Consider the following 72,089-nt stretch of genomic DNA (forward strand, 5'->3'; position numbering starts at 1 on the left):
TTTAGGTGCCGTCTGTGGCATATACTTGGTACACCTAGTGTATACATATGTTGTAATGAAAACCATGTTTCTATTTTATTTAATAATATATCACCTCGAGGTATTTCAGTCAGCTCAACTGTGTTGTGTAAGTTATTCCTAGGTCATAGAAAAAGGAAAAAAATATACATACTCCGCTGTAAGATTGTATTTTCTAAAGTTGCAGCGTCACGACTTCGATATTTGCTAGTTCAAATATCGGGGCGTTACACTCCTAAACCCTATAAATAGACCTCTATGCATTTATGAAAATCAGAGAAGTCTAGTGACAAAATTCCACAGCTTTTCTCTCTTTAGTTTAGTTTTAGTTTTTCTTTAGGGTTAGGTTTAGGTTTTATTTAGGTTTTATTTAGGGTTTAGGGTTTAGGTTTTATTTTCTATAATGTGGAGCTAAATTCTCAACTAAGGTTGGGGATGAAACCTCATCAATGAAAAACAACAATACTTTCATATAAGTCTTTATTGTCCAATTTTATGGTTTAATATTTCAATTGTTTTACTTCTTCAATGTGTGGATGATTCTTGGATATCTTTTGTGATTCAAGGATACATTTGATGATTTGAGATAGTTTCACATAATTGATTGCTTGGTTTTAATTACGTAAATAATTGGATATCCCTTGTGATTTGTTCTACGGATACATATGGTGTTTCAATTGAAATTGGATATCTTTTGTGATTTATGGATACATCTGATGATTTAATTGATATAGGATTCCTGTTGTCATTTGTGCAATGAATGGATACATGGGATGGTTTTGATTAACCGTTTGAAGAATAGTAAAACATATTTAATATTTTAATTGTGAGAACTTCGGATTAATATTGATGAACATGGAGTATGTTGTTATGATTCGGTGAGTGTGGATTCTCAAACCTTAGTATTTTATCTCTCGATTTATTTTATTTAGTTTATGTTTACGTTTTTATTTTCAAAAACCCAAAATTCAAGTTTTATTGGAACTAGGTTAGGGTTTAATTAGTTTAGATTTAAATTTGCTTTCAAGAACACAATTCCCTGTGGGTTCGACCTCGCACTTGCAAAACATTATATTGCAAACGATTCGTGCACTTGCAAGTATATTAAAATTTGCACAACAATTATTGATATATTTTTGTACAAAAACGAGCACATCAATTTTTGGTGCCGTTGTCGGGGGCTGCTTAACGTTGCATTATTAAGTTTTAAAAGATCAATTCTAGCTTAATCAATTTTCTACTTTTGTTTTTTTTTTGTTTTTATTTTGTTATTTTCTAATTTTTTTTTCACTCAAGTCCATAGCCGTTCAGATTTTTGCAGCAAGTTACGATCGAGCGCACCTGCGCACACCTGCAACTTCAGTAAGCTGCGCACGAGTGCATCGCCCCTGCACCCCTCCTTGTTGACATTGCGCTTGAGCACCTTCTGAAGTGCGATCGAGCGCATTAGCATCAGTCTTCCAGATTCCAACCAACTGCTGCTTCTAAACTCCAGCACACTTACGGGCCGTTTGTGAGCTTTTCTTCTGTTTTTATTTTTTTATTTAGTTTATGTTGGGTTGCCGTTCATTGTCTTTACCTTTAAATACTTATGACCCCGACATTGAACACACTCTTAGAAAACTTAGATCCGAAAGGAATTCTAATTTGCTAGGAGAGTGTCCCACTAAGACCATGGCCGGAGATGGAGAACCTCCCTTGGCTCTTAGAGATCACTATCTCCCAACCACTTTCATGTCTCCCACATGCCTTCGGCTATCGGACGTTAGGACAACTCACTGTGAGATTAAGCCTAGTACTATTAAAAGCTTACCACCTTTTCCAGGGCTTAGTACTGAAAAACCTTACGACTTCCTCGGTGAATTCATAGCCATATGTTCTACCATTAAATTGACTGGATTCACTGAGGATGCCCGAAGGATGTGTCTCTTTCCTTTCACCCTCAAGGAAAGAGCCAAACATTGATTTCACTCCTTAGCACCAAATTCCATTACTACTTGGGCTCAATTGCGACAAGAATTTATTAAGAAGTATTTCCCCGTAGGAAAGAACAATGACATTAGGAGAGCTATCACTAGTATCTTCCAGTTTGAGGGTGAACAATTTTATGAGACAAGGGAAAGATTTAAGGACCTTCTTAGATCATGCCCACACCACAATGTCCCGAAATGGCAATTGGTGCAAAGCTTCTATGATGGCTTAACCGAGCCTTATAGACAAATGGTAGATGCCTCTTGTAGGGGGGATGTTTATGATGAAGAGTGAGGATGAAGCATGGATCTTGTTTGAAAATTTAAGCAATAATTCTGTTCAGCATGTTTCCACTAGACGTAGGGCACCTGCACCTAAAGCACCAAAGACCGAAGGTCTTTTCGAAGTAGAACATTCATTGAATGTTGCAACCCAAGTTGTAGCTGCTATAACTAGGAAATTAGATCAAACGATGGGTGCTGGTTTTGCTTCTAATTCTGCTCACATGCACTCACTAGCTTGTGGAGGACACTTCAGTGGTAAGAAAACTGCAGCCAAGGTTCTATAGAGCCGATTCACATGGCCTACCTTGTTCAAGGACGCCTATAAGTTTTTTCGAGCTTGTGAGAGGTGCCAACGCCTTGGAGCTATGTCTCGGAGGGACATGATGCCGCTGAACCCCATCTTAATTGTTGAAATCTTTGATGCCTGGGGCATCGACCTCATGGGACCCTTCCCACCATCTTCCTGGTATGAGTATATTCTTGTGGTTGTGGATTATGTCTCCAAATGGGTAGAAGTTGTGGCCACCAAGACCAATGATCACAAGGTTGTGGTCAAATTCATCCATGCCAACATTTTCAGCAGATTCGGTATTCCTCAGGCCATCATTAGTGACGGAGGTAAGCATTTTTGCAACCGGCTTCTCAAAACCCTACTCCTCAAGTACTCCGTCACACATAAAGTAGCCACTCTTTACCACCCTTAGACCAATGCCAAGTGGAAGTGTCCAACAAGGAGATCAAACACATCCTAGAGAAGACAGTTAGGCCAGACCGCAAGGATTGGTCCTTGCGCCTCAATGATGTGATAAGTGCTAAAATATTCATATTTTCAGCCCTTAACTTGCATGTTTTAATCCTTTAGTTTTAGTTAATTAGGCCATTTAATTCCTTTTTGTGTTTTTCATACTTTTGCAGGCTTTTGGAAGAAAATGAAATAAATCTAAACGATTTGGGCTCAAAGAGAGAAAATGGAGAAAATTGGAGCTCCCTAACACTGCGATCAATCGCAGGGTACCTGCGACCGAACGCAGTACCCGAGAGGACACAACACAAAGCAGGCCAGGAGTGATCGAGCGCATGTCAGAAGAAGGATCAATCGCAGACCTGCGATCGAGCGCACACGGGCTGCGATCGATCGCACCCGTGCGCAGGCGACACATCAAGTGGCGGCTAAAGTGTCACTCTTTCCATACTAGGGTTTTCCAACTCCCAATTGTAATAGGTCTCAAAACTCTACGAAATCCCTAGGTTTACTACTTTGCCAAGGACTTCTAAAACCTATAAATAGACCCTTAAGCCTCTAGAATAACTATACTTTGTAAGGAGAAGAATAGGAGCTCTTCAAGTTCAAGTCTCAGGTTTATTCTTTTCCTTTCTTTTCTTTTATTTTATGAAGATGTTTAATATCAATTTTATGTGTAGCTAATTTGATTAGTAGGGCTTGATTGAAGTCCTAGTTATGTTTTGTTAATATTTCAATATTGGCGCTTTTATGATGATCTTGTTGTGCTATTTAACTTGATTAATGCCTACTTGCATGAATTCCTCATATGTGTGTGCCTGATCAACATATGCATGTGGTACGGACTAGTTAGTTAAATCAATTTGGATGGCCGAGTCTTGGGTTTAATATAAGTAACAAAAGTAATCCACACCGGATTCTTGGGTTAATCAACATGGGGAACCGGAAGTATATGCCATGCCCTAGGCCTCATGTGTTTGTCGATTTCCATAGAACATATGCCTTCCTAAGGGACAACTTAGTATAAATCATGCTAAATCCCTTAGGAAAGAAAAGAGTTAGAGTATACGACATGCCTAACTCGTTGCTTAGGGAAATCTATAGCCTTAGGAGTATACACCATGCCCTAAAGTTGACAAACATTAGATATGCATAACTTGATCAAAGCATTGGCATATTGTTATATTAACTAAATATAATTAGTGGTGGATATCAAAGCCCTACCCTTTATTATCATCACTTCAACAATCAATCTTTGTTTTACTTAAGGAATCTATTTTTAAACATAAATTCAACAATCCTCGTGGGAATGATCTTGTACTTGCACTATATACTACTATGTTGACCTTGTGCACTTGCAGGTAAAACGTACAACTATTTACCTATTAATTTAGGTAGATATTTTGCACATCATGATGCACTATGGGCCTACCGCACAGCGTACAAGACACAGATTGGAATGTCACCATACTGGATTGTTTATAGCAACGCGTGTCACCTTCCTGTGAAACTAGAGCACAAGGATCTGTGCGCAATCAAGCAGTTCAACTTCAACATGAAAGATGCGGGCTCTAACCAGAAACTTCAATTGATAGAATTTGAGGAGCTGCGCAATGATGCCTACAACAGTGCCCGGATTTACAAGGAGAAGACAAAGGTATTTCATGATCAACATATTCTACCCCAAGTCTTTTGTGCCGGAACAAAAGTTATGGCTGTTCAATTCCAAATTCCGACTCTTTCCAAGGAAGCTTCGCTCAAGATGGGATAGCCCTTTCATAGTCACGTCAGTGTCTCCACATGGTGCCGTCAAATTGTGGGACCCAAAGGATGGCACCCTGTTCAAGGTCAATGGCCAAAGATTGAAGCCCTGCATCCAAATCCTTGAGCTAGGTAAAGACGTGGAATCTGTCAATTTGAAGGATCCCGTCTATTTTTATAATTAGGTCACTGGTACCACTAGGCTTGAGCGCACCTACAGTGCACTTGATCCCAAACACGGGCCTGTGCACGAGCTCACCCTTGGTAGGCTCGAGTGCAGCTACCCCACAGCTGCCTAGTAGCCCCTGCATGAGTATGCTCAAGCGTACCTCGTTGTGCACTCAAGCGCACTAACGCTTGTGCGTCCCTGCGTGCATGAGTGCACCCACGCACACTGCACACCCCTGCGCGAGTGCAATCTAACGTACCTTATAGTGCGCTCGAGCACACTCAACTAGAGGCCTCACGTGACCTTTTTAGGTCACACTTTCCCGCATCCCCTTTTATTTCTCCCCTGCGCCATTTCTCTCTACACACCTCCTCTCCGCCACCACACACTCCCTTCTTCAAGCACAGCACCACCTAGCCCCTTCGCGGCACGTTTGCACCACCACCCACCACCACACTCCGTCACAGCACCTCCACTGCACCCCATTCAAGAGGCTTACTAGTAGCAGATGTAGAGAGGATCGAAGGTGATGGCATGCCTAAGGACATGGATGAGCCTGTAGTAAAGGAAGAGAAAGAGGAGGAGGAGGAAGAAGAGACCGTCACCATGGGCATCTCCAAGTATCATTTCCTCTGCGATGAGTTGTCGTTCCTCCAGTTTGAGCTAGCCGATCAGTGGCTGGAGGCTCAAAAGGACTGGTTCTTGGTAGACCAACAATTATAGAGACAAGAACAATTGCTACAGTCCATTCTATCCCAATTGCCACCTGCTTCCGGGGCATGTTCTTCTGCACTGCAGTGACTGTTCAAGTACTCCTATCCCTTGTATTGTTTTATTTTCTTTATCCACACACTGAGGACACTGTGATTTAAGTTTGGGGGTTTGGGTACACATGTTACTTTTGAGCATGTAGTAATTTTAATTTCTGATTTGCAATTCATTAGTAAGCTTAACATGATGAACACATGATCACTTAACTAGGACATTAGAGTTGTGTTACTTTCTTTGACAGCATGAGATATTATTTGTTTCAATTTGATTCTCACAAGCACACTAGCACGTAGTTTGGGGGGTATGAAATCTGTGATCAGTTATGTCTATTGTTGATAAGTGCTAAAATATTCATATTTTCAGCCCTTAACTTGCATGTTTTATTCCTTTGGTTTTACTTAATTAGGCCATTTTAATTCCTTTTTGTGTTTTTCATGTTTTTACAGGCTTTTGGAAGAAAATGAAGTAAAACTGGGTGATTTGGGCTCAAAGAGAGAAGATGGGAAAAATCGAAACTCCCTGACACTGCGATCAATCGCAGGGTACATGCGATCGAGTGCAGTACCCGAGAGGACATAGCACAAAGCAGGCCAGGAGCGATCGAGCGCATGCCAGGAGAAGGGTCGATCGCAAACCTGCGATCGAGTACACACGGGTTGCGATCGATCGCACCCGTGCGCAGGAGACAACCCAAGGTGGCAGCTAAGATGTCCCTATTTCCATATTAGGGTTTTCCAACTCCCAATTGTAATAGGATTGAAACCCTACAAAATCCCTAAGGTTTACTACTTTTCCAATGACTTTTAAAGCCTATAAATAGACTCCTAAGCCTTTAGAATAGATAGGCTTGGAGAAAGGAGAAGAATAGGAGCTCTCAAGTTCAAGTCTCGGGTTTATTCTTTTCTATTCTTTTCTTTTATGAAGATGTTTAACATCAACTCTATGTGTAGCTAATTTATTTAGTAGGGCTGGATTGAAGCTCTAGTTATGTTTTGTTAATATTTCAATATTGGCGCCTTTGTGATGATCTTGTTGTGCTATTTAACTTGATTAATACCTGCTTGCATGAATTCCTATTATGTGTGTGCCTAATCAACATATGCATGTGGTATGGAGTAGTTAGTTAAATCAATTTGGATGACCAAGTCCTGGGTTTAACATAAGTAATAAGAGATATCCACGCTGGATTCTTGGGTTAATCAACATTGGGAACCGGAAGTATATACCATGCCCTAGGCCTCGTGTGTTTGTCAATTTCCATAGAACATATGCTTTTCTAAAGAACAACTTAGTATATACCATGCTAAATCCTTTAGGGAAGAAAAGAGTTAGAGTATACACCATGCCTAACTTGTTACTTAGGAAAATCTATAGCTTAAGGAGTATACACCATGCCCTTAGGTTGACAAACACTAAATATGCATAACTTGATCAAAACATTAGCATATTGATATATTAGCTTAATATAATTAGTGGTGGATATCAAAGTTCTATCCTTTATTATCATCACTTCAACAATCAATCTTTATTTTGCTTTTGCTTAAAGAATTTACTTTTAAACGAAAATTCAGCAATCCTCGTGGGAATGATCCTGCACTTGCACCCTATACTACCATGTTGACCTTGTGCACTTGCAGGTAAAACGTACAATTATTTACCTATTAATTTAGGTAGATAATTTTCACATCAATTGTCAATATCTTGGATGCAATTGGGTAACTTATTGGAGGAATAACCATGGCATAAAAAAATTCAAAAAAAAAAAAAAAAGAAAAGAAAAAAGATCACTTTGAGCTTTCTACCAAGTAACCAGACCTCTTGCCTCATCAAGTAGTGAATGTTCGCGTCAAAAAGTGAGAAGTTTGGTTTGATTAATAACATGGCAAACTTAGCTTCGTAGCCTTTTTTACTCGAGTTAGTAAGTCCTTAGGGGTGTCTTAACACCTAATGCCTTAAAATCATCTGGTTTGAGAGTCATTGGCTTAACCCTCAATACGGGTCAATTAGAAAGCTTAAGGAAGCTAAGCATTGCACAGCCTGCTATTAAAAAAAAAAAAATTGCCTTTGTTGTTTTTTCCAATAGGGAGTCCAGCGAATTTTGAGTATTGAACCATTCATGATTAAGATTAGTTTTTGAAACCTCATGACTATGTGTTAAGTTCACTTTACACTAGTTGAATCTTGTGATATCTTATAATGCCATGTATAGTAGTTTGATTCTTAGTTTCCTAGAAGTGTGAAGTTGGAGTTTGTTTTGTTAGGCTTCCTAATGAATGAGAACCATGATTTTTATAATGCTTCATTCTAGGGGATAACATGGTAGTAACAATGTTTGTGGGTACCATTCCTATTAAACGCTCACGAGACTTCACTCGTCCTCTATGGATGCCTAGGGGTTTAAAAGGCTTGTTGTATACGCTAAATGCAATCATACATCCCACGAAAGAAGGATTTATCTTATTGTTTTTCAATTTATTTTATATTTTGTATTACTAAGGGACTAGCAATATGTAAGTTTGGGGGTGTGATAAGCATAGAATGTTGCAACATTCTAGCCCCTTAAATCGCATATGTTAACTCCTTCGCGTTGTTATTTGTTTAATTTTTGTTTTTTTTTTTTTTGTTTTCATGTTTCAGGGTTTTGAATGATAGATGCAAGAATTCCAGTGGAAAATGGGCTTAAAGGAACATTTTGGGAGCATCTTGAAGGCCTAGGATCGAGCATATAGCAAAGGGTTCGAGTGCACCTGGGCTCGAGCGCCTCTCCAGCTAAGCTCAAGCGCACTTGTGCTCGAGCGCACTCCTTGGGATTGAGCGCATTCGGGCGTCCAGCATGAGGTAGAAGACCTTTTCCACCTTAAATTGGGTTTGCAGTCTCCTCTTTGAACTAGGAGACTGTCTACGATTTGTAGGGTTCATAGGGTGTCCTAATCCCTATAAATAGACCTCTAGGCATTGAGAAAAAGACACGCTGCTACCAGAGCAAAATTCCAATAAATAGTTGATCATGGCAGGAGGCTATTGTAGCAGAGTCATGAGCGACTAAACTCTTCGTAGGGGGATTGATGTAACCCCAACCAAGAACAATTGTTTGATTGTATCTTAATTTAGATTTTCAGTTTATGCATATTGGTTGTATAATCTAGAGGATTGCTACAATTTAATATTGATTTTTATGTTTAAATGCAATTCTTCTTAAATTCCAAAATCAATATTGATGAATTTCTTATCTTGTCTTAGAAAGCTGTTTGCCTTTATTGAACTCAAATCATTCTTGTTTTCTGTGATTATGGGGATGATGATTATACAATGGTTTTAATTGACATATGATCAATAGGGTTAGATAGACCATACCTAGGAAAGACGGATCGTACTAAACCCTAGTTTAGGTAGACGATTTGTACCAACCGAAGATGGGTTATGCTATTCCCTTAATTGTATGTATCCTATTAAATGATTAGATAGTTCATACTTAGGGAAGACGGGTCGTACCACATCTTAGTGGTTAGATGGACGATCCGTGCCTACCAAAGATGGATTATCCTTATTCTTTAATATAGTATTTTCTTGTTTAGTTATAGCATGCATAGAATGAATCTTCATGATTAAATATGATTAGCCATTGTTGTAAGAATAGCGGTGAGGTCAATAGCCTACACTCTGTCTCTTTATTTTAAATCAATTCATTTTGCGCTATTTTATGCACTTTAGTCACAAACAAATCAACAACTATTTGCTTAAGTTACTTTTGATCTCGATAACTTGATAACATCCCTGCAATCCTTGAGGTTAAACACCCTCAACATAGCCCTATCCTTTAAGGATTCGTTCTATTGCGAATGATATATTATTATTAGTATATTTTTGTACACAACGAGCACATCACAATGCAACTTTCAAATTCCAAAACACTGAAATCCCACACAACGGGCCTTGTGCTTCCTTAATTGCCGGCCATCTGATTTTGGCATTTCCATAGGGCTTCCCATCCATTCCCACCCCAACCTGCAACATCATATTGTAGAAACATGAAGCTTAGAGAGATTTCGATTTGAAACAACAAGAAGACATCCCCAAGCATTTGCTCCCTCTAAAGGATGTGCACATTAAGTAGCAAAATGGGTTCCTTCTAACTTTGTGTTTAGGGTTGGGGGGTGTCTTACACGGGTCTTGATTTTACTTTCAGAGATGGGTGGCGCTGCCTTAAAGATGTTAAGGGTTGCTTTTTAACTTAGTGTTTGCAAGCATTCTCACTCATTTTATATTAGAATTAGAAACGAAAAATAAGCTCTTTGTGACGTGTCCTTTTACTGATTTTGATTGGGGCAAAAAGAAACAAAAACAAAAGTAACTTTACACGTAGTTCCACTTTTTTATACTCATTTTTTTCACACTTATAAGTGACTTTAAAACCCTCAAATAGACTAAAATATAATAAATCAAATGAGGGTTTTTAAAACTGTAGAGAAATATAAGAGCATTATTTTTTTTAAAAAAAAAAAACAAATAAAAAAAATAATAATAATAATAACATAAAAAAATAAAAAATAAAAAAAAATAAAAAAAGGAAGTTTCAACTTACACTGGAAAGGCAAAAGATCCATTGCTGCCATCGGATTGATTAGATTCACTTGATCCTACTGACGCCAGGCGGTCTTCAACCTCATGAGCAATATGATATCTCCTTCTCATGCCGTTTGTAGGCCCTTCAGCATCAAAGTATATGCTTTCTTCCTCATCCTACCAAAAAACACAATAATTAGCTTCTTCTTCTTCTTTTTTTTTTTCCAAGAAATACGAAAATAATTATAGAAAGTAGGAATCTATGTCAACTCGTTGGTACAACACTTTTTAAAGACACCTTTCCAAATGGGAATTCAACAAAAAAAAAAAACAAAAACAAAAACAAAAACAAAAACCTATTTATATAAACTAGCTCATAACCCGTGCAATACGTAGAATTATTTATTATAATTTAATTTCAAAACTTAAAATACATCTCCATCATTTTTTTTTTATTATAAATTAAAAAAGTTGTGTAAAAAAATCTATCACACCTATTTCAATAAAATATATATATATAGTAAAGGTTATACAACAATATATTGCTAAATATAGTGATACAATTACACATAAGATTGCATGAATATATAAATCACATAAAAATATACTATCATAAGAACCATATATAATTTTAGTTTTAATGCATATAAATTAAAACATGTTAAAAAATTCTCATGTGTAATTTAAAATGGAAAGAAGTGTAAAAAAAAAAAAAAAAAAAAAAGTGGAATGAGTTAAAACATAATACCCTTAATTAATTTTAATTTAAGCACATTAAAAAAAAAATACATAAAAATCATAGTAAATCACACAACCAAATAGAAAAAAAACAAAAAAACAAAAAAACAAAAAACAAAAAACAAAACAAATAAAACATTAAAATGAGTTAAAACATAAGACCCTTAATTTTAATCTAATTCATATAAATTAAAACATGTTACATTTATTCCCATAGGAGTAGTTTTATCTCTTTCATAAAAGAACAAGATACAAAATTGTGGAAGGAATATTGGAATACCAAAAAAACAGAAAGAACAAAAGAGTCAATTAAATTTACAAAAGAAAAATAAGAAATTTGAACAAAAAATAATATATACATTAGAACAAAAAAAAAGAAAAAAAAAAAAGGTAAAACAAAACCACATGAAATAAATATCTCTTTCTCTATATTTTTCCTAGTTCCAATGATATTCATAGGTATAAGAAAACTTATTATCAAAGAAAGGTTTTTTTTTTTTTTTTTTTTTTTTTTTTTTTTTTTTTTTTTTTTTTTTCGACTATCCTTCACATATATAACATAAAATGAACTACTTTTAGGAAAAAAAAAAAAAAATCGATGAACATCAACATAATCTAAAAAAAGTCATAACTCATTACAAAAATGACGATAGGAAACTCTCTTTCGCTATCATTTCCTTGAATTCAATGTAAAATTTACCAAAGAAAAATAATCAATTTGAATAAAAAATAATATATAAACCAGTAGAAAATTTAAGGGAAACAAAAAAAAAAAAAAATGGAAGAAGATAACGACATGAAATAAAGATAAAAACACTAAAAAATAAAATTTTTAATATAATTCAAAGAAATATATTAAAAATTTTATACTATCATAAAACCCCTTTTAATTCTAAAATTTTCCAAAATCAATGTAAAATTTACAAAAGAGAAGTAATCAATTTGAATAAAAATAATATATAAATTAGAAAAAATATAAGGGACACAAACAAAACAACGATTGGAAACTTTCTCTCTCTCTCTCTCTCTTTCTTAAATTGAGTGTAAAATTTACAAAAAAAAATTATAAAAAAAAAAAAACATTGAGATATAAATAGAAAGCAAGAAAAGAAAAAAGAAAAGTAAACAGATAAAGAGATAGAGAGAATTTCAAAACATTTTGTTTTTTTCACTAAGACATCAATTAAATGCATTCCAAATAAAACACGTTTTAATTGTAGGGTATAAACATAAAGCAAAAAAAGATAAAAAGAAAATTAGAAAGAGAAAGAGAAAATTTGGGAACCTATTGTTTTCTTCATTAAGACAATTAAAATATTACAAATCAAACCCCTATGTTTTAATTGTAAAATTTCTCAAATTCAATGTAAAATTTACAAAAGAGAAGTAATCAATTTGAATAAAAATGATATATGGGACACAAACGAAAATAGAAGAATATAACCGCAGGATAAAGATAAAAAAATAAATAAATAAATAAAAACGAAAGAAAAAATGAAAACTATATAATTGAAAAGAAGTGTTATAGCAAAAAAAAAAAAAAAAAAAAAAAAAAAAAGAAAAAAAAAGAAATGTAGTATATTTTTTTCATTGAAAAACAACGATTGAAAACTCTCTCTTTCTCGTCTTTTTTCTAAATTGAGATATAAATAGAAAGTATGAAAAGAAAAAAGAAAAATAAAGAAAGAGAGAAAGAGAGAATTTTGGAATATTTTGTTTTATTCGTTAAGACATCAATTAAATGCATTCCAAATATAAATCCGTACATTTTAATTGTCTAGCAAGAGAAGATAAAAAGAAAAATAGAGAGAGAGAGAATTTGAGAATCTTTTATTATCTTCATTAAGACAATTAAATATATTACAAATAAAATTCTTATTTTTTAATTGTCTCACATTGATATATAAATAGAACTGTGACTCTTGAGCAAATAGCTCTTTTTTGACTATTTCATTTTTTTTTTTTTTTTAAAAAAAAAGAGAAGATAAATTGTTTAAAATTAATGCATATAATTAATTATGTTATAATTTCATAAAATTATGGGAGAGAAAGAGAGAGAGTTAACACAATTAATTCAAAAATAAATAAAAAACCAATTCAGATATGTAAAATTATAGGTGAGAGCAAGAATGTGCATTTGAGTAGAGAGAGAGAAATGTGCAATTATTAGATATTTTGAAACATTGGTGATCCGTAGAGGGAGTGAGAGAGGAAGAGAGAGAGACGTGCATTGGTTTATGGCAGAGAGAGAGAGAATTAACACAATTAATTCAAAAAAAAAAAAACAAATTCAGATATAAAATTATGGGAGACCCGAGAGAGATAGTTAAGACACTTAAACCATGTCCCTAAGAGGTAGATCAATCAGTTGGGACTACGCCTAATGAAGCGGATGTCACTAGTTCGAATCCCCCTCACCCCTCTTGTGCGAACATGTCAAAATAATAATAATAATAATAAGACAGTTAAACCATATTTGCAAACGTTAGTGTTCAGTAGAGAGCGAGGAGAAGTGCTACACACTCCAATTTTTTTTTTTTAATTTTTTTTTTAAAGTTTATTTCCAAATGATATGTCACCATCTTATGAAATTTATTATTTTGGAAAATGTGTCATCAACTCATGGAGTGGTGACACATCATTTGTAAATCAACTTTTGGAACAAAAATTTGAAATATTTAGCATTTCTCAAGAGAGATGTGTGTTTAAGTAGAGAGAGAGAGGGAGGGAGAGAGAGACAGAGAGAGTAGTGCATTAGTTTAGAGAGGGAAAAACAAAAAAAGGTTCAAACATAAAATTATGGGCGAGAAAGAGATTTAAGACATTTAAGTAGAAATAGAGGGAGAAAGATCACGTTGGTTTATTAGAGAGAGAGTTAAAAAAAAAAACCCAGTTCATACATAAAAAAAAAATATATGGGTTTAGGACACATGTCGTAATTCTATCAACTTTCTAAGCCAAAACTCGGCGCATATATATACATATGATATGATATGATACCTTTTGATTAGAGACCATAACATGCCCATCACATCCATTTCTATTCAACTTTTCTTCATTGCCATACCTTTTTACTCCTGTTTTGGCTTCCGCCCCATAATTGAGCTGCTTCTCCAAACCAAACCAAAGTAAAGGGCATGAATAAATAAAGTAAATTTCTTTTTCTCAACTTTTAAGTTGCTGCTAACCTTTCGGTTTACAGGTCTGGAAGTTTCCTTGACAACGTCGAATGCTCCATTCTCTCTAAAGCAGAAAACAATGTAGTCTTCATTGGAGAAATGTTGCCACCGGGAGTCATCAGCCGGCTCATTTTCAACCGGAATAACAATATCTCTCTCTTTGTTATTGCGCCTTCTGTGGCGTGTCATCTTCTTGCTGCAAGCTTTGACCGTTTCTAGTGTTTTTTATTGGCAATTGAGGTGATGTAGTGGGTTCATCATCTGGGAACATTATAAATTTTGTCAAAATGATAAGGAGGAAGAAGAAAAAATGAAGAAAGAAAAGGAAGAAGTTGTTGTTGTTGATTACCTGCAAGCCAAGAAACATGATGCCTAGTCTCTGACTCTCCGTCTGACTAGCCTTGGATTTGTCCAGGGTGTGCACATTATGTGTCTCCTTGTGTTGTGCCTTTTTTTTTTGCTATTTCTAAAAACAGTTTTGGGAGAGAGAGAGAGAGAGAGGGGGGAATTGGGTTGTGAAAGAGGGAATTGAAATGGGCATTTTTGAATTTGAAAAAGGGACAAGGGAGTTATGAACATAATGAGTAATGAGTCAGTTATGTTTTCTATACATGATAAAAATGAGAGAAATTTGTGGAGCACAGTTAACACATGTCCCCATTCTTTTTGGTTCTTTTTATTTGTCGTAAAAACAATAACGTTTCCATTTCGTATTCATTAAAAACATTTCCATTTCATTTTCAAGGCAAATTGTGTAGGATACTTCCTTTTATGTTTTCCCGATATATACATATATAGGACTTTACCCATTCAATCCAGGTATACTGAGGCTATGTTTATTAAGTTGTAAAATGATTTTTTATTTATTTATTTATTTATTTTATGGTGTTTGCCTATTTGGTGTGACCCAAACTAATAGTTAAGCTGAAAACATTTTTCCTTTTACGCTTATTTCATTTATGTAAAATGGTTTTCTTTTTTTAAAATTGTAAATTGTTTTTTGAATTGAAGAAAATATATTTTAACTCTCTAGAATATCACACTATCACTTATTTTTTGTAACTACGCTTCCAAACTTTAAAAAGTGGCATCAAGGGCTCACATTTTACCATTGGGTGTCAAATTAAACATTTTTCTCCTCAGAAGACCTTTAAGTTACTAAAAAAATAGCAATTTGAAAAAAGTAAAATTATTAAAAAAAAAAAAAAAACTGAAAACACCAAAAAAGGGATAGCCCTTTTCATATCCCCTTTTTTTTTATTTATTTTTTTAAAATGGTTATTAAAAGATAAAATTCAAAATATATAAAAATAACCATTTGAAAAGAAAAAATAAGGGGGCTAATATAAAAAGCGAGACCCATTTTTGGTGTTTTCAATTTTTATTTTTTTTTTAAATAATCTTACTTTTTTTCAAATGGTTATTTTAATGACTTAGAAGGGTATTTTGAGGAGGTGAATTACAAAAGTATCTAATCTGACACGTTACAATAAAATGGGAGTCGAATGTTACTTTTTAAAGTCTGGAAATGTAAGTGCAAAATGTCTTAATAAAATGGGAGTTCAATGTTACTTTTTAAAGTGCGGGGATGTAAGTGCAAAATGTCTGATAATTTAAGAGGCTAAAGCATATTTTTCCATACTTGAAACCCCTCCTCAAATCATCATTGTTTGTCGAACAATTGCTAGACCTTGCACCACTGCCGGAGGTTACCGAAAGTTGTTGGCCGTTTTCTGCTGTCACTCATTTTCCGTATAAGCCAAATGTTGAAAATATTTTTAAGAAAATAATTTTTTTTTGGAAAATTAATTTCATTAAAAATATTTTTCAACAAAAAACATTTTACGTCAAAATAAACAGAGCCTAAAACATTTTCTTAACAATACATTTTAATCGGAAAATGAAATTCATGTCGTGCACACACAAACACAATCAAGATTCATGGCCACCATTGACTAGATTAGATAAATTCAAATCATAACTTCCAAATGAATAGCTCAGTGAAATTTCCACTAAGAGCATTCCCAATGGAAGAGCCAAATGTTACTTTTATCTAGAATAGCTCTTCAAATGTTCAAAAAACCTCCTACATTGGATGAGCCAAAAATATATGTAAAATAGATATTTGATTAAAAGAGCTAAAAAAAAAGTTCAATGTAGCAGCACTTTTTAAGGGAGCCATTTTATTTTTTAGTGTTTCTTTCTCCTGCTTTATCTTTTTCCCAAATCTTTTCCCACCTTTTTTTTAGAAATATAGCTAATCGGATGTGTAGACACTTAAAAATGGCTTAGCTAAACTAGATAAAAGTGAGTTTTGAAGAGCCATTTTACATAAAAATATGGCTCTTCCATTGGGAATGCTCTTGTGAACAAAGGTAGAACACTTGCAAGAACAAAGAATACGTACAACTTTCAGCTCCTTGAAAATGAAAGGACCCTCTCAGATACACACATTGCATCTATTAGTTCCCATTCAACATCTAGGAACAAAAAAGACATTTGAAAAGCAAGTGGAAAGCTTATCCTTGCATCATTCAGATATAATTATCAACAACAGCCCAGCAAGCAACACACAGGGAGAAAAAAGAAGGGGGGGAAAAAATCAAGACTTTTTTTCTGCTGGGAGAAATACCTCATAGTGTGAAGCCTCTCAATACCTAAGAACTAGAGTGGAAATACTCCAAGCTAAAGAACTCCCTGGCTCAACTTTAGGCTTTCAGAACAAATGATTGAAGATGTAACCTTGCTCGGGCTGCAGCAGTAATAGATTCTTCATCTTGCCTTTCTTTTGCAGTTGCAACTGCAGCAATATAAGCTTTTCTTGCTTCATCCATTCTTTGCATCTCCATCTCATCCAAATCATCCTTTTTAAACAAACACAAATGTGTGAGTTGCAAATATACAACAACCAACAAACCAAAGTTATACATATCTGCAGACTCAAACCAATTCCTCTCAATAGCTTATTGGCTAATTGCTTGTGATGGTTTATTATCTCAGTTAAAAATTACTCTCATAATTTATCATTTAGCTCTTTCACCATGACCTTAGAAATCATTTTGTTTTTTATTTGTTCTTTCTCTTCGTGCATATCTCATTTAGATAATATAATTTAGGAAGAAGCAGTGCAGTGTAAGAGCATCTTCAGCAGTAATAAGTAGGTCAGTTTGGGAAGCAGCGTGGGAAGCAGTGTCACGTGCCTTACAAATTAGGGCTTCTAGCCTGGCTATTGAAAGGTAATGATTCAGAAACTGAGCAGCAAAGAAGGAAGTTTCAGCAAAGGAAGAAGCAATCGAGTTGTCCGAATTAAAACCGGTAAACTAAGGTCCAATTGAATTAAACAGTATAATTATTGCTGCAAAGGGAAGTGAGGTACAAAGCACTTTTCTGGTTAAGTACATTGCTAGGGAAGCAAAAAACATTCAATGCAGCAGTATAGATGAGCTAGGACAGCCTTGTTATTATTCAGTTTATAGCTGCCTTACGTAATAATAGATGGTGGGTTATGGGTTAAGAGAACTATTTACTTGAAATTTCCTGGCACCAACAAATTGCAGTTTTTAAGGTTAGTTTAAAAGAGTTAGTTGCTGTCTAAAGATTGCGAAAAATATAGCGTTTAAGGGTTGCAGAGGTTCTCAGAGGAGGATTATGGAAGTTGAAAAGGAAGCAAACAGAGAAGAAGCTGGTGGCTGTTCTAAGCTGTGAGAACAGTAATGTAAAGAGTATAGTGGGCTGATTATGGGTTCAAAAAATGATGAAGGTTCCAAAAAACAAAGAGAAAAAAAGAAGACAAAGAATCAAGAAAGATAAGGAGCATTCATTTTTTTTTGATAAATAAGTATTCATTAAAAAGCGAATAGGGGCGCAACCTTATTGCACAGGAAGTATACAAGACACACACACCCCTTTAAAGATAAAAAGAACACAATTCCACAAATTGATGCATGGTAGAAACTTGAGGAATGCTCAAGGCTCCCGACCAAAGGAAAAACAATTTGAGAAACCTATTGCTAAGCTCCGCCGTTGTCATTTCCTTATCTTCAAAACATCGAGCATTCCTCTCCCTCCAAGTAGTCCACATAAGGCACAAAGGAGCCATTCTCCACACCTCCATCACCATTTTATTACCTCTTTGGCCTTTCCAGCAATCTAGGAGGTCAATAACCCTACCATGCATGACCTAGTTCACATCAAAAAGGGCAAAAAAGAACACTCCAAAGAGCACGTGCCACATCATTATGGAGGAGGAGATGATTGATAGACTCACCACTCCCCTTACACATACTACACCAGTCCACCACGATCAAACCTCTCTTGCGAAGATTATCCAAAGTGAGGATCCTTCCTAGAGTAGCCATCCACACAAAAGAACTAACACTAGCGGAACTTTAACCTTCCATATACTCTTTCACGGGAAAGAAGAGCTCCCCATCTCGTGCCTCTCTGAAAAAGAAGAAGAAAGCACTCCAAAAAATGATCGAACCTCACAAAGCTCTCTTGGAAGGAATCCACCAAATGCGGTGCACACCCCCCAAATGGCGCCAAGTCTCATGCACTGATTTTCTGTGATGCGGATGAGGAACAACTTCGCAATTTACGCTGTCTTTTCCTATGTTTTGAAGTTGTTTCAGGTCTAAAGATAAATCTGCCAAAGTCAGAAATTGTTCCTATTGGGGAGGTGCAGGATATTGATTTGTTGGCTAGTATTTTTGGTTGTCGGGTGGTGGGCTTACATATGAAGTATTTGGGGCTTCCTTTGGGGGCGCATTACAAGGCTTCCACAATCTGGAACAGTATGCTTGAGACCATGGAAAGGAGGTTGGCAGGGCGGAAAATGGGTCTTTTATCAAAAGGGGGGAGGCGTACGCTGATTAAGAGCACTCTTTCTAGCATACCAACCTATTTGTAATCTCTTTTCCCCATTCCATCGAGTGTGGCAAACAGGGTAGAGAAGATGCAAAGGAATTTTTTATGGGGTGGTACCAATGAGGAGATGAAGTATCACTTTGTTAAATGGTCTCTCGTTTGCTCTCCTTTGCAAAGTGGTGGCTTGGAGATTAGAAATCTGCGTAGGTTTAATCAAGCTTTATTGAGGAAATGGTTATGGCGGTATGCTACGGAGAGGGAAGTTTATTGGAGGAAGGTAGTTGAAGGAAAATATGGGAGTATGGATGGGGGTTGGTGTACTAAACAGGTTGAGGGGTCTTTTGGTGTTGGGGTTTGGAAGCATACTAGGAGAGGGTGGGAGTCTTTTTCTAAGTTCATCAGATTGAAGTTGGAGATGGATCCCAAATTAGGTTTGGGCATGATATTTGGCGTGGAGATCAACCTTTAAAGGAGGCTTTCCCTGAATTTTTTTCGTATTGCAAGAAACACAAAGGCTTGGGTGAGTGATAATATGCAGATTTTGTATGAGGAAGTTCATTGGAATGTTCCTTTTTTACGAGTACACTTCAAAGCTGTAAACATCTAATCACTTTTTTCTAGTAAGAAAACCCTAATGCAAATCCTAACCCCAAGACCAAATAATTCCAGACCATGAATACAAAAACCTAAGTATAATAATAAAACAAAAGCAACAAATAATAAGGCTCAAACAACTATTATGGACATTTAACCCTCGACTAAAAAGAGTGTTTAATTGGCACAGGGCTTTTATTGAAATAAGGCCCAAAGCCCTAGTCTTGGGCTTCCAAACGGCAAACAGCATGGTTTCTTTTTACTTTCTAGAGCTGCTGTATCAATGGAGATATAAATTCTAGAAGATATAAGCACCAAAAAGAAGAAGAGTATATGTCAGATAGAAGCAAACAGAAGGTGGTGACTATAAACTTACATTACAAGGCAGATGATCCAAATATTTTGCTGTTAGGTCATAATCATCAGCATATACAGCGGAATCACTCTTTGTCAAGCCTTCAAACAACAGCATAAATGATGAAATTTCTCCTTGCATGCGGTCCAACTCTTGCTGGAGTTTGTCCACTTTCCTGTTGGATGTCATTGTTTCCCACTGTATCTTTTCAAGCGTAGCTTGCTTGTCCGCAAGCTTAATCTGTGGAAAAAAAGTGCTGTTAGTAACAAATGAGACGATTTCATCCAAAAAAAAAAAAAAAAGTTAATCAAGAAAAAGAAATAGAGATATATACAATATTATCTTCTTTTCCCAAATGGAGCATGCAGTCAGGTTTCAACTTGATTGGTTAGATGCTATACCATGTTTATTAAAGAAAAAAGCAAATCTTTTAAGATTCATAACAAAGAAGAAAAAAGCAAATCTTTTAAGATTCATAGCAAAGAAGAAAAACAAGTAGTTTGATTTCAATGCATTTTGAAATTAAAAAAATCAAAATTTCAATTCAACTGAACATAACCCATAAAAAAAAAAAAAAAAAAAAAAGAACATCAAAATTTTAAATTGACACTGACACTTTGTAAAATTATGTAATATTGGACTAAGACCAAATTAATGTCGAAACTAATATTATAACCTTTATTAAAAATAACCTAGAAGTGTTGCATCCATATACACTTTAGCTGACTCTTTCACATTTCCTAAGATCCATATCAACAACTTCATCAGGTATTGCAGTAAAATGACAACATTTGAGAAATCTGTATCTTATCTTATATGTCACTAAAATAATAAACCAGAAGTTGGCACTCACAAACCGGAACACTTGACAAATTCATTATGCTAGTAAAACAACAAAAGCAATAGATTGGTACCTTTGCATCAGAAAGTTGCAGCTGCGTAGACTTTATTAAAGAGTCCTTTTGTGAAGCTTGGTGTCTCAGTTCATCAAGTTTAGCTTGAACAGCAGCATTCACCTGATTCTTTGAGATCTCCGCAGATTTCAAAAGTTCATCTTTCTCCGATAATTTCATTCGCAGATCCTCCACTTGTTCCTTTAACATGACCAACTCTTCTCTGTCCTTTTCTGCTGCCAAAGCCCTCGACGAAAAAACTGAAAAGTTGTCAGCATCTGGGTTGTTGCTAGTGTTCTCTCTTCTCTTTTTGGTGGGAATGGATTGAGCTGCAGTCCGTCCTTTTGATTCAGTCACCTTCAAATAATGAAAAGAGCTATCAGCACCCACTTGATGATCCATACACAGCAAATTACTGCCAGGCACAAAGCCCCAGTTATGAAAAAAAACAAAACATCCTAAAACTACAACACATAATTAGACGGTCAAATATACAAAGAAAAGTTGCAACCTGAATTAAAATTGAAAACGAACTTTCGTAATTCTAGCAATTACAATTATAATTGGTAATCTGCAATAAGATACTCTAAACTCACTATTAGACTGCTTGATTAGGTAATACAAAGTAGAGAGGTATACAGTAACTACTTCAGTCCCAAGGAAAGATAAAGGTTGCATTAATTGGCTAATTGGCTTCCAACCTAACAAACAAATAGTTCCCAATCAAATTTGAAAAATTATTAGCTCAGACTTACTCAAATCCATGTGTGTGTGTGTGTGGGGGGGGGGGGGGGGAACTGCTCCTAGTCCACACCAAAACATTCATAGATATGTCTAGATTGCCCAACTGCAAAAAATTTTCAACTTCTACTTTTCCAACGGTTTAATTCACTAGTAAAACATAGCCACAAGTATGCTAGCTTTTGTACAAGTAGACTCCACTTTTAAATAAACGTTACATCTCAATAGCAACTTTTAGTATTCATTTTTTTGATAAGTAATAATCCCATCTTATTAAAAGCGTAACGCGCTCCTAAGTACACTAGAAGTATACAAAAGGAATTATGTAACTAGAAAAAGAAAAACGAACAAGAAAATCATCATAGCTAATTGATAGAGGGGACACATAAGCCGTAGTCCAAAAATACAACGTATGGAAAAAAGAGGATAAAATATCTTCCAAGATCCTCTCTAAATCCTCAAAGCTTCTATTATTTCTTTCCCTCCATAAATACCAAAATAGGCAAGTAGGCACCATTTTCCACACCATAGCACTCCTCGACCTTCGAGAAGACCACCAACAAGCAAACAAGTCGATAACACATCTAGGCATAACCCACGACATCCTAAAACGACTAAAGAGAGCACTCCACATAGCAAAAGCTACTTCGCAATGAAGCAAAAGATGGTCCACATACTCCCCATTCCTCTTACACATGCAACACCTGTTCATCACTATAACATGCCGCTTCCTTAGATTATCCAAGGTAAGGATTTTGCCTAGGGCCGCTGACCAAGCAAAAAAGACCGCCATCAAAGGAGCCTATGTCTACCACACACTCTTCCAAGGGAAGCAACTACCTTCAAAACACGCCAAGAAGCAGAAGGACTTGACATGAAACAAACCTCTTTTGGAGAAAACCCACCAGAACTTATCTTCACTACCTCTACTCACTTTAATTGAATGCAACACCTGGCAAAAAGAAGCAAAGACATCCACCTCTCAATCATGTGCCTCCCTAATAAAGCGCACATTCCACTAGTTGGAACCGCCCAAAAACTGCAAATTAGTCGCAACCAAGGCGTCCTTTGCACAAGCAATACCAAAAAGAACTAAGAACTCGATAAGCTACTTTAAGAATCGTATCTCCACACCACAAATCATGCCAACAGCTAATCCTAGTCCTATCCCCCACCTCAAGTCTAGTATAGCCTAAAAATTTATCACAACTCTTTCTGATGTTCCTCCACAACCCCACCCTGAAGGTTCCTATAGGCTCAAGGGAGCACCACCCACCCCATAAACTCTCCACCGAGCCTTTCTCTTAATCCCATAGTGCCACAACCATTTACCTAACAATGTGAGATTGAACACCATCAAATTCCTGATACCCAACCCTCCTTCAGAGATCGGAGAACATACCTTGGTCCAACTCACCAAGTGATATTTGAACTCTTAGCCTAGCCCACCCCATAAGAAATCATGCTGAATACACTTAGCAACACTTGCTAGGAAAGGGAAGAGAGACAAGAAATAAGTGGGTAAATTGGCAAGAGTGCTCTTTATAGGGGTGACCCTGCCACCCTTAAAAAGACAAATACACACATATACACATTATACAACCAAAAAAAAAAAAAAACAAAAGACCTAGCTCAAACTTATTTGAGATCTCATGATTTGTGTTACGAGGAAACAAAAAAAAAAAAAAAAAAACATAGTATTTCATGTAGTATTTATTTGATTTCTTATCATACCCTATATGCCTATATTAACTTGTAAATTTCAAATAGTCTTCTATATTTTTCTCTTTGTAATATGTGATTCTTCATGGATCCTACCCATAATCACAAAAGATGACAATACATCTCAAGCATAGAATAATAAAATATAGATAAATTCTTCTGCATTTATGCTAGGGTTGTTAAATCCATTTTTACTACCTACTGTTTGCAGTTTTGTCAAAAAACTACCTAGGTTTTCTAAAATGGCAATTTTACTACCTGAGTTTTACACGTTTATCAAATTATTATTTCTGTCAATTTTCCATATAGAAGATAACAGTCAATGTGTCATGTGGGCAAATAGCCACGTATCTCCTATAAGATTGTGTCACGTGTACATCACACCATCTCATACTCAACACGTCAACATCACTTGCCACATCAATATTTAACATATTAATTAAATTATAATTATACCTTTATGCTAAAGAAAACTGGCTAGATATCCACCCACAACTAGCATGTAGATCCAACCCTGAGGGGTGGAGGTCCCAATCCTTGCAACCTTCGCAAGGGGTGAGTTGTGGAGTCTCCACAAACATTCATAGAGGCACAACCTCCACGAGGGGTCACAGAGGCTCCATGACCCGCGCCTCACAGGTGGAGCTCCGCAAGGGGGGTCGTCAGACCTCCACGACCCACCCCTCGTAAAGTCATGAAGCCCTCCTCAAGTGGGTCGTGGAGGCCTCACGTGCAACCCCTTGAAGAGATTGGGGGGTGCCTCTACTACCTCTGGGGTGGATCTACATGGGTAAAAAGTTGACCAACTTTTTTTCCTTCCCTTTTTTATAATTTTTTTAAACATAAAGATGTAATTTTATTATACTTAATTAATATGTTAAGTATTGATTTGACAAGTGACGCTGAGGTGTCAAGTATGGGATGGTATGATGTACACGTGGCACAATCTTGTGGAAGATGATGATATGGCTATTTGGGGCATATGGCAACATGATCGTTATTTTTTGGATGGAAAATTGACAAAAGTAGTAATTTGATAAACGTGCAAAACCTAGGTAGTAAAAGCGTCATTTTTAAAAACCTAGGTAGCTTTTTGACAAAACTGCAAGCCAGAGGTAGTAAAATGGCATTTACCCCTTTATGTTATTACCTTTACACATTGAAGTACTATGACAAAAATATACCAATAACTGTATTTCCAAAAACATACCTTTACCACCATGGCGTACCAAGGGTGGCCATATGAGCATTTCTAAGAAACGTTGACTACAATAAACTTACAGCTAGGGAAAGTGAAGTATGAATTACTTTCACCTCTAATGGCTAAGATCCAATTAGAACATAATTAAGATCTCTACATTTATTTCCACTTGATTCCTCCGTATTAACCAAAACAAAAAACCCAAAAAAAAAAAAAAGAAGATATACCATTCCTTACTTGCAACATCAAACATGGTTGTGATCTAACCTAACATCAAAAAAGATTTTCTGGGAATGCAATGCCACCTTCCTCTTAAATCTAACGAATAATCACCACACATTGTTGTGAAATTCAACATGAATGACACAAATGTTTCCAAAACAAGTAAAAGCAAGCAAAGTAAATAAATGACAAATAACACTGTACAGATAACCAAAAAAAAAAAACCTGACTGTAAGACATTACTTTTTTCGATAACGATTCTCTTGAAGGCGTCTTTGTGTAGATCATCGAACCCCGCCGCGTAAACGAACTGCTCGGCTTCCGATCCTAACCAGATTCATTTCAAAAAATTCAATTACAGAAAGAAGACAAAAAATAATAATAATAATAAAATAAGCAATGAAAATGCTCCGTTTTAATTTTGGCTACGAAACTCTGAGAAAGACAGAAAATTACATTCCTCAGTTCTTGAATTTACCATCATTCAAAACCCAGGAAACTAGAAGCCAAAAACACAAAAAGAGAAACAAAGTTCAACAAATAATCGACGCCTTCAGCCCAATACAACAACTACCCTTTACTTCAAATTCAGAGTCTTTAGAGCTTAAATAATTTTTTTAAAAAAAAAATTATTTATGTTATCTTTTTTCACCATTGCAACTTCCCAGTGTACCAAATACTCTATTAAATTACAGGGAAAATCTTGGAAATTTTCCCTCATTCAAAATCCCACTAAGCAAAACCCCTACTTTCGATAAACCCAAAAGAACCAAAAACAAATACCAGGAAAAAAAAATCCGAGAGAGAGAGGGAGAGAGAGTTTACGATGAGAGACTGAACGAGAGGGACTATCTCTACAAGGTCTTGGAAAAGGACCCGATCCAAGCTGCCACTTGGACCCGCTGGGGCGGTAGCGGTTGAGTTGGCGAGTGAGGACTGAGTTAGCCGGTGAGTCGGAGACGAGTTGTGATCCTCCCCCGAAAGCCACGATTTTGGGTCCCCGAAATTCGCATTCTCTTGCGAATCCACGAAACGCTGCGCCTCATACATTTCACGCTTCTGCCGATCAAAAAATATTATCGATTAAGAGAAAGAATTTTCACTGGAGAAGAGGTGTGAGTGAGTGCGAGTTGCACACAGAGAGAGAGAGAGAGAGAGAGAGATGACTTTGTTTTGAAATCAGGCCTCTTCGGACATGGATCTTCAACGGAACTTGGACGAAGTAACACGCTTACCCAAATGCCCCCCGATTTTCTATTAACCACTACAGATGCCACTCCTCTGTGACTAACGACTAGAAAGGCTTCTTTTTTGAATTTATACTAGAAACAGTAGAAAGTTACGTTCACAAGAATCACAACTGTCATTTTGTTTTTACTTTTTTCTGAGCAATTCTTTTTGGCATTTGAAAAATTACTTTGATCTAACATATGAACAAGCGTTTCTGTGTTTTTAGTTTTTTTTTTTTTTCTTAAAATAAAAACAAAATGATAAGAAATTTGTTTTTTAAAAAAAAAAGAAAAAAAAAAAAAGAAGAGAAGGTCTATACCCTTAGAATGGATTAATGTGAATGTGGGATTCTGTAAATCAAAATGTTACACGATGAGGGCATGTGTCGTGGGTTCAAAATAAGCCAAGATCTTGGACCAGTATAGTTAATATCTATTTAGAAGGTTACTCGCTTCAAGTTACGAGAAACTTCACTTATTCGTTTCGAACTATCACAAATTTTGCAATGCCAGTCCAAACTATTAAAAGTTGCAATGTTGGTGTTTGATGTTTTAATCCCTTTCAATTCCTCTCTAATGTTAGTGTTTTTGTTAACACAAAATAGCTAAGAGCATTCATAACAATTACCCTAAAGCTACTTTCCCTCCTTGCATATAGAGAAAATCTATAAAAAAAAAATCACAAAAACTTACTTACAGCAGCTTTCCTATATCTTCCATATACATTAAGATTGCTCTTTACAAAGTCTTAAGATGCTATGATAAGTTTGTGCTATTATTCTCTTTGAAAAGCAAAAGGGTTTTCAAATATTTTTAAAGCACCTATTATTTTCTTATGGCCTGCTTAGAATTGTATTAAAGAGCTTAAAAAGTATTTTTAGTACCTAAAAAGTTGTGCAAAACAAAAGCTATCTTATTTGGTAATAAATTTCAAAAATACTTTTTTGACTTTTTTACTCTAAAATTAGCCAAAACGCACTTTTGACAAAAGCTTAAAAATAAAGTTTTTGCGAAAAAACGATTTTTGACTTAAAAACTATATTTCTCAAACTTAATCCCAAACATGCTATTAGTCTTGCATGTTGTAATGGCTTATTATGTTTTCATGTACTCATTAAAAAACTAGGATGAAATTTGTTACGTAGTGATTTGAGAATAGAAGCTTTGCATGCATTATGGCATCTAACCGAACACTCCCTACATTCTGACCGAACGTTCAACCACAAATCTAAATGTTCAACCATAAGCTAGAAGAACATTCGAACAGTGTCCATAATGGGTAAAATCAGGGCTTTGTGACCTTTTAGCTAGTTTGCTTTTCGATTAAGACCTCATGTCATAATTGGTTCTCTAGTACTACACATAACAATAAACTATGTTTCATTATAGTAAGGACTCCAAATATCTGATGATTCAAGTAAGCGTACGAGGTAAATAAATACTTTTGACTGCTTTCCAGATAAACGTACAATATATTAGTTGACTGAACACGCGTATGTTATAAGCATAACTACTTTTCATGCAACTGGGTAAATACTTTAATAATTGATTAATAAGATGCATCATACAACATGGTACACCGGTACGTACAATATATTGGTCATGGACTTATTATATAAACTTGATTTTATGATCAAATGTGTGTATGATATATAAGCATTGGATCCAATGGTTGCTCATGACTAGCGCAACCATGTTTCATTGGTGAGTTATTACAGGACATACATCATTAGTAGCGTGGGCCACCCAACGTCAGACTTGGTTGGGCTACTAGTATTATGGATGGTAGCGTGTAATATTCGGGGCACCGGTATTGTATTACAAGTTCCTCGAGACAATGTCAACTCTACTGAGAATGAGTAATATCTTAAGTAGACTATGTATGATAGTTATAACCAAATTATGACATTAGTTTTATGCATCAAAACTTATAGGTGATTGTCGTTGGGATTACACATAAACTTCTTAAAAATCAAAACTATACTTTTATGGTGTAATAATAGAAGCAATGTAACGACCTAGATTTTAAAACTCTTATTTAAATAATATTAAATAGATTAAAAATATAATGGATAAATTAGAACAATGATATGTGGATTAATGATTTTAAATAACTATTTAGTGTTAAAGGTATATTACATTGATTTTTGACCTCTTATGTATATTACTTCAATTCTAAAAATTTAGCTTCACTAATATGTTTATGGGCATAATTAAACCCAATTTAGCAAATAAATTATTTATATTGGCATTTAGTGAAGTCATAAATTAATTTGAAGCTTTTCAGTTTTTAGCCTAAAAAGCAGTGTCTTGATTTTCATACTGTCTAAATGAAATTAAAACTGCTAAAGAAAGATACCAAGGCTAGCCACCTTTGTTGAAAGCTTAAAGTCTTCTAGTAATGAGGGTTATAGGAAATATCATGATTATAATAATTTAATAAGGCAAGTGGCCAAGTAGGAATGCAAATAGTTAAAGCCTAAGTTGAATCAAGAACTTTGTATAGGCCAAAAATAGACTCAAACGAACTCAGATGAAGTCGAACCCAAAAATATAAAATGTTTGTCTTAGTTGAGCATATTGGGACTTCATTGTGGTGTACACCACATTGGGTGTACACCACAATGGGACTTCATTGTGGTGCAGCAATCGAGCGTATCAGTTGCTCAAGGCATGACTTTACTGATCAGCAGTTTCATACTTTCAATGGGACTCAAGGACATACAGTAGCTGAAGCTTGGATTTCAGATATCCAACTGCTGCACGACACACTCAAGTGTACAAATGAGAAAAAGTTGACATACACCGTATTAAGGCTAACTGGTGAAGCCCTTAAGTGGTGGAAGTCCCAGGTAGAGCTGATAGGACCTGGTGTTGTTATCATATAGGAAAGGTTTGTTGAGGAATTCAACAAGCAATATTTCCCAAGGTCTTAAAAGCAGTTAAGAGCTATTGAATTTCAGAACTTTGTGCAGGGTACTATGACAGTGGAACAATACTCAATTAAATTCACTGAGTTAGCCAGGTTTGGTATTAATCTTATTCCTGACGAAGTATCAAAGACGGAATGTTTTGAAAATGGCCTTAACTCTCGCATCAAGGAAAGAGTTGTCTACCATGAGATTAAAAACTATGCTCGATTAGTAAACATAGCATCCCTTGCTGAGAGGGCAATTCGTGAGACATCTGCAACTTACGAACATAGGAAACGGTCAATGCCTCAGGCATCCTATCCCTCCAAACGATTTGTCATAGGGACTAGCTCCAAACCGGCGGACCACAAGATTTTTCCTCCTCCAGTAGGAAATCAGAAGGCTGCTTGTCCCGAATGTGGAAGAATACATTTTGGAGATTGCAAGAGCGAAAGTACCAGTTGTTTCCGATGTGGTCAAAGGGGCCATTTTAAGAAGGATTGTCCAATGAATACTACGGGAGGAGCTGGAGCACAAAGGAATGACTTCCAACAAAGAAGGCCTGCTCAAGCGAGAGTATATACGTTGACCCCCGTAGATGACGATGAGAATGATGAAGCAAACAATGATATAGTGATAGGTACCATTTCTTTATTTGGTACTCTTGCGTGTACTCTCTTTGATTGTAGAGCTACACATTCATTCATTTCTGCAGTATACGCTAAGATTTGTCATATTAGTACACGACCATTAGGGCAAGATTGGTCGGTACAAACACCAGGAGGAGAAATGATAAATGAATTACTATCATCATTGAGGGATGAGTATAAGCATAGTCATGTAGAATTAAAATAAGTATATGCTTGTTTTTATCTTTGAAGAATTATAGCAGTTGTACTTAAGCAAAGAACTAATCATGGTACCATATAAGGATTGATATCTAGCTATATTTTGAGGAAAATGATAATCATATTAGTGGTACATGATCATGAATATTAAGAGATAGAGATGTTGAAAAATATTATTGCCTTATAGCCACTTTGACAAGGCTGATTAAATAAAATTGAGGAAACATGGTGAGCTCAAGAAGAAGACTACGACATTTTAAGGTATGAACTAGTGATTGAATAATTGTTTGAAATTGATGTTGTTAGGACTTGATAAGAAAAAATAGTGAATGCAATTTAAAAAGGAATATGTGATTTTATAAAAGTATGAAGGTCGTCTTTCATAATAATATGAACATTTCAAAGGTATGCCATTGAAGTTGTTTAAAGGATAAATTTTCTGAACAATATTTTGAGATAGGATTTCCATAATATACCTAAGGTATCATTAGGAACGATTGCAGAAGTTGAGTCTTTAGACTGTGAATAAGGTTTCCTCATTGGAAAATGAGTATCAATAATAAAAGGGTAAAGCGAAATTTTGGGAATATATACTTGATGTATTATGACAAAAGGGTGATTAAGTCATGATGCATCATTTCCATAAAGGGAAATAATGATGCTTAGCACATCATAAGGAGATTGAGAAAATGCTATGAAATATTAGGTGGTGATTAATTGAGGTAAGAAAATGATTATAGTATTACCTACAATTAATGATATGCTAAATTGCACATAGCACAAATTGTGAGCTTGATGAATACTCAAATGTAAGACTAGAATTGGTCTGTCCAAAATAGAGTTTCAGGTAATTGGATTCGTCAAGGAAAGTACTAAGTGGATCCAATATTTACCTTTTGTCGAGTTTGCTTATAACAAAAGTTTCTGGGCAACTATTGGTATGGCACCATACCAAGTACTCTATGGACGCAAATGCAGGTCACCACTTTATTGGAACGAAGTTGGTGAAAGGCAATTGGTGGGACCGAAGATAATCCAAGACACTAAGGACAAGGTCATACTAATCCGGAAAATGATGCTAACAACTTAAAGCCGTCAAAAGAGTTATGCTCACAAAGGACGCCGCCTAGTGAATTTTGAAGTTGGTGATTAAGTATTCCTGAAAGTATCACCAATGAAAGGCGTGATGCGTTTCGGTAAAAAGGGAAAGTTATGTCCAAGGTATGTTGGCCCCTTCTTAAATAAACCGAAATTGTAGGTCCGGTAGCATACCGAGTTGAGTTACCACCTGAGCTAGTATAGGTACATGACGTGTTCCATGTATCAACATTAAGAAGATATGTACATGATCCCCTGCATGTTATTGATTTCAAACCACTTCAAATTCAAGCAAATTTAAGGTATGAGGAACTACCGGTACAAATTCTGGATCGAAAGGAACAGAAACTCAGAACGAAAACCATTGCCCTAGTTAAAGTTCTTTGGTGTAATCACAACGTAGAAGAAGCTTCTTGGGAACTAGAACGAGAAATGCAGAACAAATATCCACATTTATTCTAACCAGATATATCACTCGGTAAGTACATATATATATTTCCTAAGTCTTTATTTTCATATATCTTATTTTCATTATGTATATTCTTGAATATATGTTTCCAATTGAAGTAGATTCAACATTTCATATCCATATTTATATTTATATCTTTGTGTATCCTTCTAGATATTCTGTTCATATTCAGCCTAGAATCTTATCTGCAGTCTCTGTTTAAATTTATCATTATGTCTTCAATCCTTCCGCTTATGTCAACTTGTTCTGTGAGTCCCCGCTTGTCTTATCTGCAGTCTCTGTTTAACTATATCAGGTAAAGAAGGTAAACTATGATGAAACTCTGATATAGTTATGTCTAGATTGTTTAGATCCACATCTTCTATGAGCTCTAGATCTAGTTTACATTCTTTACCTGATATAGTTAATGAAGAAGAATATAACATTCCTGAAGCAAATATAGATTCACATGATTAGAACATACCCAAGGTCCCAACCAAAGAAATTTATAAATCAAATTTTTCACCCTTGTCTTTTAGCAATGATTACAGCGTAAAAACTGTTGAACAGGTTTATGCTTTAAATAAACATCATGATACATGTCAATTACTTTCTAAAGAAGTAATTAAAAAAATTAGAGAAAAGAAAATGAATTTCCTTCATGTAGGATTAATCCAAGTTGCGGTAAAACCCCTAATCCGTCTAGGAATTAATGCCTCTGTACTTTTGTGTTTAAGAGATGTAAGACATAAAGATTACATCACTAGCATGTTAGCAGTCGTTGAATCTAGTCTACATAAAGGACCAATTCATTTCGACTGTTTCCCTGACTTCACTTTAAGTTTAAGTGATCCACAGATCTTAAAAGCTTTAACTTTGAACATTAAAACAATAGGTTATGATATGTTAGAAGGAAGCCAACCTTTAGCATTAATTTACAGATTTTATTATAAATCATTGAAAACAAATCTTAATGTCCATGCTCTTGTTAAAAGTCCCAAAGATAAAACTTTACTTATACAGATACATTCTTGTGATGCAAATGTTAGAGTACCAAAATCAGTAGTTTGGTCTGAAGTAGAACTTCCATCAGAATGGTTATTAGAAAATGAAAACATTCCAACAAAAACAGAAAATACAACATTTGATCTAAATTGTTTACAACAATACTTAGATGGTACTATTAGGTTAAGTTTTGATAGACCAAGACTCAGCAAACCACCCTTCATGATAAAAGAAACAGCTTTCCAAGATACACAAACAAGCCATAGAAATCCACAAGATACAAGCCGTAGAAATTCTGCCTCTTCCTCCGTTAATATTGAACCTTTAAAAAGAGATAAAAACTTAAAGTTAAAAAGTATAAAAGTAGAATCTGTAATAAGCTCCCCATGTTATACAGCGAATCAAGAAAATTTTGAAGAAGAAGGGCCAAATTCCCCAACACAAACAGATATAGAAGAACTTCCTTTACACCCACAATTAATGATTATAAGTAAACCATTTACTTTAGACTTCCAACCCTTAATAAAAAACTATAATTCTACAAAGAATACAGAAAAAAGAAAAAAATATAAGTTAAAATATACAAAAGAACAAAAAATAAAAATCTTTGCAGAATGGGAAAAATTTATGAATGAACATAAATTACATATAAAATTCTTTGACTTTATAAAAATTTATTAAAATAAAAAATTAAACATGTTAACCTAGTGGGAAAAAGAAGATAAAACAATAATAGAAGCAAGTCACCCTCTAAAAGAACCGATCTTTGTAAACTTTAATGGATCAAAAATTTTAGCCTCCCCTTTTAAAACTTCCAAAGATGACGAAAACATAAAAAAGCTAATGGAACAAAACAATTACACAAACCAAAGCCTCATAACCATAGGAAAAGAGTTAGACCAAATAGAAAACAGAATTACACCCCCAACTAAAACTCAAACTGAAAAGAAAAAACCCCATTACGAACAACCCCTCTTAAAAATTTCACAACCCAAAATGTCATACTTAAAGGATAAAGACGAAACCTGTCTTGAAAAGGTCAATAATATGCTCAAACAACTTGAAAATGTCAAAAATGACGCGCTAAAACAACTTGAAAATGTCAAAAGTGAAACCTCGCCCTCTAAAACAGTCCAAGTCATTAGAAAAGACAAACAAATAATCACATATGAAACAACAAGTGAAACACAAAGTTCAGAATCTGAACAAACTACAGATCAAGAAATACAACAAATTGAACAACAATTCAGTGACTTCCAAATTAATAGAATGATTAGACCAACGCCTAACGCCCTCACTTGGTACTCTAGACCTACACCACCAGATATTCAATATGAAGAACGAAATGTTTTTAACCAATTTTCAGTCTCTACTGACAAGATTTATGAATGGAATATTGATGGTTTGTCTAAACAAGAAATTTTAAATAAACTACAGCACATGTCAATGGTTACTAATAATTACCTCACAAATTCAGAAAGACTAATGCAGAAATTGTATACATTTTAACATCAGGATTTACAGGAACACTAAAAGCTTGGTGGGAAAAATATCTAATTGAAGCAGATCGTACTGAAATAAAATATGCAGTTCAAAAAGATGAAGAAGGAATCCCAATTTATGATGAAGCACATAACAGAGAAATCCCAGATGGAATTAATGTTTTAATTTACACCATAATGAAACACTTTACAGGAATCCCTAGTAATGTTACATCCAGAATTCATGACCAACTAAGTAACCTTAGGTGTCCAACCTTAAGTGATTTTAGATGGTATAAAGATGTTTTTATATCAAGAGCAATGTTAAGAGATGACTGTAAAAATGCCTTCTGAAAAGAGAAATTTATCAATGGTTTACCCAATCTATTTGCCCATAAAATCCATGAAGAATTAAGTAATAAAACTGGAATTATAGAATATGATAAGCTTACCTATGGAGACATCATAAGTTCAATAAGTAAAATAGGATTAAAAATGTGTATAGACATGAAGATAAATAAAAACTTGAACAAAGAAAAAAGAGAAGCAAAATATGAAATGAGAAATTTTTGTGAACAATATGGCTTACCCCCTATACCACCCTCTAGAAGAAAACATAAGGATAAATATGCAAAAACTAGAAAACCCTACAAAAAAGGTTACAGAAAAAACAAAATCTTTGAACCAAATGAATATTACAAGAAAAATAAAACAGCAAGAAAATATTACAAAAAACCACAAAACACAAAATATGACAAAAAGAAAGTAAAATGCTTCAAATGTGGAAAAACAGGCCATTACAAAAATGAGTGCAAAGTAAAAGATAAAATCAATCAATTAAAAATTTCCAACAAAGAAAAAGAAGATTTGTATAAAATCTTAGAACTGAGAAATTCAGATTCTAGTGACAATGAAGATGAAATTTTTAACACCTCAACAGATTATGAATCCAGTCAAAATTCTAGTTATTCAGAGATAGAACTAGGTTGCAAAGATTCATGTTGTAAAACAAAACTTAAGATAAATGTACTAACTAAACATGAAGAAATGCTAATTGATTTAATAGAAGGAATAGAAGACCCAGAAACTAAAGTCAAATACTTTAAAAAATTCAAGAGTAATTTAATAAAAAATGAAGCCAAAACTGGACCAACAAAAATTACAGAACCACAAATTAGTATTGATAAAATCCTCAACAGATTTAAATCAAAACAAAGGGAAGTAACCCTCTAAGACTTACAGCATGAAGTCAATCAAATCAAAATAGAAATAAAAGATTTAAAAGCCAAAAACAAAGAACTAGAACAAGAAGTATGATTTTAAAGATTAATAAAATTTTTTTTGAACAGAGTCAATATGAGAGTGAACAAGAATCAGAAGACGAAAAATCTACAAAATCTTCAACCAAAAGTTTAATCTTCAAAGACACTATTGATGAAAAATACTTAAACATAATTGATAGAATCCTTTTCCAAAAATGGCACTCTAGAGTAACAATAATTATTAATGGTGAATTCGAATTTGAAGTTATAGCTTTGATAGACTCAGGTGCAGGTTTAAACTATATTCAAGAAGGAATGATACCCACTAAATATTATTTAAAAACTACAGAACATTTATCATCAGCTAATGGCAGTGAAATGCAGATAGATTACAAGTTGCCTAAAGAACATGTCTGTCAAGATGATGTTTGTTTCAAAACTTCATTTGTCGTAATAAAAAACATGCTTGATTCAAAAGTCATATTAGGAAATCTCTTTTTATGTCTTTTGTATCCCTTTATAGCAGATCACAAAGGAATTACCACAAAAGTTTTAGGAGAGAAAGTAAAATTTAAATTCTTCAAAAGGCCACATATTAAAGATCCCAATATACTAAAAGAAGTTTCAATTTCTAAAACAATTAACATTTTACAGAATAAGAGCAAACATTTGAACTCCCTAAAGGAAGAAATTAAACATAAAAGAATAGAAGAACAACTATCAAGTGACATTCTTTTACAGAAAATTGAAAGATTCAAAGAGAAAATACAAAATGAAGTTTGTTCTGATCTCCCCAATGCCTTTTGGCATAGAAAAAAAGCATATTGTAAAACTTCCATATGTAAAAGATTTCAGTGAAAGAAATATTCTTACTAAAGTTAGACCCATCCAAATGAATCAAGATTTAATGGAACTTTGTAAAATTGAAATTAAAGAATTGCTTAACAAAGGAATAATTAGAAAAAGCAAGTCCCCTTGGTCCTGTTCAGCCTTTTATGTACAGAAAAATGCAGAATTAGAAAGAGGAGCTCCAAGATTAGTAATAAACTACAAACCTCTTAATAAAGTCTTACAGTGGATAAGATATCCAATTCCAAACAAAAAGGACCTAATAAACAGAATAGGTCAAGCCAATGTTTTTTTCAAAATTTGATATGAAGAGTAGATTCTGGCAGATCCAAACCCATGAACAAGATAGATATAAAACAGCATTTGTTACACCATTTGGCCACTATGAATGGAATGTCATGCCCTTTGGGTTAAAAAATGCCGCAAGTGAATTTCAAAACATCATGAATGAAATCTTTGACCCTATAGCACATTTCTCAATTGTTTATATAGATGATGTCCTCTTATTTTCAAAATCAATTGATGAACACTGGAAACATCTTCATTCGTTTCTAAGTATCATCAAAGTTAGTGGTTTAGTTGTTTCAGCTACCAAAATCAATTTGTTTCAAACAAAAATCAGATTTCTAGGATTCAACATTAGTCAAGGGAACAGTAACTACGAAAAAAGCAAAAAGTAAAATCTAAATTAAAACAAAAATAAACTAAAGGAAAAAAAAACTCCAAACAAAATCAAACAATCCCCGGCAACGGCGCCAAAAACTTGTTGTGCCTAAATACTACGTAAATTAATAGATAATATTTAGTACATTTAACTCGCAAGTGCACGAGATCAAAACAATAGTATAGTGCAGCAAGTACGAGGTCGATCCCACGAGGATTGTGATTTTGTTTTGAATTAATTAAAATATCAAATTGTCACAGATTTGATATTAAGAAAAATAAAAAGATATAAAGATAAAGTAAAGGTAAAGGCAAGGCTTTGATATCCACCACTAATTATACTTAGATAATATAACAATATGCCAATGATCCAATCATATTATGAATACTTAATGTTTGCCAACCTAAGGGCATGAGTATTTACTCTTTAAGCTATTGATTTTCCTAAGCAACAAATTAGGCATGAGTGTCTACTCTAATTCTTTTCTTTCTTAAAGGATTTAGCATGGTTGTCTACTAAGTTGTTCTTTAAGAAAGCATAAATCTATGGAAATCGACAAACACACGAGGCCTAGGGCATAGGTGTCTACTCTCGGTTCCCCATGTTGATTAACCCAAGAATCGCGGTGTGGATTCTTTTGTTACTTATGTTAAACCCAGGACTTGCTCATCTAAATTGATTTAACTAACTAGTCCATATCGCATGCATATAATGGCCAGTCACATACATATAAGGAATTCAAGAAAATAAGAATTAATCAAATTAAGCAACACAATATGATTATCACAAAGGCGCCAATATTGAAATATTAAATAAATATAATTAGGGCTTCAATTTAGCCCTCCTTAAGAGTTAGTTACACATAATAAAAAGAAAAGAGAAGGGAAAGAAAGAACCGAAAACCGCTCCTAGAAGTAGCCTCCAAATTCTTCTCCCCAAGTTGTGCCTCTCCTTCCACTTGTCTCCTAAAATTTGTCTATTAAATTGTGAGGCTTAGAGATCTATTTATAGGGCTTAGGAGAGTCCTAGAAGCCCTAGTGATCCTAGGAATTTCGGAGATTTAAGTCCAAGTTCAATTAGGATAGAAAAAACCCATGTCCAAATCAGAATAGGATTCGCCCAGAATTGCGGTCCCATCTTGCAGGGCAATTTTGGCCTTGCGGCGCTTCGAATTGGGAAAATACTATTTCACAATGATTTGTAGCCTTTTGAGTTAGATTTCCAATGCCGCTTGAATTACCTCAATCGAATAGTTGAGCTGAAAGTTATGATCAAAATAACGAGAGGTATGCAGAATCCAATTTTGCCTCCAATCCGATTTTGACTATTATTTGAAAAATTCCGATTTACTCCTTTCCTTTATTGGATTAACTTAACCATATCTTCTAGATCTTCCCAATTTGCCCTTTAAGCTTGGAACTTTTCCAGAAACGCTTTCTTTTCTTCGAAAAACCTATAAAACAAAGAAAATACAAAAATGAAGTAAAATAGCATGAATTAACTAAAATTAAAGGATTAAAACATGTAAGTTAAGGGCTAAAAATATGAATATTTTGGCACTTAACAATCATGTTTTTTTAGGATTTCAATTACGCCTATTTCAAACATATTTTGGTATTTTAATTGATTAATTTTTGGTTTATTGAATTCCTCATATGCATATGGTATGGATTTGTTAATTAAGTCAATTTAGATGACCGAGTCTTGGGATTAATAAAGTAACAAAAGAACCTCATCAGGGGTTCTTTGCTTAATCAACATGGGGAACTAGGAGTAGATCCCATGCCCTAGGCTTCATGTGTTTGTCGATTTTCATAGATTTATGCTTCCCTAAAGAACAACTTAGTTGATACCATGCTAAATCCTTTGGGGAAGAAAATAATTAGAGTAGATATTATGCCTAGTTCGTTGTTTAGGAAAATCAATAGCTTAAGGAGTAGATATCATGCCCTTAGGTTGACAAGCATTAAGTATACCGTATGATTAGAATATTGATGTATTGTTATCTTAATTAATCTGATTTGTGGTGGATATTAAAACCCTAATCCTTTTTAGTCTTAGATAATCTTTTATTTTATTCCTTTATATCATGCTTAGTTCGTTGCTTAGGGAAATCAATAGCTTAAGGAGTAGATACCATGCCCTTAGGTTGACAAGCATTAAGTATACCGCATAATTAGAATATTGGTGTATTGTTATCTTAATTAATTTGATTAGTGGTGGATATTAAAACCCTAATCCTTTTTAGTCTTAGATCATCTTTTATTTTATTCCTTTATTTCAATTCTATTCGTGACAATCTATTATTAAATTGGAAATCAATTCTAAACATAATTTACCAATCCTTGTGGGAATGATCTAGTATTTGCCTGCTATACTATTATTTGATCTTGTGCACTTGTGAGTAAAACGTCTCGAGTATTATATTAATTTTGGTGGGTATTTGGCACAACAAGTTTTTGGCGCCGTTGCCGAGGATTGTGTTAAATTATGTCTAGATATTTTTCCTTTAGTTTAATTTAGTTTCTTTTAATCTTGTTTATTTTATTTCCTTTGTTTTTGTTTGTATGTATTTCTGTTTTTAATTTTATTTTCTTTGTTTTTGAGTTGTTTCTGCTTTACTGTCCGCAACTTTGATATTTTATGCGGTAGTGCGATCGATTGCAGGTGCATTGTGATCGAGCGCATCATTGCCAAATAGCAATATTGATGCTGCTGTGAGTCCTTCATGAGTCAGTGCTGCATATTGTGCCAAATACTACCTAAATTAATAAATAATATTTTGTACGTTTTAACTCGCAAGTGCACAAGATCAAACGATAGTATAGTGCGGCAAATACGAGATCCTTCCTACGAGGATTGTTGATTTTGTTTAGAATTGATTTTCTAAATTAAATACCAATTTTGTCACGAAATTGGTATTATGAAAATAAATAAAGATAAATGTAAAGGTAGGACTTTGATATCCACCACTAATCATGCTCAATAATATAACAATATGCCAATGTTTCAATCATATCAAGATTACTTAATGTTTGCCAACCTAAGGGCATGAGTATATACTCCTTAAACTTTTGATTTCCCTAAGCAACGAATTAGACATGGGTGTATACTCTAATTCTTTTCTAAAAGCATAATTCAGTGGAAATCGACAAATACATGAGACCTAGGGCATGGGTGTATATTCCCGATTCCCCATGTTGATTACCCTAAGAATCCGTAAAGGTATCTTTTGTCACTCTATTCAGGCTAGGACTCGGTCATTCAAATTCACTTAAATAACTAATTCATACTATATGCATATGTTGGCCAAACACATTGATATGAGGAATTAAATAAAGCAGAAAATAATCAAGTTAAGCATCACAATATGATTATCACAAAGGCGCCAATATTGAAATATTAAAGAGACATGATTAGGGCTTCAATCTAGCCCTACTAAAGTATTTAGTTACACATAATTAAAATAAAGGGAAACGAAAGAATCGAAAACTGCTCCTAGAAGTAGCCTCCAAATTCTCCTATCCAAGCAAGCATATAAAAATTTGTTTATTGAATGGTGTCTTGAGTTGTGAGGCTTAGAGGTCTATTTATAGGGCTTAGAAGAGACCTAGAAACCCTAGTAAACTCGTATGTTTAAAGTCCTAGTTCAACTAAGACTTGGAAAACCTAGTTTGGGAAGAAAAAGGAGTCTTGCTGCGTGTTTGAAATTTCTCCAGCGCTCGAGTGCGCTCGATCGCATGGGTGGTGTGCTCGATCGCAGGAGTGTGATCGAGCCTAGGCAATGTGCGCTCGAGCGCACCAGCTGTATAGCTCGAGCCTAGAGTTCCTCACTTCCAGAATTTCCCAAAATTGCCCTTTAAGCTTTAATTTTCCAGAATGCTTCTTTTTCCTCAAAAACCTATAAAAAGACATAAAACATAAAAATGAAGTAAAATTGCACAAACTAACAAAACTAAGAAATTAACAAATGTAAATTAAGGGGCTAAAATATGAATATTTTAGCACCTATCGCACTCCCAAACTTACATATTGCTAGTTCCTTAGCAATACAAAACTAAAAATCAAGATGAAAAACAAAAAAAAAAGATAAATTCTTCTTTCGTGGGATGTAGGATTGCATTTAGCGTATGTAACAAGCCTTTTAAGCCTCTAGGCATTCCCTAGAGGACGAATGAAGTCTCGTGAGGGTTTTCCAGGAATGTTACCCACAAAAATTATGCAAAGTTCATGTTATCCAAATTTGAAGTGTCACTCAAAACCATGATTTCATTCATTAGCAAGCTTAAAAAGATAAACTCCATCTTCTAAATGAATTGGAATTTTAAAGTCTAATTACTTACAAAAGACAAGCTAAGGCATCACAAGTTTGAAACAATGTAAAGTAATCCAGCACATAAATATGAAGCTTCCAATTATTTCCAATGTGCAATGTCTCAATATCTCAAAGTTCACTGAAATCCTCATCAGAATGAATAACTATGACATAACTTTTTTTTTTCTTTCTTTTTTCTTTTTGGTCAGGCTGTGTAATGTTAGGTTCCCTTAAGCTTTCTAATTTACCCATGTAACGAGTGTTAAGTCAATGACTCCCAAACCAGATGGTTTTAGGGCATTAGGTGTAAAGACACCCCTAAGGACTTACTAACTCGAATAAAAAAGGCTACGAAACCAAACTAACCATGACATTAACCAAATCAAAGTTCTTCACCTTTTGACGTGAATACTCATTGCTTAATGAGGCAAGAGGTCCAATTACTTAGTGAAAAGCTTATTAATGATCAACTTATTGTTATTATTTTTTTCTTTCAATATTATGCCAAAGTATCCAACTAACAAGTCTCCCAGCTTCCTCAAGACATTAAAACATACACTACAGACTCTCATGTCATACCCCATAATTACGTGCTAATGTGCTTATGTCAGATCAGATCAAACATGTGAATTCTCAAATGCCTAAAGTAAGTAACCAACTTAAAAACTCTATCATCAGATCATCTGTTCAAAATTTTAAGCTCATCAATGAAAATTAAATCACAATTCTTTCAGATCAACCTAAATTTGAAAATAAACATGAACATGCATTTTTTTTTTTTTAAAAAAAAAATTGAAATATTAAACTGAGACAAAGTGTGTGTAAATGTCTCCTATCCCCCAAACTTAAATTACACATTGTCCCCAATATGTGTATAGCATGAAAAGATCTCGCCTAGGAGATGGAGAAAACTGTCTGGACTAGCATGGTTCATAGCACACCTCGAAACTTGAACGCAAGCACACTTGTTCCTGAAAAACAAAACACTAAAATAACAATGAAAACAAAAACAAAAGAAAAATTAAATGAAAAAAAAAACAAAAACAAAAAAACAAAGAAAGAAAAATGATATGCTGTGGGGTGCCTCTCATGAGCATTAAGTTTAACGTCTTCAGCCAAACTGTTGTCCTCCTCTTAAACTTGAAACACCGGTCTTTTCTTCTCTTGCACCAAAGAGAATGAATTTTTCTTATTGCAGGGTGATTCCAAATGTCTGTAAATTGGGGTGGACCACTCTGAGTCTTCTCAAACAATTCTTCATCTGGAAGGGAATCATGAACTGTAATAATATAAGGATAATTCTCAGGGAGTTTTTTTTCATCTTGATGTCCTTAGTTTGCTCATTTGGTAGCTCTAACAGATTGCTCTCCTAGCTTCTTGGTGTTTTAAGAGCTAATGTTGAAGAAGTTTCAGTGCTCTCTTCTTCTTCCCAATGTGGCTCTTGTGGAACTTCAATTTGCTCCTCCTTCCTTTCTTCCACTTGATTTTCAACCATTTCTTCACTCCTCAATGCAGTGATAGCTTGCGCATGATAGTAAATGCACTCATCCTCCATGTAGTGTCTGTTAGAATTGGCCACCAACTGACTTTGACATTCTTCTTCTTGGTATTGTTGAGGCCAATTAATGGGAGATGACTCTTCTTCATGATAGTGTTGAGACCAATTGATGGGAGAGGGCTCGTCTTGGTATGCTTCTAACTTTGCAATGTATTCTAGCAGCTGGATATTGGCCTCACTATGGCTAAGAAATGAGTATGATTGACCATAGAACTGTGGAGATGGCTCATTTTCATGATAGCAAATACTCTTTTCCTCCATATAATGTCCATAAGGAGTGGTCACCGACTGACTTTGGCACTCTTCTTCTTCTTCTTCTTCTTCTTTGAGGATATCAGCTTCTTGTTTGGGGTGGGCCTTCGTTATCTCAATTACTTGCCGTGTACTATTGGTCAACTCTCTGATCTTATCTAACAATTCTTCATAAACCTCAGGAGGAGGTGGTTCAGCCTGATATTGCTGTTGTGGAGCTGATTGAGAGGAATATAAATGATCATAGAACTGCGGATTTGATAGATGGTGCAGTTCATGAAATTATGGAGCATGATTTTAGGAGCTTGAGCTTGGCACGAGAAATTAGACTGTTGGCTCCATTATGTGTTAAAGGAATCAAAATAACCGTCGTCCCCCGGCCTAGAGAACGATGTGTTCATATGCCCATAAGAATAGTTAGAAAATTGTCTTGTTGGAGGACAATCTCTAACATGGTGATAAGGGTTATGGCAATATGAACATGGTTCATGGAGTTTTGGAATGTTTTCCCACATGAGTAAAACAACAAAAAGAAAATTAAATAACAAAAGAAAAATAAAGACAAAAAAAAAAAAAAAAGACTCACAAACTGCCTGAAGTGTTGGAACATAGGTCCTGTCTGATAGTGCGCTCAATCGCACTCGAGGAAAAACTGCAAAATAGAAAAGAAAACACAGCTTCTTCAGCGTGGCAGTATGATTTTGCGCTTGATCGCTCTGCAGCAGTGCGCTCGATCGCGCTGCAGGACGTAACTAAAATTCTAGAAACAGTAACAATGAAATTAAAATAAAATAAAATTAACTAAGGAAAAAAAATTCTAAACAAAATAAAACAATCCCTGGCAACTGCGTCAAAAACTTGTTGTGCCAAATACTACCTAATTTGGTACGTTTTAACACACAAGTGCACAAGATCAAACGATAGTATAATGCGGCAAATACGAGATCATTTCCACGAGCATTGTTGATTTTGTTTAGAATTGATTTTCTAAATTAAATATCAATTTTGTCATGAAATTGATATTATGAAAATAAATAAAGATAAATGAAAACGTAGGGCTTTGATATCCACCACTAATCATGCTTAATAATATATCAATATGTCAATGTTCCAATCATATCAAGATTACTTAATGTTTGCCAACCGAAGGGCATGTGTATATACTCCTTAAGCTATTGATTTTCCTAAGCAACGAATTAAGCATAAGTGTATACTCTAATTCTTTTCTTTCTCAAAGGATTTAGTATGGGTGTATACTAAGTTGTTCTTTGAGAAAGCATAATTCAATGGCAATCGACAAACACATGAGGCCTAGGGCATGGGTGTATACTTCCGATTCCCCATGTTGATTGCCCCAAGAATCTGAAAAGATATTTTTTGTCACTCTATTAAGCCCAAGACTCAGTCATCCAAATTGACTTAAATAACGAATCCATACCACATGCATATGTTGGCCAAACATATTCATATGAGGAATTCAATCTAGTTAAGCATCACAATATGATTATCACAAAGGCACCAATATTGAAATATTAAAGAGACATGATTAGGGCTTCAATCTTGCCCTACTAAAGTATTTAGTTACACATAATTAAAATAAAGGGAAAAGAAAGAATCGTAAACCACTTCTAGAAGTAGCCTCCAAATTCTCCTGTCCAAGCAAGCATATAAAAATTTGTCTATTGAATGGTGTCTTGAGTTGTGAGGCTTAGAGGTCTATTTATAGGGCTTAGGAGAGACCTAGAAACCCTAGAAATCATAGTAAACTTGTATGTTTAAAGTTCTAGTTCAACTAGGACTTGGAAAACCTAGTTTGGGAAGAAAAAGGAGTCTTGCCGTGTGTCTGAGATTTCTCCAGCGCCCGAGTGCACTCGATCGCATGGGTGGTGTGCTTGATCACACTCCTGCGATCGAGCCTAGGCAATGTGCACTCGAGCGCACCAGCTGCATAGCTCGAGTTTGGACTTCCTCACTTTTAGAATTTCCCAAAATTTCCCTTTAAGCTTGAATTTTCCAGAATGCTTCTTTTTCCTCAAAAACCTATAAAAGATATAAAACACAAAAATGAAGTAAAATTGCACAAACTTACTAAACTAAGAAATTAACAAATGTAAATTAATGGGCTAAAATATATTTTAGCACTTATCACTACGACAGAGCGCTCGAGTGCCCATTCTAGGGAGATCGAGCGCAGCTATGCGACCGAGCGCAAGTGCATTACGATCGAGCGCACAGCCAGACAGTAGTACTGAAGCTGTTGTTATGTTGAGTTTGTTTTTATTTTTATTTTTTTTATTTTTCTGTTTTATTTTATTTTCTGTTCCTGTTCTTTATTTTCTTTATTTAATTTAATTTTATTGATTCTCTTTTTTATTTTTATTTTTTTTATTTAAATTTTTTCTAATCTTTTCTATTTGCTGCAAGTCTATTTTTGATATGCAGTAGTGCAATCGAGTGCTTGTCCTCTATGAGCGAGCGCACCACTACCAGACAGCAGCACTGAAGCTGCTATTGCCGCTGTTCTATTTCTGTCCAAAGCAATGTGATTGAGTGCATGTCCCCTGTGATCGAGCGCACCAAGCTGTTGTATTTCTGTTTTGCGGCAATGCTTCCGAGCAGCCAATGAGAAGAATCGAGCATACCACTGTGATTGACCGCAAGTCCCCAGCGATCAATCGCACTTCTAGCCAGCAGTGTTGAAGCTACTGTAAATTCCAAATCTGATTGGTTTCTTTTTCATGCAGGGTCGTCAATCTCAGAATTTATCCATACGATACTGGCCCTATGCACTTGAGCCCTCCATCAGGCTAGGATACATGATCTCCTTCCAGGTTTTATTATCTCCATTGTTGTTCAATTTTTATTCTTTGATTATAGTTTTACAACAATGTGTTGTACTTGAATGGTATTTGGTTGGAGTATTTATTTGTTTTAGGGACAAGTGTTATTGCAAGTTTGGGGGTATGCTATGAGCCATACCTATTCAAACTAATAATCTCATAGAGAATAGTAGCACCGAAGCTACTATCAATAGTCTTGCTGAAGACGGTAAACTTAGCGTTCTTGGGAGGCACACCATTCCATGACAAGTGTTCCTACATTCAAGTTTGGGGGTATGCTACGAGCCATTCCTTTGTCCAACCAATTTTCTCATATCCCGGATAAGATCTTTCCATGTTTTTCTACACATTGAGGACAATGTGTAATTCAAGTTTGGGGGTATGGCGTATGGGGAGCACACACACACTTTTTCTACTTTGTCTAAATTTTTTCTATTTTTTTTTTTTAGAAAATTGAAAAAAATGCATGTTCATATTATTCCTGAGATTTTGGTTGATCTAGAAACTGTGATTTGAATTTCATTGCTGAGCTTAAAATTTTGAACACAGGATCTGATGATAGAGTTTCTAAGTCTGGTTACTTATCTTTGACAGTTGAAAATTCACTTGTTTTGATTTTAAATTGCCACAAGCACATTAGCACTTAATTTGTGGGGTATGACATGTTAATCTGATTGTGTATGTTTAAATGTCTTGGGTGAAGCTGGGTGACTTATTGGATGGATACTTTGACATATATATATATATATAAAATATATATATAAAAAGAGTAAAGAAAAAGAAAAAAAAAATTGATCATTGTGAGATTTTTGCTAAGTAATTGGACCTCTTGCCTCATTAAGCAATGAGTGTTCACGTCAAAAGGTGAAAATTTTAATATGGTTAATATCATGGCTAGTTTGGTTTCATAGCCTTTTTACTCGAGTTAGTAAGTCCTTAGGGTTGTGCCTTTACACCTAATACCCTAAAGCCATCTGGTTTGGGAGTCATTGGTTTAACACTCGCTACATGGGTCAATTAAAAAGCTTAAGGGAACTAAGCATTGTAGAGTCTGAAAAAAAAAAAAAAAAAAAGAAACGAAAGTTATGCCTTGGTTATTCATTATGATAGGGATCCTAGTGAACTTTGAGGTATTGAGTCATTACACATTGGAAATAATTTGGAAGCCTCATAGTTATATGTTAGTTCACTTTACACTAAATTGAACTTGTGATGCCTTAGCTCATCTTTTGTAAGTGATTAGACTTTGGAATCCCAATTCATTGTGAAGATGGAGTTTATCTTTTTAAGCTTGGCAATGAATGAAAGAGTGTTTTAAGTGATACTTCAATCTTTAGGATAACAAAAATTTTGCATAATGTTTGTGGTAACATTTCTGTTAAACCATCACGAGACTTCACTCGTCCGATAATAAGTGCCAAATATTCCATATTTGGACCCCATTATTTACATTAGTTAATCCTTTAGTTGTGTCGTTATTTAATGTTTTGTGTTAGTTTTGTATTTTTAGTATTTTGTAGGCCATTAAAGAAAAACTACAGCTTTAAAGGAAAAAATGCAAAGTTTGAAAGAAATAATACTTTGAGAAGACCTAGATGATGTGGTTAAGTTTAACCAAATCCAAGAAAAGGTTAAATCGGATTAATGATCAAATTGGATTAAAGTTCAGATTGGATAAGATTTCGGATTGGATTTAAATTCAGATTCAACACACATCTTAATATTTTGACCATAACCTTCCGCTCAAATATCGGATTGAAGCGATTTAAGCGGCATTGGAAAGATAACTCAAAATAATATAATTCGTTGTCCAATAGTATTTTTCCTAATTCGGATGGTTACTATGCCAAAATCGCCCCGCAATTAAAGGACACAAGTCTCGACGAATCCTATTCTGATTTCAGACTTCTATTTTGACTGGGAGACAGACTTCTGAAATATCTAGGTTTACTTGGGCTTCTAGGACTTCCCTAAGCCAATAAAAAGACTTCTTTGCATTCAAGAAAGGGGATAGAATTCTAGAGAGCAAAATTCTACAATTTTTCTCTTTTTAGTTTAGGTTTTCTTTAGATTTAGGTTTTATTTTTACGTGGACTTAAATTCCCAATTAAGGTTGGGGATGAAACCTCACTGATGAAGAACATCAATACTTTCATGTAAGTCTTTATTTATCTATTAGAAAAAAAAAGTCTTTATTTATCTGATTTTGTTGGGTTTAATATTTCAATTGTTTTACTTCTTTTCAATATGTGGAGTGATTCTTGGATATCTTTTGTGATTCAAGGATACACTTGATGATTTAAGATAATTTCACATAATTGATTGCTTGATTTTATTTGCCTAAATAATTGGATATCCATTGTGATTTGTTCTATGGATACATTTTGTGTTTCAATTAAGATTGAATATCTTTTGTAATTTACGGATACATCTGATGATTTAATTAATATTGGATTCCTTTGGTGATTTGTGCAATGAATGGATACATGGATGGTTTTGATTAACTGTTGAAGCATAGTAAAACATATCTAAGATTTTAATTGTGAGAATTTCATATTAATATTGATAAACATGGAAGTATGTTGTTATGATTCGATGAGTGTGAATTCTCAAACCTTAGTCTTTTATCTCTTAGTTTATTTTAATTAGTTTGTGTTTATCTTTTAATTTCAAAAATCAAAATTCAAAACCTTTTTGGAACTAGGTTAGGATTTAATTAGTTTAGATTTAAATTGCTCTTTCAAAAATACAATTCTCTGTGGGTTCGACCTCGCACTTGCAATCCATTAAACTACAAATGATTCATGCACTTGCGAGTATATCAAAATTTACACAGCAAGTTTTTGGCGCCGTTACCGGGGAATTGTTTATTTTTTTGAAACCAATTTATTTCTAGATTAGTTTTATTCTTCTACTAGTTATAATTAGGATTTTATTTTTTCTGCAATTTGTTTTGTTTTATTCTTATTACTAATAAAAAAAAAAGATTTTTTTTTTTTGTTTTTTTTGTTTGTGTTACGATTGAGTGCACTAGGGGCCAAGACATCAAGCTCAAGCTCACCTGTGCTCGTTAACTACCACATGTTCACTCAAGTGCGATCGAGTGCACTCACAGCAAAGGCAGCAATTGCAGCAGTTCCGTAGATCTTTGCCAAAAATTTATTTTTGGTCCTTTTTGTGAGTTTTTAAATCTTAGTTTCACTTTTTTTTTTTTTTTTTTTTTTTTAAGTTTATTTTAAAAAAATTAAAAAAAATGGTTAATGTTTTATGTAGGATATTTGCATGCTAAAAAGTGAGGGGGAAGCATGGATTTTCATTTTAATGATTTTAATGCCTCTCCTAGCTATAGGACACCAGCTCCTACCAACTACCCTAAAAATTTTTACCCACATAAAGCATGTTCATATTGTTTCAATCCTTATCATGAGGAAAACAATTGTCCAGATCTGCGAGCTGAGCTCAACGACTTATGGGACAAATTATACCAAATCAGTGCAGCTAGATCTAACTTTTCATATGAACAAATGAACACCAATTTCTCCAGCCCAGGGTTTGATTCAAATTTCAATTTTTATAACCCGGACTGGAGCAACCAATCTGATTTCTCAGGATTAGCCCAGGCTACAGGAAATGATGCTCACCAATTTGATGAATTGCACCATTTAGAATATCCGTAGTTCGATCATCATGCTCAACCTCCTGTTTATCAGTCTACCACTCAAATGCCACAGCCTGCACCATAGTCATCACTAGAAGACATGACGAAAGCATTCATGCAATCAATGGATAAGAACATACAAGATATGAAGAATACTACAATGAGCCATTCCCAAGATATGAAGAATACTACAATGAGCAATTCCCAAGATATACAAGAGCTAAAAGGTTTCACCAATCAAGCCATACAGGAGATGAGGAATTCCAACATGGCTAACAACAGAGACATACAAGAACTTAAGCAGGCCATGACCAAGATAGAAGAAAAGCTTCAAAGTTAGCTGATGGCTGAAAGGCACTACATGATTGACGAGGATGATTCCGAAAATTTTTATCATGAGCATGCTCAAGTCACCATCACACTTGAGAGTGAGGAAATTGTGGATAAGAAAGAGGAGGAAGAGAAAGAGGAGTAAGTTGAGCACCCTGAGCAAGTTGAGCACCATGAGAATAGTAAGCCCCAACAGATCCTAATCTGCCCAGTGACATGTAAGTGAGTACTGAAGCTCCTGCCTACATCATTGTCCCTCTTAAGACACATCAAGAACCCAAAGCTTTATCGCTTGAATGTCTCAAAGAGCCATCTTATGTCAAGATACTCAAGGACTTGCGCACACAAGAACACAAATTTAGGAACTACTTTCCTAAGAAGATCCTTTGAAGCAAGCAATTCTACATAAGATGGCGAAATATCCTTCCAGAGGGGTATGCAGTTTTGAAGAAGAAGGGGTGGAAGGGATTGGTTGGACATCCGCATGATAGGGGGAAGCGCAGTAAAGTTTTCTCCTCCAGTTTATTGATAAGTGCCAAATATTGCATATTTGGACCCCTTTATTTACATTAGTTAATCCTTTAGCTGTGTCGTTATTTAATATTTTGTGTTAATTTTGTGTTTTTAGTGTTTTGTAGGTCATTGAAGAAAAACTGCAACTTTAAAGGGAAAAATGCGAAGTTTGGAAGAAAGCATACTTTGAGAAGACCTAGATTGTGTGGTTAAGTCTAACCAAATCCAAGAAAAGGTTAAATCAGATTCAAGTTCAGATTGAATAAGATTTTGGATCGGATTCAAATTCAGATTCTGCACATAACTTAGTATTTTCACCATAACTCTCCGTTCAAATATCGGATTGAAATGATTCAAACGGCATTGGAAAGCTAGCTCAAAATAGTACAATTTGTTGTGAAATAGGATTTTCTTAATTCGTACAGTTACTATGTCAAAATCGCCCCGCAATTAAAGGACACAAATCTGGACGAATCCTATTCCGATTTCAGACTTCTATTTTGACTGGGAGACAGACCTCCGAATTATCTAAGTTTACTTGGGCTTCTAGGACTTCCCTAAGCTTATAAATAGACTTCTTTGCATTCAAGAAAATAGACACAATACCAAAAAGCAAAATTCTTTTGTTTAGTTTTTCTTTAGGTTTAGATTTTATTTTTATGTGGAGCTAAATTCCCAACTAAGGTTGGGGATGAAGCCTCACCGATGAAGAACAACATCACTTTTATGTAAGTTTTTATTATTCTGATTTTATGGGATTTTATATTTCAATTGTTTTACTTCTAATCAATTGTATGGAGTGATTCTTGGATATCTCTTGTGATTCAAGGATACATTTGATGATTTGAGATAATTTCATATGATTGATTGCTTGGCTTTTAACTCATAAAAATTGGATATCCCTTGTGATTTGTTCTACGGATACATCTGGTGTTTCAATTGAATTTGGATTCCTTTTGTGATTTGGTCAATAAATGGATACATGGGATGGTTTTGATTAATTCTTTGAAGCATAGTAAAACATATTTATGATTTAATTTGTGAGAACTTCGGATTAATATTGATGAACATAAAGTATGTTGTTATGATTTGGTGAGTGTGAATTCCCAAACCTTAGTACCTTTATTCTTAGATTTACTTATTTTATTTAGTTTATGTTTATCCATTAATTTTCAAAACTCAAAAATCAAAACCCTTTTGGAACTAGATTAGGATTTAATTAGTTTAGATATAAATTGTTCTTTCAAAAATACAATTTTCTGTGGGATCGACCTCGCACTTGCAATCCATTAAACTACAATTGATTCGTGCACTTGCGAGTTAAATAAATTTGCACAACAAGTTTTTGGCGCCGTTGCCGGGGAATTGTTCAATTTTTTAAACCAATTTATTTCTAAATTAGTTTTATTCTTCTACTAGTTATAATTAGGATTTTATTTTTCTGCAATTTGTTTTGTTTTATTCGTGTTACTAATAAAAAAAAAAAGATTGTTCTTGTTGTTTTTTGTTTTGTTTGGCTTGTTTTACAATTCTGCTGTAGCACCTTCCGCACATCAGCGCGATCAAGCGCAATCATAGCAAAAGCAATAGTTCCGTAGATCTTTGCCAAAAATTTATTTTTGGTCCTTTTTGTGAGTTTTTAAATTTTAGTTTTCATTTTTTTTTTTTTGTGTTAGTTGTTATTTTAGTTTATTTTATTTTAAAAAAAAAATTAAAATTAAAAATATATATATATATTGGTTAATGTTTTATGTGGGATATCTGCATGCTAAAAAGTGAGGGGAAGCATGAATTTTCATTTTAATGATTTTAATGCATCTCCTAGTTGTAGGACACCAGCTCCTACCAACTACCCTCAAAATTTTTACCCAAATAAACCATGTTCATTTTGTTTCAATCCTTATCATGAGGAGAACAATTGTCCAGATCTGCGAACTGAGCTCAACGACTTATGGGACAAATTAGATCAAATCAGAGCAGCTAGATCTAACTTTTCATATGAAGAAATGAACACCAGTTTCTCTAACCCGGTTTGATTCAAATTTCAATTGTTATAATCCGGACTGGAGCAACCAATATGATTTCTCAGGATCAGCTCAGGCTACAGGAAATTATGCTCACCAATTTGATGAATTGCATCATTCAGAATATCCACAGTTCGATCATCAAGCTCAACCTCTTATTTATCAGTCTACCACTCAAGTGCCTGCACCACAATCATCACTGGAAGACATGATGAAAGCATTCATGCAATCAATGGATAAGAACATACAAGAGATAAAGCAAGATATGAAGAATACTACCCTGAGCAATTCCCAAGATACACAAGAGCTAAAAGGTTTCACCAATCAAGCCGTACAGGAGATGAAGAATTCCAACATGGCTAATGGTAGAGACATACAAGAACTTAAGCAGGCCATGACCAAGATAGAAGGACAGATCGGTCATCTAGTTGCTGACTTCAACAGAATAGAGGAAGAAGAGTTTCAAAGTCAGTTGATGGCTGAAAGGCACTACATGATGGATGAGGATGATTCCGAAAATTCTTATCATGAGCATGCCCAAGTCACCATCACACTTGAGAGTGAGGAAATTGTGGATAACAAAGAGGAGGAAGAGAAAGATGAGCAAGTTGAGCATCTTGAGCAAGTTGAGCACCATGAGAATAGTGAGCCCCCAATGGATCCTAATCTGCCCAATGACATGGAAGTGAGTACTGAAGCTCCTGCCTGCATCATTGTACCTCTTGAGACATATCAAGAGCCCAAAGCTTCATTGCCTAAATGTCTCAAAGAGCCATCTTATATCAAGATACTCAAGGACTTGTGCACACAAGCACACAAATCTAGGAACCACTTTCCTAAAAAGATCCTTCGAAGCAAGAAATTCTACATAAGATGGCGAAACATCCTTCCAGAGGGGTATGAAGTTTTGAAGAAGAAGGGGTGGAAGGGATTAGTTGGACATCCGCATGATAGGGGGAAGCACTGTAAAGTTTTCTCCTCCAGTTTATTTTCTGCACTTCACTCCAAAAATTCTTTCTTTCCTTTTCCATTACATGTTAATTTTATTTGTTTTTTGTTTCTAACAGCAATTAATCTTTTGATATTGTTTCTATGAAAAAAATATTGCTGTTAGTTTTTATTGACAGGTGTTTTGGTGTTTAAGTTTGGGGGACGCCCTAGCCTTGTTCACACTCAGATTTCTTTATTTCCGGTAATGTATTTCTATACTACACATTGAGGGCAATGTGTAATTCAAGTTTGGGGGTATGGAAAAACACTTTGTCTATTTATTTTTGTTTTTATTTGTTTATTTTTATTTGTCATTTTGTGTTAAAAAATTTGAAAAAAAAAAAATGTGCTATGTTGTTGTCAAGTTTGAGTTAAACTATAACTATGATTTGCATTTCATTAGCTTGCTTAAAGGGTTGAACATCATCATTATGTCATTAGAAGTTTGAGTCCTTTGACTTATTTTTGGGTAAAAGAGATTTCACTTGTTTTGAAATAAATTTTTATGAGCACATTAGCATGTTTTCTGTGAGGTATGATGTTTGAGCTTAAGCTTGTTCTCTTTGAGATTTGTTGGATGACCTATTGATGAATAACCATTGGCTTGCAAGATATATATAGATAAAAAAAAAGAAGAAGAAAAATAAATAAAAAAAGAGAAGGAAAAAGAAAATAAAGATCATGTTGAGTTTTTCACTGAGTAACCGGACCTCTTGCCTCGTTAAGCATTGAGTGTTCGCGTCAAAAGGTGTGAAGTTCAGTGTTGATTTATGATATGGCTAATCTGACTTCGTAGCCTTTTTGACTTAAGTTAATAAGCCCTTAGAGATGTTCTACATCTAGTGCCCTAAAGCCACCTGGCTTGGGAGTCATTGGCCTAACACTTGTTACATGAGTCAATTAGAAAGCTTAAGGGAGTTAGACATTGCAAGGCCTATTAAAAAAAAAAAAATGCATATCTTGCCTCGGTTGTTTCATTTGTTAGGGATTCTTTCAAATTTTATGGAACTTGTCTTGAGTTTAAGCAGAAAGCTTCATGATTGTATGCTAATTACACTTTACACTTTTTAGAACATATGAGGTCTCAATTGTCCATTTATGAGTAATTTGATTTTGGATTTCCTTTCGACTATTATGATGGTGTTTGTCTTTTTAAGTTTGCTCATGAATAAGAACCATGGTTTATGTGAAATTTCTTTCTTGTTAACAACATAGTGCACAATGTTTGTGGGTATCATTCCTGTTAAGCCCTCACGAGACTTCACTCGTCCACTAGGGATGCCTAGGGGTTTAAAAGGTTTGTTGCATATGCGAAATGCAATCGTTTCTTCCATGAAAGAGGATTTATGTTTCTTGCTTTCATTTTATTTTTTGTTTTGTTTTGCCAAAGGACTAGCAAAATGTAAGTTTGGGGGTGTTTGCTAAGTGCCAAATATTGCATATTTGGACCCCTTTATTTACATTAGTTAATCCTTTAGCTGTGTCGTTATTTAATATTTTGTGTTAGTTTTGTGTTTTTAGTGTTTTGTAGGTCATTGAAGAAAAACTGCAGCTTTAAAGGAAAAAATGCGAAGTTTGGAAGAAAGCATACTTTGAGAAGACCTAGATTGTGTGGTTAAGTCTAACCAAATCCAAGAAAAGGTTAAATCAGATTCAAGTTCAGATTGAATAAGATTTCGGATCGGATTCAAATTCAGATTCTGCACATATCTTAGTATTTTGACCATAACTCTCCGTTCAAATATCGGATTGAAGTGATTCAAACGGCATTGGAAAGCTAGCTCAAAATAATACAATTTGTTGTGAAATAGGATTTTCGTAATTCGTACAGTTACTATGTCAAAATCGCCCCGCAATTAAAGGACACAAATCTGGACGAATCCTATTCCGATTTCAGACTTCTATTTTGACTGGGAGACAGACCTCCGAATTATCTAAGTTTACTTGGGCTTCTAGGACTTCCCTAAGCTTATAAATAGACTTCTTTGCATTCAAGAAAATATACACAATACCAGAGAGCAAAATTCTTTTGTTTAGTTTTTCTTTAGGTTTAGATTTAGGTTTAGATTTTATTTTTATGTGGAGCTAAATTCCCAACTAAGGTTGGGGATAAAGCCTCACCAATGAAGAACATCAATACTTTTATGTAAGTTTTTATTATTCTGATTTTATTGAGTTTTATATTTCAATTGTTTTACTTCTAATCAATTGTATGAAGCGATTCTTGGATATCTCTTGTGATTCAAGGATACATTTGATGATTTGAGATAATTTCATATGATTGATTGCTTGGCTATTAACTCATAAAAATTGGATATCCCTTGTGATTTGTTCTACGGATACATCTGGTGTTTCAATTGAATTAGGATTCCTTTTGTGATTTGGTCAATGAATGGATACATGGGATGGTTTTGATTAATTCTTTGAAGCATAGTAAAACATATCTATGATTTAATTTGTGAGAACTTCGGATTCATATTGATGAACATAAAGTATGTTGTTATGATTTGGTGAGTGTGAATTCTCAAACCTTAGTACCTTTATTCTTAGATTTACTTATTTTATTTAGTTTATGTTTATCCTTTAATTTTCAAAACTCAAAAGTCAAAACCCTTTTGGAACTAGATTAGGATTTAATTAGTTTAGATATAAATTGTTCTTTCAAAAATACAATTCTCTGTGGGATCGACCTCGCACTTGCAATCCATTAAACTACAATTGATTCGTACACTTGCGAGTTAAATAAATTTGCACAACATTTATTTTCTGCACATCACTCCACGAATTCTTTCTTTCCTTTTTTCATTACATGTTATTTTTATTTGTTTTTGTTTCTAACAACAATTAATCTTTTGATGTTTGTTTCTATGAAGAAAAAAAATATATTGCTGTTAGTTTTTGTTGACAAGTGTTTTGGTGTTTAAGTTTGGGGGATGTCCTAGCCTTGTTCACACTCAGATTTCCTTACTTGCGGTAATGTATTTCTATACTACACATTGAGGTCAATGTGTAATTCAAGTTTGGGAGTATGGAAAAACACTTTGTCTATTTATTTTTGTTTTTATTTATTTATTTTTATTTGTCATTTTGTGTTAATTTTTTTTTTTTTTTTTTTTTTAAATTATGCTATGTTTTTGTCAAGTTTGAGTTAAACTGTAACTGTTGTTTGCATTTCATTAGCTTGCTTAAAGGGTTGAACACATAATTATTTCATTAGTAGTCTGAGTCCTTTAACTTATTTTTGGGTAAAAGTGATTTCACTTGTTTTGAGATAAATTTTTATGAGCACATTAGCATGTTTCTTGTGAGGTGTGATGTTTGAGCTTAAGCTTGTTCTCTTTGAGATTTATTGGATGACCTATTGATGAATAACCATTGGCTTGCAAGATAAAAAAAAGAAAAAAAGAAAAAAAAAATAAAAGGAAACAGAAAAGAAAGACCATGTTGAGCTTTCCGCTGAGTAACCGGACCTCTTGTCTCATTAAGCATTGTGTATTCGCGTCAAAAGGTGTGAAGTTTAGTGTTGATCTATGATATGGCTAGTCTGGCTTCGTAGCCTTTTTGGCTTAAGTTAATAAGCCCTTAGGGATGTTTTACATCTAGTGCCCTAAAGTCACTTGGCTTAGGAATCATTGGCCTAACACTTGTTACATGGGTCAATTAGAGAGCTTAATAGAGTTAGACATTGCAGAGCCTATGAAAAATAAATGCATATCTTGCCTTGGTTGTTTCATTTATTAGGGATTCTTACAAATTTTATGGAACTTGTCTTGAGTTTAATCTGAAAGCTTCATGATTGTATGCTAATTACACTTTACACTTTTCAAAACATATGAGGTCTCAATTGTCCATTTATAAGTGATTTGATTCTAGATTTTCTTTTGACTGTGATGATGGTGTTTGTCTTTTTAAGCTTGCTCATGAATAAGAACCATGGTTTATGTGAAACTTCTTTCTTGTTAACAACATAGTGCTACAATGTTTGTGGGTATCCTTCCTGTTAAGCCCTCACGAAACTTCACTCGTCCACTAGAGATGCCTAGGGGTTTAAAAGGCTTGTTGCATATGTTAAATGCAATCGTCTCTCCCACAAAAGAGGATTTATGTTTCTTGCTTTTATTTTATTTTTTGTTTTGGTTTGCTAAAGGACTAGCAAAATGTAAGTTTGTGGGTGTTTGATAAATGCAAAATATTCCATATTTGGACCCCTTTATTTACATTAGTTAATCCTTTAGTTGTGTCGTTATTTAATGTTTTGTGCTAGTTTTGTGTTTTTAGTATTTTCTAGGTCGTTGAAGAAAAACTACAGCTTTAAAGGAAAAAATGCAAAGTTTGAAAGAAAGCATACTTTGAGAAGACCAAGATGAGGTGGTTAAGTTTAACCAAATCCAAGAAAAGGTTAAATCGGATTAATGATCAGATTGGATTAAAGTTCAGATTGGACAACATTTCGGATTGGATTCAAATTTAGATTTTGCACATATCTCAGTATTTTGACAATAACTTTCTGTTCAAATATTGGATTGAAGTGATTCAAGCGGGATTGGAAAGATAACTCAAAATACTACAATTTGTTGTGAAAGAGTAATTTCCTAATTCGGATGGTTACTATTCCAAAATCGCCCCGCAATTAAAGGACACAAGTTTGGATGAATCCTATTCGGATTTCAGTCTTCTATTTTGACTGGGAGACAGACCTCAGAATTATCTAGGTTTACTTGGGCTTCTAGGACTTCCCTAAGCCTATAAATAGATTTCTTTACATTTAAGAAAGGGATAGAATTCCAGAGAGCAAAATTCTACAGTTTTTCTCTTTTTAGTTTAGGTTTTCTTTAAATTTAGGTTTTATTTTAATGTGGAGCTAAATTCCTAATTAAGGTTGGGGATGAAGCCTCACCGATGAAGAACATCAATACTTTCATGTAAGTCTTTATTTATCTATTAGAAAAAAAAAGTCTTTATTTATCTGATTTTATTGGGCTTAATATTTCAATTGTTTTACTTTTTTTTCAATGTATGGAGTGAGTCTTGGATATCTTTTGTGATGCAAGGATACACTTGATGATTTAAGATAATTTCACATAATTGATTGCTTGATGTTATTTGCCTAAATAATTGGTTGTCCCTTGTGATTTGTTCTACGAATACATTTGGTGTTTCAATTAAGATTGAATATCTTTTGTGATTTATGGATACATTTGATGATTTAATTAGTATTGGATTCCTTTTGTGATTTGTGCAATGAATGGATACATGGGATGATTTTGATTAATTGTTGAAGCATAGTAAAACATATCTAAGATTTTAATTGTGAGAACTTCATATTAATATTGATAAACATGGAAGTATGTTGTTATGATTCGATGAGTGTGAATTCCCAAACCTTAGTCTTTTATCTCTTAGTTTATTTTAATTAGTTTGTGTTTGTCTTTTAATTTCAAAAATCAAAATTCCAAACCTTTTTGGAACTAGGTTAGGATTGAATTAGTTTAGATTTAAATTACTCTTTCAAAAATACAATTCTCTGTGAGTTCGACCTCGCACTTGTAATCCATTAAACTACAAACGATTCGTGTACTTGCGAGTGTATTAAAATTTGCACAACATCCGACTAGGGATGCCTAGGGGTTTAAAAGGCATGCATTTGCTAAATGCAATCGTACATCCCACGAAAGATGGATTTATCTTTTTTTTTTTTTTTTTTTTTTCATTTATTTTCAGTTTTGTATTACTAAGGGATAAGTGCTAAAACATACATATTTCAGTCCCTTAATTTACATATGTTAAGCTCTTAGTTTTGTTATTATTTGATGTTTTGCTTCCTTTTTGTGCTTTCCTACGTTTTTAGGGTTTTTGAAGAAAAGTAAGTGTTTCCAGGAAGTTTCAGACTTAAAAGACAATTGGGAAAAAGCTGGAAGCCATAGGATCGATCGCAGCCAATCTAGGCTTGAGCGCACTTGCGCTCGAGCGTAAGACTGCAGGATTGAGTTCACCAGCGCTCGATCTCAAATCAAGCAGGTGCAAGCACAACATACGTTCGAGCGCCCAACACAAGGATTGATCGCAGGCGTTCGATCGAGCGCACTCGTGCGGCCCAGATGCGGAAAGTGTCCTTTTCCACCTCAGTTTAGGTTTTCAGTCTCCTAGTTGGATTAGAAGATTGACCTACGATTGTATTAGGATATCTAGGGCTTTCCTAAGCTTATAAATAGGCCTCTAAGCCTCTAGGAAAAATGCTGGAGAAAAAGGCACAAACTCTGGAAATGAACTAAAGGCTAGATCAAGAGGAGTTTGGATTTTTCTTGTCTTCCACCTTTTATTTTGTTATGTAGTTTATATTTTAATTAGGGCTAGATTGAAGTTCTAATCATGTATTTTTAGGATCTCAAACATATTTTGGTATTTTAATTGATTAATTTCTGGTTTATTGAATTCCTCATATAAATATGATATGGATTTGTTAATTAAGTCAATTTAGATGACCAAGTCCTGGGCTTAATAAAGTAACAAAAGAACCTCATTACGGGTTCTTGGCTTAATCAACATGGGGAACAAGGAGTAGATACCATGCCCTAGCTTCATGTGTTTGTCGATTTTTGTATATTTATGCTTCCCTAAAGAACAACTTAGTAGATAATATGCTAAATCCTTTTAGGAAGAAAAGAATTAGAGTAGATACCATGCCCTTAGGTTGACAAGCATTAAATATACCGTATGATTGGAATATTGGCGTATTGTTATCTTAATTAGTCTGATTAGTGGTGGATATCAAAACCCTAATCCTTTTTAGTCTTAGTTAATTTTTTATTTTATTCCTTTATTTCAATTCTATTCGTGACAATCTATTATTAAATAGGAAATCAATTCTAAACATAATTTACCAATCCTCGTGGGAATGATCTCATATTTGCCTGCTATACTATCGTTTGATTTTGTGCACTTACGAGTAAAACTTACCGAGTATTCGCCTATTAATTTAGGTGGGTATTTAGCGCAACACACTTCCTATAGTACACGAGCGCTTGCCCCTTTTCGACTTCATCTGCAGAGCCCTCAGCTTTTTTCCCTCTATTTAAATCCTCCCCCCCCCCCCCACCCCCCTTTCAATTATTTGAGTGTTATTTGGTCTCTAAGGCCTTGGGGAAGCTCTGTTGGTTTGATTTTTGAGTGTTTGTGAGATTGAGTGATTTCACGAAGTTGAAGGAGACGTTCTTGGTGGACTTACTTGGTGAGGTAACGTCTGCCCTTTTTTCCTTCATGTTTTGTAGATTGTTATGATAAGCTTAGTTGTTAATGCCTAGGAATTTTAAGTTTTAATTTCGCTTTAAGTTTTCTTTTTGTTTAGACTTAATCTTGTCATTTGGAGACATTGTTCTGATTAAGGAGGTGTTAGAAACCCTTTTTTAGCCTCAAGACTAGTCGGGGAGGGCTCGAGAAGCATTTGTACCAAATGAGGTTCCACCTGAACCTCACTAACCGAACACTCGTCCTTAGGGGCGAGCGCTCGACTAGAGACATTCAGGGGAAGGCCTTTCTAGCCGAGGACCCAACAACCCCTATGTTCGAGTCTTAGGCTCGTTCTAGTTGGATTTAGGACTAATAGAAGATCTTCCACAAATTTGGGGAACCCGGATCGTTTGGAGGAGTACTTGAAGTACTCGGAGAACTTGTTTGACCCAGGTGAGTTTTAACTTGCATAATGCTTGCCATTTATTTTCCCGCAATGCACGACTATTTTGTGTACCAAAACATGCATATTTACAACTCTCATGATATACACTTGCTGCACATGAACTCTATCATTTGTGAAAATGTGCTACTTAACAAGATAATGACATCGAGACTTGTAAAAGCATGCATGTAAAATAGGATAAGATTAATTACATCTTATGACATGGTACACTGGTATGTGTGGGATAACGGCTATGGGCTTACTATACATGTTTAGTTTATGGTCAAAATGTGTGTGTTGTTATATGGGCCTTAGATCTAATGGTTATTTTGTGATTGGTACAGCCTTAACGGGGGGTCACTACACGACGTACATCATTAGTAGCGTGGGCCACCCGAGGTCGGACTCAGTGGGGCTGGTAGTGTTATGGACGGTAGCGTACAATGGTCAGGGCACTGGCATTGTATTACAGGTCCCTTAGGATAGTGTCAACTCTACTGAGAATGGATAATATCTTGGGTAGACCATACTGTTGAACTATCACTATTACTCATGAGCATAAGCATGTACTATATCTATATTGCATCCATGATTATCTGTCATACTTAAAATGTTGCATTCTTTAGCAAATGGAGTTCATTACTAAAATGACGAGGGTATTATGTGCATTATCTCTCACTAAGTCCTTGGACTTACTCCCTTTTATTATTCCCTCCATTATGTATAAATTGCACAGTTTAGCTAGCATAGAAGAGGATGTCTATAGACCGGACTTGGGTGATTTGTTGTGACAATTACCCACTGATAAACACTGAATGTTGTACATTCAGGCCCTTAACTTGCATATTTTAATTCCTTAGCGTTGTTATTTGTTTGATTTTGTTTTGTTTTTGTATTTCAGGGCTTTAAATGAAAGATGCAAGAATTCCATTGAAAATTGGGACGAAAGCACATTTTGGGAGCATCTTGAAGGCTTGGGATCGAGCACACATCATTTGGGCTCAAGCGCACCTGCTCTCAAGCGCCCCAGCACTTAGGCTCGAGCACACCAGCACTTAAGCGCATACCAGCCTAGGCTCGAGCTCACATGCGCTCGAGCACACACGGCTTCTAAAATGTGCCAGCAATCCTTTTACAACATGGATTAGGTTTTTAGTCTCATACTTGGACTAGGAGACTGACCTACGATTTTCCTAGGGTTTCTAAGGTTTTTAGGGTTTTCCAAATCCCTATAAATAGGCCTTTAAACATTGTAGAAAGACATCACTGCCTAGAGCAAAAGTTCAACAAATACTTCTAGGAGGCTTAGTGGAGTCATGAGCGGCTAAACCCCTTAGTGGGTTATTGATGTAACCCTATCCAAGCACAATGGTTTGATTGTATCTTAATTTATAGATTTTCAGTTTATGCATATTGTTGTATAATTTAGAGGATTGTTACAATTTAATATTGTTCTTCATGTTTAAATGCAATTGTTCATAAATTAAAAAATCAATATTTGTGAAATTCTTATCTTGTCTTAAAAGTCTTTTACTTTTATTGAACTCAAGTCATTCTTATTTTCTGTGATTATGGATATGATGATTATACAATGGTTTTAACTGGCATACAATCGAAAGGGTTAGATAGGCCATACCATACCTAGGGAAGACGGGTCATACTGCATCTTAGTGGTTAGGTGGACGATCCGTGCCAACCAAAGATGGGTTATACTTACTCTCTTAATTGTATGTATCCTGTTAAATAATTAGATAATCCATACCTAGGGAAGACGGGTCATACCGCATCTTAGTGGTTAGGTGGACGATCCGTGCCAACCGAAGACGGATTATACTTATTCTTTAATAAGGTATTTTCTTGTTTATTTATAACATGCATAAAATGAATGTCTATGATTAAATATGATTAACCATTGTTGTGTAGATAGAAGTGAAGTCAATACCCTACACTCTCTCTTATATTTAAATTCTCTTTTATTTTCAAGCACTTTAGTTACAAAACAACTCAATCATCTCCTAAATTAAGTTACTTTTAATCTTCATAAATTTGATAACAACGCCCCTGCAGCCTTGAGGTTTGACACCCTCTCCATAGCCTCATCCTACAGGGATTCGTCCTATTGCAAGTGGTAATTTATTATTGATATATTTTGGTAAACAAAAGACCACATCACCCAAAAGTCAGTGGACCTGAATTGAATCATGACTATATAAGCTATTATGATATTAAGATTCGATATAGACGAAAACAATCTCTGTAAAGCAAGGGGCGCCACTCTCCATTGTGGAATTAGACAGGAGATACACACCAATTCCATTTTTGTCTAATTGCTACGTTTTACTCGTAAGTGTACAAGATCAAAACGATAGTATAGTAAGCAAATAGAGATCATTCCCACGAGGACTGTGTAATTCTACTTAAAAGTAACTTCCTAATTTAATTAATTGATTTAAACAAGACAAAAAGTTGAGTTTGAAGTAATAAGAATGAAAGAGTAGGGTTTTGCTATCCACCACTAACCATACTCAAATACGACAAACAATATGCCAATGTTACAATTATATCAAGATACCCAATATTTGCTAACCTAAGGGCATGGTATTTAATCCTTTAAGTGATTGATCTCCCTAAGAAACAAATTAGGCATGGTATCTACTCTAATTCTTTTGTTTCTCAAAGGATTTAGCATTACACTAAGTTGTTCTTCAAAAAAGCATAAATCTATGAAAATCGACAAACACATGAAGCCTAGGGCATTGTATCTACTCCTGGTTCTCCATGTTGATTAATGTAAGAACTCACGAGGAGGTTCTTTTCTCACTCTATTATGCCTAGGACTCAGTCATCCAAATTGACATTAAAAACACATCCAAACACATGCATATGTTCATCAAGCATATTCATATGAGGAATTCGATTAAACAGGAAATAACCAAGTTAAGTACTTAAATATAATTGCAGCAAAGGCGCTAATATTGAAATCCTAAAGAGACATGATTAGGGCTTCAATCGAGCCCTAACTAAAGTATTAGCTACACATAATCTGGATGGAAATCAACCTCATAAAAAGAAAATAAAAAGGAAAAGAAGAAAAACCGCTAAACCCTTCTAGCCTCCAAATCTTCACCCAAAGCTTGAGTCTGCTTCTCTCTCCTCTCTCTCTCTCTCTCTCTCTCTCTCTCCCCCAATTGGATGAATTGAGGGTCAATTTATAGGGTTTGGAATAACCCTAGATGTTCTAGTGCAGCCTAACAACTCAAAAATCGAGTTGGAATTGGATTCTAGACTTTAAAACCGTGCAAAACCGTGACAAACCGTGTCGTCTATTGCCTAGCGCATGAGTGCGCTTGATCGCAAGATGGTGCGCTCAATCACATTATTGTGATCGATCCCTTTGGCTGGTGCGCATGGTTGCGCTTGAGCTTGGCTACTTGTGCGCTCAAGTTTTGTCTTGCTTGCGATCGATCCCAGCTTCCAACTTTTCCCAAAATTGTCTTTTACTTGCCAAAAACTCTTGCTTTTCTTAAAACCCCTAAAAATGCTAGAAAATACAAAAACATCATAAAACATCAAATAATAACAAAACTAAGAGATTAAAATATGTGAATTAAGGGGCTAGAATGTGTAACATTCAACATTTATCACACCCCCAAACTTACATATTGCTAGTCTCTTAGTAATACGAAACTAAAAATAAAAAGAACATAAAACAACAACAACTCTACCTCCTCTATCATGGGAAACACAATTGCATTTTGCATATGCAACAAGCCTTTTAAACTCCTAGGCATCCCTAGTAAGACGAATGAAGTCTCATGAGGGTTTAACAGAAATGTTACCCACAGACATTATGCAAAGTTCATGTCATTCATAAGATTGAAGTACCAATTAAAACACTAATTTTCATTCATTAGCAAGCTTAAAAGGATCAACTCTATCTTCAAAATGAATTAAAATTCCAAAATCTAACCACTTACAAATAACAGGCTGAGACATCATAAGTTCAATTTAGTGCAAAGTGAACCAACACATAATTATGAAGTTTCAAATTATTTCTAATGTGCAATGACTCAATACCTCAAATGGGATTCCCATCGAAATAAATAACCATGGCATAATAGTAAGAGCATTCTCTCTTTCTTTCTTTTTGGTCAGGTTGTGCAATGCTCGGTTCCCTTAAACTTTTTAATTGACTCATGTACTGAGTGTTAGGCCAAAGCTTCCCAAACCAGATGGTTTTAGGGCATTAGGTGTAAGAACCCTCCTATGAGCTTACTAACTCGAGTAAACAAGGCTATGAAACCAAACTAGCTATGACCTTAACCAAATTAAAATTCTCACATTTTTACGTGAACACTCAGTGCTTAATGAGGCAAAATGTCCAGTTACTTAGTGAAAAGCTCAAAATGATATATATATATATATATGCCAAAGTACACAAGTCACCCAGCTTCACCCAAGACATTGAAAGCGTACACAATCAAGTTCACATGTCATAGCTCACAAACTATGTGCTGATGTGCTCATAGCATATCAAATCAAAACAAGTGAATTCTCAAATGCCAATAGTAAGTGACAAGACATAGAATTCTGGTCATCAGATCATGTGTTCAACATTCTAAGCTTACCATTAAAATTCAAATCACAGTTTTTAGATCAACCAAAGTCTCAAGAATAACATGAACATGCATTTTTCCAAAAATAAAAAATTTAAAATTTTGGAGAAAGTGTGTGTGTGTCTCCCATACTCCCAAACTTGAATTCCACATTCTCTTCAATGTGTAGAAAAAATTGGAAAGATCATACCCGGGAGATGAGAAAACTGATTGTCATAGGTATGGCTAGTAGCTTACCCTCAAACTTGAATGCAAAAACACTTGTCCCTGAAAAACAAACTACTAAAACAAAACAAAGGAAAACTAAAAATATAAAACAAAATAGGAACTAAAATTAACCAACATAAACAAAATAAAACAAAACTGAAAATTTTAAAGGATATGGCTTTTCAGAGCATGAAGTGGCTTCAGTACCACTAATTAGGGTATGTGTGCTTGAGCTCTTTCACCTTGTGGCTCGAGCGCTTTTGGTAGTAGCTTCAGTGCTACTATTCTGGGGAGATGTGCTCAAGCTCCTCTAACTGTGGCTCGAGAGCTCTCAGTAATGCTGCATATTGCACAGACTGGAGCGCCAGATCTTCCTCTCTTGGTTCAAAGTTCATATCCATGTATGGCTTTGCTCTGTGTCTGATAACCTTGAATATTCAATTTTCTTTTGGGTTATGAACCTCCAATGCTCCATGGGGGAACACTTTAATGACAATATACAGGGCATACCATCGAGACTTTAGCTTACTAGGAAAAAGTCTCAATCTTGAATTGTATATCAATACCTTTTGTCCTACATGAAACTCTTTTCTGACAAGTTGCTTGTCTTGATATACCATTGTCCTTTCCTTGTACAACTTGGCATTTTCATAGGCATCATGCCTCAATTCTTCTAGCTTAACCAGCTGAAGTTTTCACTTTTCACCCGCTTGCTTCATATGGAAGTTGAGTTTCTAGAAGTAGGTGGCATGCCTTCCCAAAGACTAACCGATATGGCGACATGCCAATGGAGGTCTTGTAAGCAGTTTGATAGGCCTATAGAGCATCATTCAATCGCAAGGACCAATCCTTTCTGTTAGTATGCACAGTCTTCTCGAGGATGCTCTTGATTTCTCGATTGCTGATCTCCACTTGTCTGAGGATGATACGGAGTGCCAACCTTATGTGTAATCTCATACTTCTTTATCAAAGAAGCAAAAGGTTGATTGCTAAAATGGCTACCTCCATCACTGATGATTGCCCTTGGAGTCCCAAATCGAGTGAAAATATTTTCCTGTAAGAACTTCACAACAACTCGATGATCATTAGTCCTTGAGGGGACAACCCCGACCCATTTGGACACATAATCTACACCCACAAGAATATATATATACCCGAAGGAGTTACGAAATGGGCCCATGAAATCAATACCCCATACATCGAAGAGTTCAACCTCTTGAATGTTTTGTAATGGCATTTGATTTCGGGAAGAGATGTTCCCGGTCTTTTGGCATCTGTCACAGGTACTGCAAAACCCAAAAGCATCTTTAAATACAGTAGGCCAGAAGAACCCAGATTGTAGTACCTGGAGTGCTATTTGCATTGGCTCCAAAATGTCCGCTGCATGCAAACTGATGGCAATGCTGTAGGATGTTGATATGCTCTTCCTCTGGTACACATCTCTAAATGATTTGATCAAGGCAGAATTTCAATATATACAGTTCATCCCAATGGTACTGTCGAGATATGGACATTATTCTCTTCCTTTCTTGACTAGACATACCTGGAGGAAAAATCTTTGTAGTGATGTAGTTTACTATATCAGCATACCACGGAGGGTGGACATTGATGGCAAATAACTGCTCGTTCAGAAATTGTTCACCTAGGGGAAGCTCACTTCCTTCTTCTTCATTAAGCAGCCTGGATAAATGATCTGCAACCACATTTTCACTAGCTCTTTTGTCCTTGATTTCTAGGTCAAATTCTTGCAACAATAAGACCCATCTGATCAACCTAGGTTTTGCATCTTCCTTTGCAAAGAGGTACCTTAGAGCAGCATGATCAGTGAAGAACTGATGACTTTAGATCCAATCAGATATGACCTAAACCTTTCCAATGCAAAGATGACGGCTAACAGTTCTTTTTCGGTGGTGGAATAATTTAAACTCCTAGAAGCATAATAAAAGGCATGAGGTACCTTATCAACTCGCTGACCCAAAACAGTTCCTAAGGTGAAGTCGCTGGCATCACACATAAGTTCGAATGAGAGGTTCCAATCTGGTGCCATCATTATTGGTGTAGTTGTGACCAAATTTTTTAATCTGTTGAGAGCATCCATGCACTCATAAGTCCATAAAAACTTGACATCTTTGGCCAATAGTACATAGAGGGGTCTAGAGATTTTGGAGAAATCTTCGATGAATCTTCTATAAAATCCGGCATGTCCCAAAAAACTTCTCACACCCTTGACTGTCATAGGAGGTGGGAGTTTGGAAATGATGTCAATCTTCGCCTTATCCACCTCAATACCCTTGCTAGAAATAACATGACCCAGCACAATGCTTTGTTGTACTATAAAATAGCATTTTTTTTCCAATTAAACACTAGATTGCAGTCCTCACACCTCTTGAGGACAATTTGCAAATGGTTGAGACATTCATCGAAGTTAGAACCAAAAATATTGAAATCATCCATAAATACCTCGATGAATCTTTCACCATGTGCAAGAAATTGCTCATCATGCATCTTAGAAACATGGCTGGTGCATTGCATAATCCAAACGGCATCCTTCTGTAGGCAAATGTGCCGAAAGGACACGTGAAGGTGGTCTTTTCTTGATCCCTTGGTGCTATTGCAATTTGATTGTAGCCATTGTACCCATTCAGGAAGCAGCAATACTTATGGCCGTCCTAACTTTCTAGCATCTGATCAATAAAAGGGAGAGGAAAATGGTCTTTTCGGGTCACCTTGTTGAGCCTTTGGTAGTCAATACATACCCTCCACCCCAGTGGTCATTCTTGTAGGTGCCAGCTCATCCTCTTCATTTTTCACCACTATAATTCCCCCTCTTTTTCGGCACTACTTGAATCGGACTTACCCGTTTACTATCTAAGATGGGATAGATAATGCAAACGTCTAGCAACTTTAGAACTTCAACCCTGACTACATCCTTCATGTGTGGGTTAAGTCTTCTTTGTGTGTCCCTAGTTGGCTTTGCTTCATCCACAAGGAGAATTTGATGCATTCATTTGGCTGGACTTATTCCTTTGATGTCGGCAATAGTCCACCCTAGTGCAATTTTATGCTCTCTAAGGACCTTTAAAAGCTTTTCCTCTTCCCCTATACTTAATTCTGAAGCAATTATCACAGGTAATGTCTGATTATCTCCCAGGTAGGCATATTTCAAATGTGTAGGTAGTTGTTTCAGCTCTAAAATTGGTGCCTAGACAATAGAGGGAACAAGAGTAGTTATATTTGGAATCAGAGTCTCAAAAGAGGATCCATACTTACTTGGATGAGGCGGAGAGGCCTCAAGGTAGTGCACGGCTTCAATGATATCATCCGTACTGTAACGCCCCCAAAATTAGCCTTGGCTAACCTGGCAGGGTTATTAGCAACTGCCCCAGTTAAACCAATTTGTGGCTAAATGAGGAATCGCTTTTCTAAGCATTATCAAAGTTAATGCATAGGAAGGTGATATAATTCTGAGAAAACTATTAAATCATGAATTGGACAAGTATATTCCTCGAAATTAAGACATGGAGCAACTAACAGTGATACTAAACAAACCTGATAACCTTTAAAGCAAAGTCTATAGGGGTAGCCGTGCCACCCTTGGGTTCTAGCAACAGATTTCCTAGGAAGGTAATAACAGCATAAGTCTAACGACTTAGTAAGTAAACCTCACAATTAGGTATGACATGAGCCCATTTATGCAGAAATAAACATGCGGTTTTAGTAAACATTAAAAAGGGGTGTTGCCTCCGTTAATACACCATAAAAGTATTGTTTGATTAATAAAAGAGTGGTGTATTCCCACCGGCAATCACCTAAGTATTTTAATGCAGGAAAATCTAATGATTTATAGGTCATAACTCTCATGTATGGTTTACCCAAGATATTACCCCTTCTCAGTAGGGTTGGCGCTGTCCTAAGGGACCAGTAATACAATACCGGTGCCCCAGCTATTGTATGCTACCGTACATCCCATTAGCAGCACGACTGAGTCCGACCTCGGGTGGCCCACACCACTAATAATGTCCATCCTGTAGTGACTAACCATTAGGGAATGGCTACGCTGGTCATGGAACAACCATTGGAAACAAAGCCCATATAACAACACACGTAATTGACCATAAGATGAAGTCTATATAGTAAGCCCATGACCATTATACTGCACGTACCGGTGTACCATGTCGTACAATGCATCTTATCAACCATTTAATTAAACAGAAGTAGTTACAAAATGTAGACATGCTCATGTCATACTCGTGGTCAGTCAACTGACATATCCCACATTTTTCAGAAAAGAGTTCGTAAGTGTTTACTTACCTTGTAAGCTCGCTTGAATCCTTCGACATTGCTAAATCTTGTTATAACAAAATACGACATGTCATTATGCGCAGTTCTAGAGGACCCTTCCGAGTAAGATACTAAGCCTTATCCATCAAAAGGTTTGCTAGACTCGAAAATACACGAGAGTGAGGCTTAAGGGCAGATGCCTGGCTTCCTGACCGTACGTCCGGGCTCGAGAGCGTATGTCCAGTTAGTGAGTTAGGCAATCCGAGAAAAAAGTTCCAAACTATGTGTTATGGTTTCTATAAAGCCTATATGCTATCGTATCTCCTCCTAGGCTATTAAATAAACACATGTATCGTAAGAAAACTCAATATCATGCAATACAAGGGATCAAAGAAACTTTTAAAACTCTTTTGGAAACATTTCTTGATTTTGCAAGCAAGGATACAAGAACGCCTTCAAAGCTTATAACAGTAGAGAAGCAACAAGAACAACAACAAGACTTTTCCCATTTTCTCTCTTTGAGCCCAAATCTTCAAGATTGACTTCATTTTCTACCAAAAGCCTACAAAAACAAGGAAAACACAAAAAGGAACTAAAATGGCATGAATTAACTAAAACTAAAGGATTAAAACATGTAAATTAAGGGCTAAAAATATGAATATTTTAGCACTTAACATACCCCTAAACTTACATATTGCTAGTCCCTTAGCAATACAAAACTAAAAACAAAAATGAACAAAAAAAAAAAAAAAACAAAAAGATAAATTCATCTTTCGTGGGATGTACGATTGCATTTAGCATATGCAACAAGCCTTTTAAACCCCTAGGAATTCCCTAGAAGACGAGTGAAGTCTCGTGAGGGTTTTCCAGGAATGTTACCCACAAACATCATGCATAGTTCATGTTATTCCAAAAATTAAAGCATCACTTCAAGATCATGATTTTCATTCATTAACAAGCTTAAAAAGATGAACTCCATCTTCACAATAAATTGGAATCTCAAAGTGCAATTACTTACAAAGGACATGCTAAAACATTACAAGTTTGGAAACAGTGTAAGGTGAACTAGCACAAAATTATGAGGCTTCCAAATCTTTCCAATGTGTAATATCTCCATATCTCAAAATTCACTGAAATCCCTATTAGAATGAACAACAATGGCATTTTTTTTTTTTGTTTGGTTCCTTTAAGCTTTCTAATTGACCCATATAACGAGTGTTAAGTCAATGACTCCCAAACCAGATGGTTTTAGGGCATTAGGTGTAGAGACACCCCTAAGGACCTACTAACATGAGTCAAAAAGGCTACAAAACCAAACTAACCATGACATCAATCAAATTAAAATTTTTCACCCTTTGATGTGAACACTCAATGCTTTGAGGCAAGAGGTCCAATTACTTAGTGAAAAGCTTATCAATGATCATCCAGTTTATATATGCGAAAGTATCCATCTAATATATCATGCAGTTTTACCCCAGACATAGAAACACACACATCAGACTTCATGTCATACCCCACAAATTTTGTGCTAATGTGCTTGTGTAAGATCAGATCAAACATGTAAATTCTCAATTATCCTAAGCAATTAACCAAACTGAAAAACTCAATTATTAGATCACATGTTCAAAATTTTAAGCTCACTAATGAATTCAAGCCACAATTCTTTTAGATTAACCAAAATTTTTAGGCAAACATGAACATGCATATAATTTTTTTTTTATTCCTTTTTTTTTTTTTCATAAACAATAAAAATAAAATAGAACTGGGAAAAAGTGTGTGTAAAGTGTCTCCTATACCCCCAAACATAAATTACACATTGTCCCCAATGTATCTATAACATGGAAAGAATTTACCCGGGAGATGGACGAACTGTTTGGAATAGTATGGCTCATAGCACACCCCCAAACTTGAATTGAAGCACACTTGTCCCTGCAAAATAAACATTAAAACAAATAAAAAGGAAACAAAAACAAAATTAAAAACAAACATAAAGATAAATTGAAAAACAAATAGAAAAATAATAGGATAAACTATGGGGTGCCTCCCATGAGAGCTAAGTTTGATGTCTTCAGCCAGACGTTTGTTCTCCCCTTATTCTCTTATTTCTGTCCTAAAGAAGATGCTCCAGGATTGGGTATTGTTTGGGATGGGAATCCACCCTGTTTTCTTTCACTCAGTTCCTTAGCCATTTGCCCCATTTGGACTTCCAATCTTTGCATAGCTTGCTCGGTAATTTGTATCGCTTGA

The 72,089-nt window shown here is 35.0% G+C and overlaps 3 protein-coding genes across 3 annotated transcripts; 1 reads left to right on the forward strand and 2 right to left on the reverse strand.

Moving 5' to 3' along the window:
- Positions 1–9,521: 9,521 nt before the first annotated feature.
- LOC132185964 (protein BREAKING OF ASYMMETRY IN THE STOMATAL LINEAGE-like) lies at positions 9,522–14,638 on the reverse strand. The gene is made up of 5 exons (XM_059599786.1): positions 14,546–14,638; positions 14,206–14,457; positions 14,018–14,122; positions 10,299–10,456; positions 9,522–9,721 (listed from the first exon to the last, which is right to left on the reverse strand). Exons 2-5 carry the CDS (start codon positions 14,383–14,385, stop codon positions 9,613–9,615), a joined length of 552 nt encoding a protein of 183 aa, XP_059455769.1. The 5' UTR covers positions 14,386–14,457; positions 14,546–14,638; the 3' UTR covers positions 9,522–9,612.
- Positions 14,639–16,404: 1,766 nt separating this feature from the next.
- LOC132184302 (protein MICROTUBULE BINDING PROTEIN 2C) lies at positions 16,405–26,052 on the reverse strand. Its single transcript, XM_059597881.1, has 6 exons — positions 25,958–26,052; positions 25,616–25,849; positions 25,034–25,117; positions 20,926–21,261; positions 20,033–20,251; positions 16,405–17,060 (listed from the first exon to the last, which is right to left on the reverse strand). Exons 2-6 carry the CDS (start codon positions 25,838–25,840, stop codon positions 16,905–16,907), a joined length of 1,020 nt encoding a protein of 339 aa, XP_059453864.1. The 5' UTR covers positions 25,841–25,849; positions 25,958–26,052; the 3' UTR covers positions 16,405–16,904.
- A 2,591-nt stretch (positions 26,053–28,643) lies between these two features.
- Positions 28,644–29,786, forward strand: LOC132185219 (uncharacterized). Its single transcript, XM_059599019.1, has 2 exons — positions 28,644–28,871; positions 28,995–29,786. The coding sequence occupies exons 1-2, from the start codon at positions 28,644–28,646 to the stop codon at positions 29,784–29,786; spliced, it is 1,020 nt and encodes a 339-aa protein (XP_059455002.1).
- The last annotated feature ends 42,303 nt before the right edge of the window (positions 29,787–72,089 follow it).

The sequence above is a fragment of the Corylus avellana genome, chromosome ca6 (assembly GCF_901000735.1).
Source record: "Corylus avellana chromosome ca6, CavTom2PMs-1.0".
NCBI classification, from domain to species: Eukaryota; Viridiplantae; Streptophyta; class Magnoliopsida; order Fagales; family Betulaceae; genus Corylus; species Corylus avellana.

Bases quoted from the DNA above. Each gene is read 5' to 3' on its own strand.
- LOC132185964 (XM_059599786.1), bottom strand. From the start codon at position 14,385: ATGACACGCCACAGAAGGCGCAATAACAAAGAGAGAGATATTGTTATT. The intron at 10,457-14,017 runs GTATCATATCAT...GTTTTTTGGTAG, and splicing joins TTATGGTCTCTAATCAAAAG to GATGAGGAAGAAAGCATATA. The intron at 9,722-10,298 runs GTAAGTTGAAAC...ATGATGTTGCAG, and splicing joins GGATCTTTTGCCTTTCCAGT to GTTGGGGTGGGAATGGATGG.
- LOC132184302 (XM_059597881.1), bottom strand. From the start codon at position 25,840: ATGTATGAGGCGCAGCGTTTCGTGGATTCGCAAGAGAATGCGAATTTC. The intron at 25,118-25,615 runs GTAAACTCTCTC...GAATCTGGTTAG, and splicing joins CTCTCGTTCAGTCTCTCATC to GATCGGAAGCCGAGCAGTTC. The intron at 20,252-20,925 runs GTACCAATCTAT...TTTTTTCCACAG, and splicing joins TGCAACTTTCTGATGCAAAG to ATTAAGCTTGCGGACAAGCA.
- LOC132185219 (XM_059599019.1), top strand. From the start codon at position 28,644: ATGGGACTTCATTGTGGTGCAGCAATCGAGCGTATCAGTTGCTCAAGG. The intron at 28,872-28,994 runs GTAGAGCTGATA...AACTTTGTGCAG, and splicing joins TTAAGTGGTGGAAGTCCCAG to GGTACTATGACAGTGGAACA.